At 34.5% G+C, this 72,089-nt stretch overlaps 4 protein-coding genes across 8 annotated transcripts; 2 read left to right on the forward strand and 2 right to left on the reverse strand.

The window, feature by feature from the left end:
• Window positions 1-292: 292 nt before the first annotated feature.
• On the forward strand, window positions 293-2,100 carry LOC25486413 (putative F-box protein At3g16210). The gene is made up of 2 exons (XM_013607977.3): window positions 293-424; window positions 758-2,100. Exon 2 carries the CDS (start codon window positions 767-769, stop codon window positions 1,997-1,999), a length of 1,233 nt encoding a protein of 410 aa, XP_013463431.1. The 5' UTR covers window positions 293-424; window positions 758-766; the 3' UTR covers window positions 2,000-2,100.
• Window positions 2,101-44,492: 42,392 nt separating this feature from the next.
• Window positions 44,493-46,875, forward strand: LOC11446611 (probable xyloglucan endotransglucosylase/hydrolase protein 23). Its single transcript, XM_003595097.3, has 3 exons — window positions 44,493-45,103; window positions 45,637-45,830; window positions 46,123-46,875. The coding sequence occupies exons 1-3, from the start codon at window positions 44,834-44,836 to the stop codon at window positions 46,541-46,543; spliced, it is 885 nt and encodes a 294-aa protein (XP_003595145.1). The 5' UTR covers window positions 44,493-44,833; the 3' UTR covers window positions 46,544-46,875.
• Window positions 46,876-48,538: 1,663 nt separating this feature from the next.
• LOC25486416 (probable replication factor C subunit 1) lies at window positions 48,539-53,536 on the reverse strand. 5 transcript variants are annotated; one of them, XM_024776018.2, is made up of 12 exons: window positions 53,290-53,536; window positions 53,152-53,199; window positions 53,007-53,058; window positions 52,729-52,802; window positions 52,499-52,626; window positions 51,589-51,712; window positions 51,301-51,506; window positions 50,721-51,035; window positions 49,881-50,393; window positions 49,616-49,744; window positions 49,202-49,269; window positions 48,539-49,019 (listed from the first exon to the last, which is right to left on the reverse strand). In XM_024776018.2, exons 1-12 carry the CDS (start codon window positions 53,312-53,314, stop codon window positions 48,998-49,000), a joined length of 1,704 nt encoding a protein of 567 aa, XP_024631786.1. In that variant the 5' UTR covers window positions 53,315-53,536; the 3' UTR covers window positions 48,539-48,997. The 5 variants fall into 5 exon arrangements, with proteins under 5 accessions (XP_024631786.1, XP_024631789.1, XP_024631787.1 ...); XM_024776021.2 differs by having other exon boundaries at window positions 52,729-52,759; window positions 53,290-53,535; XM_024776019.2 differs by having other exon boundaries at window positions 51,301-51,434; window positions 53,290-53,535.
• Window positions 53,537-57,021: 3,485 nt separating this feature from the next.
• LOC11439186 (putative GATA transcription factor 22) lies at window positions 57,022-59,699 on the reverse strand. The gene is made up of 3 exons (XM_003595087.3): window positions 58,850-59,699; window positions 58,295-58,636; window positions 57,022-57,705 (listed from the first exon to the last, which is right to left on the reverse strand). The coding sequence occupies exons 1-3, from the start codon at window positions 59,075-59,077 to the stop codon at window positions 57,367-57,369; spliced, it is 909 nt and encodes a 302-aa protein (XP_003595135.2). The 5' UTR covers window positions 59,078-59,699; the 3' UTR covers window positions 57,022-57,366.
• Window positions 59,700-72,089: the final 12,390 nt, after the last annotated feature.

Consider the following 72,089-nt stretch of genomic DNA (forward strand, 5'->3'; position numbering starts at 1 on the left):
ATCAATAATTGTTGGTTTTCAACAAAAAGTTACTACTTTTAGTTACCTTAACATGTGCAATATTGCACATGTTAGACAAACCCAATAGAAAAAGTCAAGGTTCAAATTCCCATCAAAATGACCAATTTAACAATTTTGACATTTTCTTTCATTGAACTAGAATTTGTATATAAATAAATACTTAAATTATTATTGAGTGTGAAATCATTTATTTATTTTCTGTTCATGAGTGTGAAAGTATTTATTTCATTATTTAAAAAATAGTTATATATACTAGACCAAATTTCACATATAATAAAATAGATAGAAGTTGAAAGAGTATTGACTTCAACGAACTCATCTCTCTCATACAGAAATTCACCACTTCTCGATCCGTAACGTGATTAGCAAGACACCCTTCTCAGTTTTTCGTCCTCTTCTTTTGGTGAGTGTTTCTCATCCCTGTTGTTAAATTTTGCCATTTGATATATTAGCTTCATAACCCACAAAATTTTATTTGGCAAAGATGCTAAGAATTTAAGTTGATTTATAATGAATTTGGATTTATAATTTTGTATCTGCGTGTTCTGAATTGATCTTTTTTATAACCAATTTCTTTTCTTTTTTTTTCTTGGCAAATAAATTGATTGAAATGGTTATGTTTTAAATTTTGTGAATTTTTTTAGAATTCCTCAATTTCGTGTAATTTATTCCACTTTATAGTCATGATACAAAGGAATTTTGCTTGATATTTTTTTTGTTTGAATTGGTATTTCAGCTTTTGGAGATGAAGAAATTCGTGTCTGCCACAAATGTTAAGGTTAGCAACAATATACCTGAAGATCTTGTCTTCTCTGTCCTTTCAACATTACCTCTAAAATCTTTGAAGCGATTTGGATGCGTACGTAAATCATGGGCCTTTTTGTTTGAAAACCTTCATTTCATGACCATGTATCGCAACTATTTCCTTTCTAATAATCATTCTTATTATGATGGCACTTCTATCCTCCTAAACCTTACAAATAATCCTTTGCCCGGTGAAGCATTTTACGATACTTTGTATATACTTTCTGGTGAGAGGTTTGAGATTATGGTCAAATTAGATTGGCCTCCTCCATTTGATGAGGATGATCGTTTTATTGATATTTTGAGTCAAACTAGTGTTAATGGGACTCTCTGTCTTGCAAAAGATTGTGACCCAAAATGTGTATTTTGGAACCCCAATACAGATGAATTCAAAGTCATTCCATCCAGCCCTTTTCTGTCTCAATTGTCTCAATCACGTTATGTAGACCCTATAGTTTATTTTAATGGTTTTGGTTATGATCGTGTTAGTGATGATTATAAAGTGATTTGGTGGTTAACTTACTATCCAATAACGGATGTAGATGAGCCATGGGATGAAGATTTATCTCTCGACAATACTGGTGTAGATGAGCCAAAGGAAGAATATTTAGATGTTGACCGTATGTGGGAGATATATAGTCTAAGAAGTAATTCTTGGAGGAAACTTGATATTGAAATGCCATGTAGACATGCAAATGAGAAATTGTACATGGATGGAGTGTGTCATTGGTGGAGTATACTAGATGGCAGTAATTGTTATGAGGTTGAGCCATGCTTGGTGTCATTTGACTTGTGTAATGAGGTGTGTCTTACAACACCGTTGCCCTCAGATATAGTTGAACGTTATTCTCTTTTGCATTTGACATTGTTAAATGGGTTCATCGCTTTCATAATATATGATGAAACAACTACTTTTCACATAAGAATCTTGGGTGAACTTGGTGTGAAGGAATCATGGGTTGAAGTCTTTGTTGTTGAGCCATTACTTGGCATTGAACGTCCAATCGGAGCAGGGAAGAATGGTCATATATTCTTCAGAAAAGATGATAATGAAATAGTCTGGTTTGATTTGAATACCCAAATGATTGAAGAGCTTGGTGTTAAAGGAAACAAGTATTATGGTTGCCAGATAATAATTTATAAGGATACTCTTCTCCCAATTGGAGGTTTATGACTTTGGTTAGAAGTATTTTACCTTGTATTTTTATTGCCTTCTTATGTCCATAAATTATAATTGCTATTAAGTACATTACAAATCTAGAAGCTATCTGATGATATTATAGATCTATCTTTATAAATTTTATTTTGTAGTCTTACTTTTTTATTCAAAATCACATCTACTTTATGTAAGAATGATATTACTTTTTATTTCTAATGTTATAAATCTCTGATCCTTAACAAGTATGAGAGTGCAAAATGTTTGTTAAATATGAATTTGTCCTTAAGCATAGCACGAGTGAAAGGATTAAGAGAGACTGCTTGTGTAACACCCCGTTTTCCCAATATGCAAATTTCTTAAACAATTATCAGAGTAAAAACCATAAACGGGATATCACATAGAAACGTAATCCAAAACAGTTAAATAATGATTTAACCTTCACAAATTATCTTTAACATAGCAGCGGAAAATCATAATCATAATTCGTAAAACGATTTTGGCACGCAGGCCCAATAAGTATCTCAAAAGAGTTTATCAAAACATAAGCAGTTCACGTAAAAGAATGAAGCATGTTATAGCATATAACCCCATCCCGTTACGTATCAGAGCGACCTAGACGACACAGTGAAGGCAAGGCCAACTCACGAAGCAACTGCACACTAAGCACGATCACCTGCAAGTTACCCATACGAAGGGCAACATTTTCAAGCAGAAGGGGTGAGATTTCATAATAAAATAACATTAATCAATGTAATTGCGAATCATAAATTAACATCAATCATTCCATTATTAACTTTGCATAAATGCTAAACAGTTATCACGTAATCATATAACCAATCATTATAAACAACATAACATAATCAAATAACACTTATCACATAATCACATATCCATTCATTATCAACAAGGCATCTTAATCATGACAATGTGACAATGCTCCTAGACTCCTTATATGCATGTGGTACCAATCGTCATCATAAGTATTAATATACTTTAATCGTGCGGAGGACAAAGCTCCTATAAAACGTGCGGAGGACAAAGCTCCTAATTTTCGTGGTGAGGACTAAGCTCAATGATATGCTATGCATGGACACATATGAACAAAACATCATAATCATCGTAATCATGTGCATTCAATAACTTGATGCAAAACGTCATCATTTTCATTATATTCATATATAAACATTGCATACTCAGTTAAATAACAGCAGCAGCATAGTCAAGTCGCATAACAGCAAGGAGATATCAATATATCAACAACAATTTACTAAAATCATAATCATTTCAATTATATCTTACATATTGCATAATACCTTAATCATGCTCAAATAATATCAACTTAACTCAATAGCTTTACAGACTGCATTAAACGTTATCATAAGGTTTCATTACCAATTAGGGGTTCACTCTGGACCAAAAAGTGCGACACAGATCGCACAAACACATAATCAAGTTCATCCTGGTTGTACTCGCGAGGCGAGAGTACTTACTCGCCATGGCGAGCACCACTCAACTCACAAACTAAGCTTGTTCTGGGTTCCCTCTGATCCTACATTCATTCCTAATCAATACTAGGTAAGTTCAGGTACTCAAAGGCATACAAGATTCAACTAAAAAGGTCGAAACACGAAATATGACATGCACTCTGCCTAAGCTCGCGAGGCGAGGAAGGTTGCTCGCCATGGCGAGTTGAACCAAACAACTCGCGAGGCGAAGGAAAGGGGCTCGCGTGGCGAGCGATGAAGTTCATCACTCGCGAGGCGAGGATCATCACTCGCCGTGGCGAGCGATGAACAGAAGCACGGGCAGACTAGGGTTTTTCTCAAAAATCCAACACACAACATGGTTCAAAGCCTAATTTTGATTCCAGAATTCATCCTAAACATATTCTAAGGTTAAAGGACGGTTTCTACATCAATCTAAACAAGTTTTACCGTTTGATCATCAATTTTTAGGGTTTTAACCTAATTCCAAAACTTTTCTAAATCAATCCTAACTTTGTCAATTAATCATCAGAATTACAACAATCAATGCTATTGAATTACTAGTCTCACCCTTACCTGGTTATGAAGAAATCGCAGCTCTCTCTATGCTCTTCTCCCTTCTAAGCTTTTTCTCCCTTTTCCAAAAGTTTTCACGTACAATGAGTTTCTAAAATATTAGGTCTTCTCCTATTTATACCTCTTTCTAATAACTTATCCTATCTCACTTCCTCCCCCAAAACTATCTAAAATATCAAAACAGCCCTCAACTAAATATTTTATATTATTTTCAAATCTTTATTTTATTTAACAATAAAATAAATCTCATATCATAATCAAATCCTTCAATACTCATAACTTAACACGTCATCGATCAAATCATCAAAACATACCAAAATCATGCATATACTATATAATTATCATATAATCGCCTAAACTCGATTAAATAAACGATTAAACGAAAGTGGGCGTTACAACTCTCCCCCACTTAAAGGATTTTCGTCCTCGAAAATTTACCTCAAGCAAACAACTCTGGATAAGACTCCAGCATCTTACTCTCAAGCTCCCACGTCAAGCTTTCACCAGTCGCTCCCGACCAAACGACTCTCACGAGAGGTATCTCCTTGCCTCTCAACGTCTTCACTTTACGATCATCAATCCTCAACGGCAAAGTCTCTACCGTAAGGTTGTCTCTAACTTGCACATCGTCGCTTTGGATTACATGAGATGGATCCGGAACATACTTTCGAAGTTGCGACACATGGAAAACGTTGTGCAAATTCGAAAGATGCGGCGGTAAACCCACTCGGTAAGCCACCGTTCCAACTCTTTCCAATATCTGATACGGACCAATGAACTTCGGGGTCAACTTCTTTGACTTCAAAGCACGTCCTACACCAGTCATAGGAGTGACTCTCAAAAACACGTGGTCTCCTTCTTGGAATTCAAGATCTTTTCTACGCTTATCATGATAACTCTTTTGTCGACTCTGCGACGCCTTCATTTTCTCTTGGATCATCTGAACTTTCTCAGTAGTTTGCTGAACAATCTCTGGTCCTAAGACCACTCTTTCTCCTGATTCAAACCAACACAACGGAGTTCTGCATCTCCGACCATACAAAGCCTCGAACGGTGCCATTCCAATACTAGAATGATAACTATTATTATAAGTGAACTCGATCAACGGAAGATGACTATCCCAAGTTCCTCCTTGCTCAAGAACACAAATTCTCAACAAATCCTCTAGCGACTGAATTGTTCTCTCCGACTGACCATCTGTCTGTGGATGATACGCCGAACTCAATCTCAACTTCGAACCCAAGGCCTCTTGCAAACTTTTCCAAAATCTAGAAGTAAATCTTGGATCTCTATCTGATACAATGCTCGAAGGAACACCATGCAACTTCACAATCTCCTTGATGTAAATCTCTGCCAACTGGGCAACAGGGAAACTAATATTAATAGGTAGAAAATGAGCTGACTTCGTCAGCCTATCAACAATAACCCAAATTGCGTCGTTCCCTCTAGGAGTATTTGGCAAACTCGTCACAAAATCCATGGATATACTATCCCATTTCCATTCTGGCACGTCTAAAGGTACCATCATCCCAGCGGGTTTCTGATGCTCGACTTTCGACTTCTGACAAACTAAACAGGAATACACAAACTGTGCCACATCTCGTTTCAAACCAGACCACCAGAAAATCTTCTTTAGATCATGATACATCTTCGTAGCTCCCGGATGAATACTCAAGCTACTTCTATGACTCTCTTCAAGAATCATCTTCTTAATCTCTTCATTGTCTGGGATACAAATTCTTCCTCGGAATCTCAACACACCTTGATCATCGATTTTAAAATCACTGTCTTCAGTCTGATCTCTAGCAATCAACAAGTCCACAAACTTTACATCAACTTCCTGTGCTTCCTTGATACCTTTCAGAAATTCACTATCAATCTTCAGCATACCCAGTTTCACACTCTGAGGTGACCATTCGCAAACCAAACTCATATCTCTAAACTGTTCAAGCAATTCGAACTCTCTGACCATCATGGCGGACATATGCAATGTCTTCCTACTCAAGGCATCTGCAACAACATTAGCTTTACCTGGATGATAATTCAAACCAAAGTCATAATCCTTCAACAATTCGAGCCATCTTCGCTGTCTCATATTCAATTCCTTCTGATCGAACAAATACTTCAAACTCTTGTGATCACTAAACACCTCAAACCTCGAACCATACAAGTAATGTCTCCATATCTTCAATACAAAGACTACGGCCGCCCACTCGAGATCATGCGTAGGATAATTCTTCTCAAGCAAGTCTTCTAACTGTTTCTTCAACTCAGATAACTCAGAAGCAGACATACGATAAGGCGCCATCGAGACCGGCTTCGTTCCAGGAACAAGATCAATAGAAAATTCAACTTCTCTCTCTGGAGGCACATCAGGAATCTCATCCGGAAAAACTTCAGGAAATTCACACACCACCGGTAACCTGTCAATCACTGCTTGATTCTCAATAGATAAAGTAGCCATCAACGAAAACATCAAGATACCGTCGCGTTCCAGTTGCTTCAGCTGCTTAGTAGATAAAAACTCTGCACCACTTTCCTCTTCGACGGAAGAGAAATGTACTGACTTGCTAAAACAATTAATAAGAACGTGGTTGTACTCTAACCAGTTCATACCCAAAATCACATCCATACCACTCAAAGGTAGACAAACTAAATCCATTTCAAAATCACGACCAAACATAGACAAAGGACATTTCAAACATACGAGAGAAGTAGTCACCGAACCCTTAGCTGGAGTTTCGACAACCATCTCTCCATTCATATCAGACAAAACAAGACCCAAAGCAGAAACACAATCGAAAGCAATAAAACAATGCGTAGCACCAGTATCAATAATAGCAACTAAAGGAGTATTATTAATATAGCAAGTACCTCTGATCAAACGATCCTCATTCTCTGTCTGAGTCCCAGTCAAAGCAAAGACCCTACCAGTAGTCGGCGCCCTCTTAGGCTGAGTACACTGTGAACTAATGTGACCCTCTCCATTGCAATTAAAGCAAACAATGTCTGTACGGTTGCAATCAGCTACAACATGACCCTTCTTACCACACCAGACACACTTCTTGATTTCCTCAGGGCAGACGTTGCTCTTGTGGCCTTTCTCACCACAATTGAAACACACAATCTCTGCAGCATCCTTCTTCTTAGGCCGCCTAACATCGACCATCTTATGTTTCCCTTTGTCAGCGGGGGCACTGTACGGCTTAGGACGACTCTGCTGTCCCTTGCCCTTCCTTTCATTCACTACCTTGTAGTGAGCCTTGGTATCCTCCTCATAGATCCTGCAGCTGTTAACCAAATCCTGAAAAACTCTCAGCTGCTGGTATCCAATCGCCCTCTTGATGTCGGGCCTCAAACCGTTCTCGAACTTGATGCATCTCGAGAACTCAGCATTCTCTGCAGTATAGTGCGGATAGAACTTAGACAGCTCCACGAACTTGGCAGCATACTCTGTCACGGACATATTTCCTTGCTTCAGCTCAAGGAATTCGATCTCTTTCTTCCCGCGAACATCTTCCGGAAAGTATCTTCTCAGGAACTCTCTCCTGAAAACAGCCCAAGTCACCACAGCTCCTTCCTGCTCGAGGGTAGGCAGAATAGCAACCCACCAGTCATCAGCTTCATCGGCCAGCTGATGAGTACCAAACCGCACCTTCTGATCTTCAGTGCACTGCATAACTCGGAAAATCCTCTCAATCTCCTTAAGCCACGTCTGGGCTCCATCAGGGTCATAACGTCCTTTGAAAGTCGGAGGGTTCTTCTTCATGAACGTCTCCAACATCCTAGCTTCAGCATTCGCACCAGCATTCACGTTAGGTTGTTGTCCCACAGCTTGGGCAACAGCTTGAAGAGCAGCAGCTAACGCAGCATCATTCCTTCCAGCCATTTCGGATATTCTACAAAAGTAGCAACAGCAACATAAGATAGTAATATAAATATTACTAAGACTCGACACGACTCTCTAATTGACCGGACGGATCGACCTGCTCTGATACCAATTGTAACACCCCGTTTTCCCAATATGCAAATTTCTTAAACAATTATCAGAGTAAAAACCATAAACGGGATATCACATAGAAACGTAATCCAAAACAGTTAAATAATGATTTAACCTTCACAAATTATCTTTAACATAGCAGCGGAAAATCATAATCATAATTCGTAAAACGATTTTGGCACGCAGGCCCAATAAGTATCTCAAAAGAGTTTATCAAAACATAAGCAGTTCACGTAAAAGAATGAAGCATGTTATAGCATATAACCCCATCCCGTTACGTATCAGAGCGACCTAGACGACACAGTGAAGGCAAGGCCAACTCACGAAGCAACTGCACACTAAGCACGATCACCTGCAAGTTACCCATACGAAGGGCAACATTTTCAAGCAGAAGGGGTGAGATTTCATAATAAAATAACATTAATCAATGTAATTGCGAATCATAAATTAACATCAATCATTCCATTATTAACTTTGCATAAATGCTAAACAGTTATCACGTAATCATATAACCAATCATTATAAACAACATAACATAATCAAATAACACTTATCACATAATCACATATCCATTCATTATCAACAAGGCATCTTAATCATGACAATGTGACAATGCTCCTAGACTCCTTATATGCATGTGGTACCAATCGTCATCATAAGTATTAATATACTTTAATCGTGCGGAGGACAAAGCTCCTATAAAACGTGCGGAGGACAAAGCTCCTAATTTTCGTGGTGAGGACTAAGCTCAATGATATGCTATGCATGGACACATATGAACAAAACATCATAATCATCGTAATCATGTGCATTCAATAACTTGATGCAAAACGTCATCATTTTCATTATATTCATATATAAACATTGCATACTCAGTTAAATAACAGCAGCAGCATAGTCAAGTCGCATAACAGCAAGGAGATATCAATATATCAACAACAATTTACTAAAATCATAATCATTTCAATTATATCTTACATATTGCATAATACCTTAATCATGCTCAAATAATATCAACTTAACTCAATAGCTTTACAGACTGCATTAAACGTTATCATAAGGTTTCATTACCAATTAGGGGTTCACTCTGGACCAAAAAGTGCGACACAGATCGCACAAACACATAATCAAGTTCATCCTGGTTGTACTCGCGAGGCGAGAGTACTTACTCGCCATGGCGAGCACCACTCAACTCACAAACTAAGCTTGTTCTGGGTTCCCTCTGATCCTACATTCATTCCTAATCAATACTAGGTAAGTTCAGGTACTCAAAGGCATACAAGATTCAACTAAAAAGGTCGAAACACGAAATATGACATGCACTCTGCCTAAGCTCGCGAGGCGAGGAAGGTTGCTCGCCATGGCGAGTTGAACCAAACAACTCGCGAGGCGAAGGAAAGGGGCTCGCGTGGCGAGCGATGAAGTTCATCACTCGCGAGGCGAGGATCATCACTCGCCGTGGCGAGCGATGAACAGAAGCACGGGCAGACTAGGGTTTTTCTCAAAAATCCAACACACAACATGGTTCAAAGCCTAATTTTGATTCCAGAATTCATCCTAAACATATTCTAAGGTTAAAGGACGGTTTCTACATCAATCTAAACAAGTTTTACCGTTTGATCATCAATTTTTAGGGTTTTAACCTAATTCCAAAACTTTTCTAAATCAATCCTAACTTTGTCAATTAATCATCAGAATTACAACAATCAATGCTATTGAATTACTAGTCTCACCCTTACCTGGTTATGAAGAAATCGCAGCTCTCTCTATGCTCTTCTCCCTTCTAAGCTTTTTCTCCCTTTTCCAAAAGTTTTCACGTACAATGAGTTTCTAAAATATTAGGTCTTCTCCTATTTATACCTCTTTCTAATAACTTATCCTATCTCACTTCCTCCCCCAAAACTATCTAAAATATCAAAACAGCCCTCAACTAAATATTTTATATTATTTTCAAATCTTTATTTTATTTAACAATAAAATAAATCTCATATCATAATCAAATCCTTCAATACTCATAACTTAACACGTCATCGATCAAATCATCAAAACATACCAAAATCATGCATATACTATATAATTATCATATAATCGCCTAAACTCGATTAAATAAACGATTAAACGAAAGTGGGCGTTACAGCTTGTATGCCATATTAAACTTAGAAGAGCCTAGAAGCCATAGCTCATTACATCTAAGCGCTAAGTTCTTCATCATCATCTCTCATTCTCTTGATCATCTTCATACCTTCATCACCACAAACCTAGAAAAAAAAAGTAATTTTTTTTAAACAAAATCCATAACAATCAATCAACAACAACAAGATCAAACAAACCATTATGGATTTTGTTGATTTGACAAGATTGAGAGAAGAACATTGATTTTATGGTCTGCCTGCCATTTATTTTTTCTTCTTTCTCTTTCACCATTTTCTTCAACTGACCACCATCACCAATAAACTTCAAACTCCGGCCAATCCACCCTACCCACCGCAAAACGACGCTGCTGTCAACCACAACGAGAACACATTCGTAACAAAATTTGCCGGAACCTTCGTCTTGAAAGTCATCATAGACGGATACGCCTCAATCATGTCAAATCTCCATGAGTATCACCACCGGTTTCTTAAAATAAAAGTTCACACTTGTTATCCATTGATGTTGTTCAATATGTTTAATTATATTTCCAAAAAAATTAATATTCCAGAAAATTTAAGAAATTATAAAGCTTATTCATAAAATGGTGTGTGAATTGAAACTGAGATGTGAGAAGTGGTCTGTGAATTGAGTTCAATCGATTGGATTTCTATGGGAAAGACGTGTTCACCTTTAGAATTTGCAATCTTTCTAAAACAGTAACCTAAACCCAATCATACAATCTTCTCATAAAATAAGTTCCTGCACATTTTCATGCTTCATACACAACGGTTTGTTAGATCTCGTTGTTGTTGATTGATGATTATAGATTTTATTTTAAAAAAAAAATACTTTTTTTTTCTGGGTTTGTGTTAATGAAGGTATGAAGATGATCAAGTAAATGCTGGAAAAAGATGACGAAAGTTGAAGAAAAAAAAAAGTTAATTCGCCTTACACTAAAGAAAAAAAAAATGAGGATCCGTTTTGATTGTCAGAGTGATGTCCTTCCATCTTTACTAGGTTTTTAATGGATAGTTTGTCAAATCGACTTACACTAAGGATTATGATTTAATTAAAATTTGGTTTAAATTCACCTTTGATCACCCTAATTTAAATAAATTGTTTAATTTTAATTCGCCTTTGAACACACAAATTTAAATAAAATTTAATTTTAATTCTCTTACATATCAAATCAATTTTTGATCCCTTCTTAATCAAGTCTACAAAGTTTTTTGGTCCCATCAATTTTGATGATGTGACATGCATGACGCATAATTGAGTCGGTTAAGAATAATTCACATCAGCGATGATAAATAATAGTTTAAAAAAATATTTGTAAAGCTAAATAATACTTCCTTAAAAAACAATATTTTCTAAAGACAAATATTATTATGAAATTATTAATTTAGATTTTTTAATAAAAGTTAATTATAAATATTTTTAGTTAATAAAAATCTTGAAGTGAGAAAGAGAAGAGATAAATGAAGAGAGATAAATAGGATATTGATGAGTAACAGAGGACTGAGGTGAGTTGTCACGCCAAATGAAATGGAGTGACAGGTTTTTTAAATTTTTTTCTCCTTTTGTTAAAGTTTGAGATTTGACATTTACTTTTTTTTCTTCCATTCAAGCCAAATGAATTGGCGAGATACCCTATCCATGTCACCACGTGTCACCCAAATGAATATGGCAATTGAGCAAATATATATATATATATATATATATATATATATATATATATATATATATATATATATATATATATATATTAACATTCCATTTTTGTACCAAAAAAAAAAAAAACATTCCATTTATTTTCACGTTCCATATTTAAATCATATTAGTTCTATATATCTTTTCCACGATATATATTAAATAAAATCCAATAGTGTTTTTTCCATTTTATTTTATGATTTATCAAAAGAAACTCCTCCATGTTTAAAAGTTTTAATATTAATTATTCCCCCAAAATAAAATTTCTCAAAGTACTTTATTTATCTTTAAACGAGAGACAAATGTCCTCGTGAGCTTAGCTCAGCTGGTATGGACAATGCATAATATATGCAAGGTTCGGAGTTCGAGCTTCGGTCACCACAAAAAAAAAAAAAAAACGAGAGACGAATTAATTATAAATTTTTAAGAAATTTTATTACTCAATCTTTATATAAGTTTATATATGTCTTTTCAAAAAACGCATTAAAATTGTAATATCTCACTCGTCAGTTATTGGAATGATACCTATCGAACGTATGAGATGACAATTGTTCATGAAATTCAAGTACGACGGAAAATGTTTTACCAGGTAAAGTCAGCTAAACACAGGTTTATTGATCAGTCTTGGAATGAGAACGTTTAAAGACCAAGGACATTGTAGTAGTTTCACCTAAGGTGGATATAAGTGAATTGGAGCAAAGATTATTCATTTTGCGTTGGGACTTCCTCTCTCTAAACATTTGAGAGCTAAGAATTCTCTCCTCCTTCTCTCTAGAACCGCCCCACCTCCCTCCTCCAAAGCATCAACCTTCCAAGAATTGTTCTTATGGGTAATCAAGCATGAATTGGGTGATGTCTTGTGCAAGATCAAATGAGAATTAGAAGTGGTACAAGAGGATGGTAACTTGAAGACATTCTTGGAGCAAGATAAAGAGCTAGGGTTTGAACTAAGAAGTTTGGATCTTGAATCAATTTCAAGAATATGTTAAGGTGAGTTCTTAGATAGATAACCTACCTTTGGTTGTGTGATTCTAGCAAAAAAACATGTATTGTGCTAAGTTTAGTTTAATAGAAATTTTAGTACCCAATGTTCATCCTTTGCTAACTGTATGTTAAAATTGCCATGCAAAATGTTTTATAAAGTTTATATAAGTTGCTGGAAGTGTAATGTGCATTGCAGGATCAAGATTTGGCGAATTTAGGGTGAAAATGCAAAATCTGCACTACAAACCCGAAAGTCTCTGACTTCCCACCCTTTTCAAATGGCTTTTGGACTCATATAAAGGTCGGTAGTGAAATCCGAGGCTTTCTTGCGATGTTTTCTAACTTTATAACCCCTAAACAACATCTAAGCAATGCAAATAACATCAAACGATCTCTGAAATGAAAATCATGGAAATCTTATCATATACGGCAAGAATGACACAAGAGAGTTTAACATGTTTAGTTCGGGTAGCGATGAACTAAGAATGAGGAAAGCATAGAGCCTCGACATAGATCATCGAGAAACTAGAAAGTTAGCAATGTATCTTAAGCAAGTTAAGTTGGGCATTGATAAGCAATAGTCTCCGCATTATGATTAAACAAGATTAAGTAAGCAAGTACTAAGACAAGTTAACATATATGGTCAAGACCATAAAGTAAGATGTAGGTGTCGTGTCTTTCCGTTATCCACGCCAAGGGGGATACGAGAGGTTCTCCGAGGGAAACAGGATACGCTCCACAAGGTAGGCCTGCATGTCACTGAGGGAGTCCGGTGTACCTTAGCTAGGTTTTCATCGGTCAAGTAAGGGAATGTACTCGGGGTTACTCCACCCGATGCACTCCGTAAAATGAACCAAGATAACATTGTTTGTTCAACGCTAACTCCTAACATAATGAATGAACATGATTATGTATATGATTACAATATGTTTCAAGGCGAGAATAAGTGTATGCAATAGCACAAGTAAAGATGATACATTGACGACGGTTTTAGAGACTCCCTGATCGTCCAGTTTAGGAACATGTCATGAATGAGTTATGTTTAGGTCTCGATGCGTTCATCGTATCACGACATAGCGGTCCTAGGTTCCCTCGACCGCCATGACATGTAAAGTAAGATAGACTTGGGAGTTATGATGTGAAGAATCTACAACAGATCTACGATGCACGACCGTCTAGGCAAGCAAGCTCACACACGTATAATCAACCGGTAGGTTGTATTGTAGACACGTGGTGACCATAGGTTTCCCGAGGTTACCTATAGCCTAGGATTAGGTAGAACTCACTGAGACATTATGTCTCATCCCAATCCTTATTTGTTTGAGATAAAGCAGGTTGATGTGGCAAGAACTAGCAAGTTGTAGCCGGATGGATATTCATCAAGTGTTCGTTCGTACCCGCTGCAGGATGTTTGGATTTCAAGGATGTATTTTCCATGTTTATGGACGAGTAGTTTGTATTATTGATTGTACGAACGTGCATTGTTGTATAAAATATTCATTCGAAGAATTTATGTTGTAAATTTTAATGTATCTAGTACTAAAGATAATGCACATACTAAACTTTCTAGATACGTTTAGTTTAGTGTGGGCGTTACAAAAATTCAATTTCTATGTCAAGATTTATGTTGTTTTATTATTTGAGTTTTTTGCGTTTCAAAAATCCTTAATTGATTCATCCTTAGTACAAAAAACCAAAATTTTTATCTAAGACTATATTTAAACGTCATAAACATACTTGTAAAAAATTCAACTCCTAGATTGTGTTTTTGGATTATGCATATGTGAAACTGTATGCATTATTAACATTTTAGATTTATCAATAACAAAACAAGGCAAAAGTGTTTGATAGATCAGTTGGTGGAGTTAGCTTGTTGTTATAATATGTATTTTGGTTCGTTTCTAATGTTTGCCATAATATATTTGTTTTCTTCCAATTTTCAGTTTACATCAACACGTGGCGGCCTGACATTGGCCTTTTGACTTTACAGATTTCCTCGGCATGTGTCGGCCTAGGAATGGTGCATTTCCTCGGCATGTGTCGGCATAGGAATGGTGGATCTGCACTGGATCGAAGTTGATCTGACAATCTGAACCGATCAAATACCTGAGAGAAACAAGAAAAACAAACAACGTCGCACAAAGACGACGAACAAACCAACGTCGCACGAAGACGATGAAATCACAAGATAAAAAACAAAATAAATGTGAAAATCACTTATTTCAATAAAAGGGAAAAACGAGTGAGAGGGGTGATTTTGGGTCAAAAATTGACCAAAAATCACCCCTCTTTAGCAGAAGGAGAAGAAACTAAGATTTTGGTGACAGTTCACGAGAAAGAAAGCGAAAAAAGAGAGTGTTCAAAAGTTGCGAGACCTAAGCAACATTCATATTTCTATAGATAGAATGGTCGGTTGTTATTAAATAAATTAATGGAATAAATTAGTATTATTTTATTATATCTAACGCATTACCGGTAGTTGGATACCGATGACAGTCAATCATACACTATTTTTAGAGTCATTTTTAGTTGAATTTTTAGTCAATTTTTACTAATTTATTATATAATTGGGAGCCATTTTAAATAAAGTATCATTTCTGTTTTATTGAGTCAAATAGTGTTTTCTTATTATTATGGTCAATTGATATAACATGCTTTTACGGCTTAAGAGAATGAGAAGAAATTAATGTGGCATTGTCTAGCCTAATGAGAAAACGGAGTTATGAGTAGAAAAATAGCAGTAAGATTATTTGGGGTATTTGGCTATGCATAAGCTGTGGACCCAAGAGAATTTACAAGGTTAATATGTGAAGCAAATATAAGTGCCAGAGCCATATAAAAAGGGGCGCTACACAACGCGGTGGACATTCACGATTGGGCACAACCGGAGCTAGGTTTCACATTTTTTGGAGAAAGAGCACGCACTGGAAGGAAAGGCAGAAGCAAAAACGCAAGCATGCATATAGAAGAGTAGCATCACGGATTGAAGAAATTTGATGAGTAAAAACATCTCTCATCGTAATTTCTTTTAACCTTGTTGTTTAAATTCTTTTATCATGAGTGGCTAATTTCCATTGATTAGATCATAGATGATTTTGTTCTAGCTCATGACTATCTAACCTGTAACTCTTAATCTTTATGAATGTCATTCTAGTTTATTCAGTATAAATCGTTCTTAATGCTTTTATGATTCTGACCCAATATAATTGATTCAAGATTTTATATGACTATTGACACTAGCGTGAACTCGGAAGAATCTATACTCTTAGATCAAGGGATTGACCTAAGCTATTTTGTTAATTTGTCATAAACTTTATAACATTCGTAGAATTAAGAAACAAGTTGTTAATGAGCGATGAGCAGATGAATCGAATGACCTAGTCATCTCTCCAAATTATTTTTCAGACCAATTTTACCTTAACCATTTTATTTTAACTTGCAAATCAAACCAATTGCCTCAGTGCACCAATATAATTGATTCAAGATTTTATATGACTATTGACACTAGCGTGTAACTCGGAAGTATCTATACTCTTAGATCAAGGGATTGATCTAAACTATTTTGTTAATTTGTCATAAACTTTATAGCATTCGTAGAATTAAGAAACAAGTTGTTAATGAGCGATGAGCAGATAAATTGAATGACCTAGTCATCTCTCCAAATTATTTTTCAGACCAATTTTACCTTAACCATTTTATTTTAACTTGCAAATCAAACCAACTGCCTCAGTGCAACCCCCCCCCCCCATTTTACAATACTACCGAGTAGAAGTTGAAACAGTCCCTGTAAATACGAATCTTATAAATTTTATTACTTCGATATAAGTTAGTACACTTGCTAATTTTCTATTAATACTATTAAAAACCCTCACACTTAATAGTATTCACACCAGCTAAAATGACCAATACGTGATGTTTGTCACACCTTTATAATTCCGTCAAGAAGACATTGCAAATTATATTATACTTGCTGTAAATTATTGATGTTATAGAAGTATAACAAGAACATATGAAATTATAGTTAGAGCCCGCATTTATGGTTTTAGTAGGAAACTCACTGAGACAAGTAGGTCTCATCTCACGTTTTTCTTAGACAGACAGGTAAAGGCTGATGAAGAATCAAAGTTGTCACTTGAAGAATAGACTTCAAGATTAGTTTAAAAACTTTATTTATGTAAACTTATGAATTTCATTTATGTATACCCTGAAAACTATACCTTGCAATTATGTTTAAGGAAAAGATTTAATTTCCCCTATAATTCAACTTTGTTATTTTAATTATCCAGTATCAAGTTATAATGTTATGTATAAAATTCTAGAAAATTATACAGGGCGTTATAGAATTCCTTTATGATTTATTAATGTTACTTATTAGTGTACATTTAGATTTATTTATATTTTTTGGTTTCTTTCTCAAATTTAGGGTGATCGAGTTCATGTAATAACTCGATATAGAGAATTGGAGCATTGGAAGGCTTTGATCGAGGAAAACAAGATTTATAATTTGTATAGTTGTCATGTGTTTGATAATGGCATTAAATTTAATCCCTTTAATGTTGTTTTTGGTTATGGTACAAAGGTGCACAAGTATGACAAGTTAACTAACGTTTTTCCTCATTAATTTCGCTTTAAGTATTTTAAGGAAATTCAAGATGCAAAATTCAAATCTGACGTTTTATATGATATAGTTATGTGCTTTAATTTATTTTTGTGTTTTCTCCGAATATAATGTTCTTATAGATGTAAATTTTTTTATTTAAGAAATCATCGCGTTTCTTCATAAGATTTTCAAGACAACGGCAATTGGGACTGGAAAGAAACTGTGTACAAACATTTTGTCGAAACATAAAAGGTATTATTTTCTAATTTGTCAGCATCAGATGATAGGATTTTGTATAAGTTTGATAATGACCTGAAAGATGTATTTTCTTATGCAGTGAAAATATGATTGATGTAACACTATGGGAAAAATACTTCGTAGTTTTGTCATTTACCATCTATTTACCTTGAGTTCTTTGCTTCCAATTTGTAGTCAATGGCAACCCAAATATATGTAACAATTGGTCAGGTTCGAGGCTGCTCATCAACCTACATCATCCGGTTGTTGAAAAGTTTAAGACTTAGTAAGTTTGCCTTATGATTTCACAATATAGTGTTAGAGTAACTTATTATTTCACAATCTGATTTGATTGTTTTTTGACCATGTTTCTTGAATTGTTGTCGTGGCCTTAAAACTTCTCAAGCTCAGAGTCAAAGCTTCAGTCAGAACTTAAGTCAGAGTTCGGTTTCTTCTCAACGTATTTCGTACAACGATTTTTCTAATCTGTCTCAAGTTAGGCCAATTGCTGAATTTATAAACTTAGTCAAGGTCTGTTTTTTTGTTTATGCATAAACATGCTTTGAATTTTTTTACGCACAAATTAAAAATACATATTGCATTATTTTTTATTTCATGTGCATAATTTGTGTTAGGATACATACTACATCCCTATTTGGAAAACAACTAAATTCTATCCTAACTAGTTTGGATGGTATTATGAGAGTTGCACCAAATGTTCAAAGACATCAATGTCAAATGGTGCTAGCTATAAATGCACATGCGGGATTGATGCTTAATTTTCATTTGTTTCAACAATTTTACTTGGCCAACGGAGTACATATAATCCACATGCATGCATTTATCTAGACTTTATAGGAAGATAAATTATAAGTCATAATACATTTTCTTTAGCTTAAAATCAGTTATGCTACCTTCATTTTATAACTTATATGTAACTATATATTCATACATCTTATCCATGTTAATATGCATTAGACTAATATTGCAGTTATTTCCCTATTTAGCATTCCCAAACGAGGTGTCAAGAACAATTTTGAAAGGAAAGTGCAAAACAATCACTCTCATTGATTACCAGACATAGAGAAAGTATAAGTGTCGTCTCATTACCGCCGAAAGAGCAAGCTATGAAAAATACTTGGGTGGGCATTGGTTCAATTTCTGCAGAGAACGTGTGATGGAAGAAGGTGGTAAGCTCATCTTTGATCTCGGAAAGTCACCGAAGAACTTGCACGTTCGAGTTGTTCCACAATAGATCTTTGCTGCTGAACTATTTGAACTTCTACTATTTTGGCCTATCACTTTGGACTGTAATCTTAAAATATCTCGACTTTGGGATGTCATTTGTTCTTTTCATTTTGTCTGATGTAAGTATTGGCAAACATCCCTTTTTGGTTAGTAGCTGATTTTTGTGCAATATGCTTGCTTGATTTTCACATTTATGAACGGAAACAATTTCTTAGAAAAATGAAGCTATTTCCCTTAAGTTACTCATCTCTCCTTTATAACAAAGTTTTTTTTAAAATACAGTAAAAGTGATTTATTTAGAATATCCGAGTTAATGCAACATTCATTAATTAACTCATTTTTTCTTTGGAACAATTTTTTTACAAAATACGTTATTCAACCCGTGCGAAGCACTTGTTTGTAACCAGTCTCTCTTCATATATTTTCTCTATTGGGTGTGTATCAAAATATTCACTAACAAAAGCACAAATTATGTGGATGTGACGTACATGAGGCACTTCAAAGACTTGGAGCTTGGACCTAATTATGAATGAGGAGCAATTGCCCTTGCACATGGAGCTTAACAATGTCGCCCATTATAAGGGAAAAAATCTCGTACGATACTTGTCTTTGTTGCAGATATAAATAAATAATAATTCTCACCCGTATGTTCATTGTTTGTATACTTATATATTGTTTATGTAGTTCAAGCTTGTTTATTTCAACACTTCAGGGGAAATCAATGTCAAGGATACATGGGTGGATATGACAACAATCGAAATCCACGTGCCGTGAATTTCTATCGTTGAAGGGTCAGGCTGCACTAGATCCTTAGAGAGAACATCTTGATGTGTTGAATCTAAGGGGTGTTTACATGTGCCCAAATGTTGAACACTGTCCGATATATATGTCCATTCGAACTGATCAGTCTTTACTCTGGATGGCTCAGATACGGAACACGTAGGGCATGGTATATGTCCTGACTGTACCTAGAAATCCACATGAGAATACAAGTTCTAAAATGACCTTAAGGGAGATTAGTCGCCGTTATGTGCACTTTCTTGACTATATATACTAAGAGATTAGTACTTGGGGCATCATCCTCTTACTGGTGTTGAGGAAGCACGTGGTTACACAAGAAAAACTTATACCACTTCACATCCGCACCTCATAACTCTTTACGAGGATGTTCCTATCCCAAGGCAAGTCGAGCAGGAGGCCCTTCATGAGATTATTGTTGAGCAGGAGGGAGAGCATGGGTTTCTAGAACTAACCGGAAGGTTAGGTCGTATCAGAGACCATGTCTTATCCATTGTGGACAGTGGTGTGGTGGAAAGAGGGTTCCTAGGGCTACCCAATAGTTTCATAGTGCTGTTGTACTATTTTGAACAAATTTAATGTTTGAATATTTGGTTTGTAACGTACAGACAATTTGTTTTTAATTTTATGTTTGAAAGTTGTGTTTTTTCTTATCGTTTCCATTAAAGTATATTTTTTTTAATATAATTTCACTAATGAATGTTTTTATCAAATGATTTATCATTTGTATGTATAAGAGCAAAAATAGACTATGTTTATGTTCTAATATCGTTCATATTATATAATCCAAACATTTTTAAAACGTTTTAGATTATATAATATGAAATATCCGTTTTTAAAACCACAATTTTCTTCTTCTGTGGTGTTTGACACTTTTCGTATTATATAAGCCGAATTTTTTAATGGCTTTTAGATTATATAATCCGAAAAACATGTTTAATTGAAACCTGCATGGACATCTATAAGGTGCTTTATCTTCCAACAATGTTTATACTGTTCAGATTATATAATATGAAATGTTGTTTGGATTATATAATCCAAACAAAAAGTATTTTGGAATAAAAAAAAAATAGGGCCTATGAGAAAAGCCACAGGGTGGAAAAGTGATAGACGTAACCTTTTTTCAACGCGGTCTACACGTAGTCCGTACGAGTTAGCCCGAACGGGTTACATGTTTTTACGGATCGAGCTAAAAAAGCCATGAAAACATTCGGCCTAGAATTTTTAGGTCCATGCCCTACATTTTATTCGGGTTGGTGAGCCGCCCCATACATGCTAACCCGTTTTGACAGCTCTTATGAACAAAAAATAAAAAAAATGATTTCACATTCAATAATAAAATATGTATTTTTGTAAAAGAAAAATATATTTATTTATATACAAGTTTTAGTTCAACCGAAGAAAATGTCAAAATTGTTAAACTGATCGTTTAGATGAGAATTTGAACCCCAACTTCTCTCTTTGTAGGGTTATCTAATGATTATCGTCATTTTGTCTTTTCATCAAGAAGAATGACAAATTTATTTTGAATCTTATCCTCACAAGAATTGGATTTAATAAATCAAAGTTTGATTATAAGGTAAATAAAGCGTAGAAAACTTTCACACTAAAAAATCAAAGAGTATTTTTTTGGTCTAAGATCATATATGTGAAAAATAAATATTCTTATATGTGAAATGGGTTTAAATAACTTTTTAATAAATACATTCACACTCAATAAATGAAATATTTTGTCTTTTCATCAAGAAGAATGACATATTTATTTTGAATCTTATCCTCACATGAATTTGATTTAATAAATCAAAGTTTAATTATACGGTAAATAAAGAGTAGAAAACTTTCACACTAAAAAATCAAAGAGTATTTTTTTGGTCTAAGATCATATATGTGAAAAATAAATATTCTTATATGTGAAATGAGTTTAAATAACTTTTTAATAAATACATTCACACTCAATAAATGAAATAATTTGTCTTTTCATCTAGAAGAATGACAAATTTATTTTGAATTTTATCCTGACATGAATTGGATTTAATAAATCATTGTTTGATTATAAGGTAAATAAAGCGTAGAAAACTTTCACACTAAAAAATCAAAGAGTATTTTTTTGGTCTAAGATCATATATGTGAAAAATAAATATTCTTATATGTGAAATGGGTTTAAATAACTTTTTAATAAATACATTCACACTCAATAAATGAAATATTTTGTCTTTTCATCAAGAAGAATGACATATTTATTTTGAATCTTATCCTCACATGAATTTGATTTAATAAATCAAAGTTTGATTATACGGTAAATAAAGAGTAGAAAACTTTCACACTAAAAAATCAAAGAGTATTTTTTTGGTCTAAGATCATATATGTGAAAAATAAATATTCTTATATGTGAAATGGGTTTAAATAACTTTTTAATAAATACATTCACACTCAATAAATGAAATAATTTGTCTTTTCATCTAGAAGAATGACAAATTTATTTTGAATTTTATCCTGACATGAATTGGATTTAATAAATCAATGTTTGATTATAAGGTAAATAAAGCGTAGAAAACTTTCACACTAAAAAATCAAAGAGTATTTTTTTGGTCTAAGATCATATATGTGAAAAATAAATATTCTTATATGTGAAATGGGTTTAAATAACTTTTTAATAAATACATTCACACTCAATAAATGAAATAATTTGTCTTTTCATCAAGAAGAATGACAAATTTATTTTGAATCTTATCCTCACATGAATTGGATTTAATAAATCAAAGTTTGATTATAAGGTAAATAAAGCGTAGAAAACTTTCACACTAAAAAATCAAAGAGTATTTTTTTGGTTTAAGATCATATATGTGAAAAATAAATATTCTTATATGTGAAATGGGTTTAAATAACTTTTTAATAAAAACATTCACACTGAATAAATGAAATATTTTAATCAACTTTTAGATTAAGAAAAAAAAAGTTGATCTAAGATCATAAAGAAAGCAAGAAATATTTTTTTTACAATTATTTTACCTATTTACCTTTTAGTCAACTATTTTAATTTTCTTTCCATTTAATTTTATATTACGATTTACATGTTCCCATTGCAACTACCCCATTTTTAAAATCTTTGCACTTTATTTAGGTGGCATTTCACATGGGAAATGTTAAAATCTTCCCATTATAGGAAACTTTTTTTTGACCATTAGATCAACTAAATACCATGATTTTATCATAGACTTTCAACATCAGATTTTTTTCTCTCTCCTTCGTGACTCATTCACCCACCACCAGTTGTGTATATCGTATACCAATCGTGACTACCATTCAAACAACTTAAATGATACAAAGCTTCACAAAATGCTCTCCATATTTTTCTTCTCTCTTTCTACATTGTTTACTTCAATTTTCAGTGTTAAATGGGTCACCGTTGTTAGTTTTCCTTTGTTTTCATGATGAATGAAATTCATTGCTACAGGTTTACTGTAAAATTGAAGAACCAACCGAGAATCGCAACCCCAATTGTTAAGGCTATCTTTGATCATTTAGAATTTCAATTAAATAAATGGACCATTAAGATTTAACAAGGTTTGTGTCAGGAAAAAAAAGAGAACCAACTAGGATTTATCAAAACAAAAAAAAATAAAATGGTAAGAACCGTCTAAAATTGATTTTTTGTCAACTGTGTTTGTACTGTTTCAATCCAGCTAGCATTCTTTTACAATTTTCATGCAACAAATACATGAATATATCTTTGAACAATTATGGTAGTAAATTATGGTAAGTTAAACTGTAATTTACATGCAACAAATACATGAATATGAATGGATTTAAAAGTGTGGAGATTTAATTAAATTTTTCTTAGGATGGGCATTATGACTGGCAAAAAGAGGAAGAAAGCGGTGGTGAGAGGGAGTGAGAAGATGGATGCAAGTCAGATCTGGGTTGTAGGGTGTGGATAGTTAGATTTGATGTTGAGAGTCTATTGTAAAATTATGGTCTTTAATTGATCCAAAGGTCAAAATAAACTTTCCCATGGTGGAAAGATTTTAGCCTTTCCCATGTGAAATGTCCCCCTTTATTTAAGGTGTGTGTTCACATGGGAAAGGTTAATCCTTTCCCACCATGGGATAGTTGGATTCAATGATTAGATTAAGTGAAGAACATATTCTTAACATGTTCTCTGAACACTAGATTTTTCTTCACACTATCTTCCAACAATTTATAAATTTTGAAAATTAATTTTCAGAAATTAAAAAAAATCTAAAAAATATAAAAAAATTTAGATAATTTTTTTTGAATTCTATAATTCATTTATTGGATGTTATAATTTTTTTTTGAAAAAAAAAAATTATTTCAATAAAAATAAAATTTTGGAAACTAAGATAAGTTTTTATTTTTCTAAAAAGAATATATTTTTTTATTTCATAATAAAATAAGATATTCTGAAAAATAAAATAAAAATCCTAAAAAAGAAAATTTGAAATTGAAGTTTTTTATTTTCTAAGAAAATAAAATTCTGGAAAATAAGGTTTTTGAAATAAAATTCTGGAATTTTTTTTTTAATTTTAAAAAAAAAAAAATTTAACATTCAATAAATGAATTACACAATTTAAAAAAAATTATCTGAATTTTTTTAATTTCTGAAAATGAATTATCTGAATTTTTAAATTATTGGAAGATAGTGTGAAGAAAAATCTAGTGTTGAAAGAGCATGTTAAAAATATGTTATTCACTTAATCTAATCATTGAATCCAACTTTCTCATGGTGGAAAAGGATTAACCTTTCCCATGTAAAATGTCACTTTTATTTAAACCAAAAAAACCATTGGTTTTCTCATCATTTTAAACTAAAACTTAGTAATGGAATTTCTCATCATTTTCTTAGTGGTTTTGTTATTGTCTCCCTCGATAGCATTTTGTGCATACGATTTTTTAATGTTTGCACAACAATGGCCGAGTACTTTTTGTACTTCGTCAACTAGAAAAACAGACAAATGCAAACCAAATTATGAGCATGGAGTAACAAACTTTCGAATCCATGGGAAAGGCTAATTTTTCCCACCATGGAAAAGTTAGTTTTTAACCATTAGATCAAACAAGAACACATCCTTACCATACTCCCTCATCACTAGATTTTGTAATTTTATTATTTTAAAACCATTTTTTAAAAACAAAAAATATATTTCAAAATTAAAATAAACATTTAAAAATAAAAAATAAACTTAATTTTGGAAATTAATTTTCCAATTTTTTTTTTTTGAGCAAGTTTTTTTTTTCAAAAAACTTAATTAAATCTTCGAAAATCATAATAAATTTTTTTGAAAACAAGTTTATTTATATTTTTTAAAATTTTGGAAAATTAATTTCCATATTTTTAAATTTATTTTTTATTTTTATATGTTTATTTTAATTTCGAAATATATTTTTTATTTTAAAAAAATAATTTTAAAATAATAAAATTACAAAATCTAGTGATGAGGGAGTATGGTAAGGATGTGTTCTTAGTTTGATCTAATGGTTAAAAACTAACTTTCCCATGGTGGGAAAAATTAGCCTTTCCCATGCTAAACTTCACCTGTGGCCCCATAATCACACTGGGGCACAACCAATAAATCTAGATGCTATTCTAAAAGCAGCCAATATTGTCCCAGATGATAAAAAGTTTTATACAACAGCCGACTTTAACAATACAATATTTGCTAGTCTCTTCTTCTTCTTGTCTTTTCATCAAGAAGAATGACAAATTTATTTTGAATCTTATCCTCACATGAATTGGATTTAATAAATCAAAGTTTGATTATAAGGTAAATAAAGCGTAGAAAACTTTCACACTAAAAAGTCAAAGAGTATTTTTTTGGTTTAAGATCATATATGTGAAAAATAAATATTCTTATATGTGAAATGGGTTTAAATAACTTTTTAATAAATACATTCACACTCAATAAATGAAATATTTTGTCTTTTCATCAAGAAGAATGACATATTTATTTTGAATCTTATCCTCACATGAATTTGATTTAATAAATCAAAGTTTGATTATAAGGTAAATAAAGAGTAGAAAACTTTCACACTAAAAAATCAAAGAGTATTTTTTTGGTCTAAGATCATATATGTGAAAAATAAATATTCTTATATGTGAAATGGGTTTAAATAACTTTTTAATAAATACATTCACACTCAATAAATGAAATAATTTGTCTTTTCATCTAGAAGAATGACAAATTTATTTTGAATTTTATCCTGACATGAATTGGATTTAATAAATCAATGTTTGATTATAAGGTAAATAAAGCGTAGAAAACTTTCACACTAAAAAATCAAAGAGTATTTTTTTGGTCTAAGATCATATATGTGAAAAATAAATATTCTTATATGTGAAATGGGTTTAAATAACTTTTTAATAAATACATTCATACTCAATAAATGAAATAATTTGTCTTTTCATCAAGAAGAATGACAAATTTATTTTGAATCTTATTCTCACATGAATTGGATTTAATAAATCAAAAATGTTTTGTTTTTGAAAATAATCCCTGACCCCACTTTTGTGATGATTTGCATACGTGGCACATTATAACTGAACGAATTTTGTAGTTTTTGGTCCCTGCAAAATATTTTGTATTTATTAAAACCAAAACGAGGCATATTTGCAGGGACTAAAAAAAATATTTTTTTACCAGGGACTAAAACCAAAACGAGGCATATTTGCAGGGACTAAAACCATATTTTAGCCTTATCAATAATCAACATTGTCATTTAACATCAACTATCACATATAGTTTCACCATTTCAAGCATTCCTTACATTCTAAGTAAGATAGCATACACATCTCATGATAAACATCATACCCAATACAATCATTCATTCATACAACTTCACTTAGTCATACAAAGAGTAATCACAATAACTCAAACGACAATTTGCTCAAGAAACATTTCCGACAAAAAAACAAATCATGTGGCAAACGGCCAACTTTGATAATTTTTAAAACTAGACAACTTATTCAAGTTTGAAATCTTACAATTCAATCTCAATCAATCATATAGCCAAGGAATTAAGCCACTTAAAAACTATTAGAAATTAGTTCAAATGATAGCTTAAGTTCGTATGAGAAAACCCAAGACAAAACAACATTTTGCTCAAAACCCATTTTCACCGAGTCAACTCCGCCCAAAATATTTTCTTAAACCATCAACACATTCAAATTCCCAAATACATAAATGCATACTCAATTATTCACTCTAAGTACTTCATTAGACCCAATATCAAGTTTGGAAAAGTTTCACGGCTCAAAGAAAAAGTTATGATAAGTTTTTACAAAAATCCACATGACCCACGTGTAGTAATTTGATCATAACTCAAGTTCTAAAAATCATTTGGACGTCAAACCAAAGTCATTAGAAAGCTAACAAAATTATCTAAAATTTTCATGTTTACACCAAAAGCCAATTCAAAACGGAAATGGGTGAAAAAGCACAAAAACGCAGAAAACGGAAGTCCTGTCAGCACGCACGGCCCGTGCCGTGCACACGCACGGCCGTTCCAAAAAAGGGCAGGGTGTAGGCACGGCCCGTGCCATGCACACGCACGGCCGTGCTCGTCTGACAGCACAACTTTGAAGTAGATAAAATAGTCACAAGGAAGGGGGGGTTTGAATTGTGACCCTTTAAAAATTAAACCTGTAACTTAAAATTGATTCTCAAGTTGAAACTTGGAATGGTTAAGTTAAAAGCAGACTTCAGAACGTTCTGATGTCTGATTGCAAAAACAGTTTAATAAAGTAAATGTGTTTGTGTGTGTTGTGTATGTAGTAAGTAAAGAGTATAGGGAAGAGAGAATCAACACACAGAGAATTTATAGTGGTTCCCCCAATGTGGGTTAGTCCACTCCTCACAATCTTGTGAGAGTTTCCACTATGATGGTTGAGATAACCTCTCAAATCCTGCACTTTACAATCCTTGTTCACCTGAACAATTACAACAACTGTATTCTCTAAGCCTCAGCAGGCTTGCACCTTGTTGCTAAGTTAACCACTTAGAATTTTACAAACGCAGCTCAAACTAACACTTTAGTACCCCTAAAGCTAGATGAGATTTGTTTTTCTTCTTGCTAAGTTACCCACTTAGACTTTTGCTCCTTCTGCTCAAACTAACACTTTAGTACCCCTAAAGCTAGATGAGACTTTCTTTTCTTCTTGCTAAGTTACCCACTTAGACTTTTGCACCTTTAGCTCAAACTAACACTTTAGTACCCCTAAAGCTAGATGAGACTTTACAAGATGTTTGAAGCTTGAATGATGGAAATCAGACAAGAGAAGAAAGGAAGGAAGTGTTATCTTTAAAGAGATTACAGAAAGAATTGATTTACACTACAAGAAGATATTAAAGAATCTTCAGTGATGATCAATTCAGATGCTAAAGCTTCAAAACAACCAAGTTGTTTTTCTTGTATGCTTTGCAATTTGTGTGGAGTTTGAATGTTTGAGAATCAAACAGAGGATGAAGAAGAAGTTATCTTTAAAAGAGATAACAAAGAGTATTGATGTGCACTAAGGAAACAAGAGCTTTAGAGATTGATCAATTTCAATTTGCAAGAGCTTCAAACAATCTTTTTTGTTTTCTTGTATGCTTTGCAATGGTGCAAGTTTTGCTAAGGCCTTGATCTCTATTTATAGAGTCTTTGGGCTCATATAGCCGTTGTAGGGTGTCCAATGGTGTTATGCCATGTGTCCTGGGTCCCACAAGCTTTAACTTAAAATTCTGGGCAAACATTCTGATCTCTGATGAACATCATAATGTTGTTGCGTTCATGATGATCTTCATCTGGGTTCATCATGATCTTCATCTGGGTTCATCATATATGAATGAACACATGAATTTCTGGGCGTGTCATATGCTTTTCATATGAATTTCTGGGCAACAACCAAAGTATGGGCTTTTCCACATACATCAGAATGTTCCTTTCCCAGATTTGCCTTGGGACTGGTGCATGAAAGATCTAGTGGGATTCTGCATCTTCATGCCCATGCTTTGAGGGATTGTGTGGTCGTTGTACTGTACCAACTCCCATATGTGTCTATCTCTTGTTGATCAAGACAGATTTGCTTTTTGCTTTTCACCTACTGTACTGTTCATAAAGTAAGCATGTGCTGAGCTGAACATTCTGACCATCAGAATGTTTAATATTCATGATGTTCTTCATTCTGGGTCCATCCAATACGTGACATAAGATTTGTTCAAGTTTTATCCTTCAAAAGTTACTTCTCCATATGCATCAAAAGTTGCTTGAAAAAGTAGGATAAAGTTGATTCAAATCTGTCTTGGATTTGGTGCAGGAGAGAGAGGATAGTGGATCTGTGTAACACCCCGTTTTCCCAATATACAAATTTCTTAAACAATTATCAGAGTAAAAACCATAAACGGGATATCACATAGAAACGTAATCCAAAACAGTTAAATAATGATTTAACCTTCACAAATTATCTTTAACATAGCAGCGGAAAATCATAATCATAATTCGTAAAACGATTTTGGCACGCAGGCCCAATAAGTATCTCAAAAGAGTTTATCAAAACATAAGCAGTTCACGTAAAAGAATGAAGCATGTTATAGCATATAACCCCATCCCGTTACGTATCAGAGCGACCTAGACGACACAGTGAAGGCAAGGCCAACTCACGAAGCAACTGCACACTAAGCACGATCACCTGCAAGTTACCCATACGAAGGGCAACATTTTCAAGCAGAAGGGGTGAGATTTCGTAATAAAATAACATTAATCAATGTAATTGCGAATCATAATTAACATCATAAACATTCCATTATTAACTTTGCATAAATGCTAAATAGTTATCACGTAATCATATATCCAATTCATTATGAACAACGAAACATAATCAAATAACACTTATCACATAATCACATATTCATTCATTATCAACAAGGCATCTTAATCATGACAATGTGACAATGCTCCTAGACTCCTTATATGCATGTGGTACCAATCGTCATCATAAGTATTAATATACTTTAATCGTGCGGAGGACAAAGCTCCTATAAATCGTGCGGAGGACAAAGCTCCTAATTTTCGTGGTGAGGACTAAGCTCAATGATATGCTATGCATGGACTCTTAACAACAAAACACGTAATCAACGTAATCAACATGCATCCAATAATTTGGAGCTAAACTTTATCATATACTTATGCACTTAGTTAAACAACGGAAGCAGCATAAACAAGTCACATATCAAGATGATATTATTATATCAATAGCACGTAAATTGCATTATTATCAAACCTTCATATCTTGCATGAATATACGATACATTAATTCATATTCAATTAATATCAATATAACCTAGACAACTCTACAGGCTGCATTAAACGTCATCACTAGGTCTCATTACCAGCTAGGGGTTCACTCTTGATCAACAGGTGCGACACAGATCGCACAGACACTCAGGAAACTACAATCTGGTTGTACTCGCGAGGCGAGAGTTCTTACTCGCCATGGCGAGCACCACTCAACTCCCAAACTAAGCTTGTTCTGGGTTCCCTCTGGTCCTACATTCATTCCTAATCAATACTAGGTATGTTCAGGTACTCAAAGGCATACAAGATTCAACTAAAAAGGTCGAAACACGAAATATGACATGCACTCTGCCTAAGCTCGCGAGGCGAGGAAGGTTGCTCGCCATGGCGAGTTGAACCAAACAACTCGCGAGGCGAAGGAAAGGGGCTCGCGTGGCGAGCGATGAAGTTCATCACTCGCGAGGCGAGGATCATCACTCGCCGTGGCGAGCGATGAACAGAAGCACGGGCAGACTAGGGTTTTTCTCAAAAATCCAACACACAACATGGTTCAAAGCCTAATTTTGATTCCAGAATTCATCCTAAACATATTCTAAGGTTAAAGGACGGTTTCTACATCAATCTAAACAAGTTTTACCGTTTGATCATCAATTTTTAGGGTTTTAACCTAATTCCAAAACTTTTCTAAATCAATCCTAACTTTGTCAATTAATCATCAGAATTACAACAATCAATGCTATTGAATTACTAGTCTCACCCTTACCTGGTTATGAAGAAAATCGCAGCACTCTACCTTGGTTCCTCTAGACTTGGCTTTTTCTCCCTTTTCCAAAAGTTTTCACGTACAATGAGTTTCTAAAATATTAGGTCTTCTCCTATTTATATCTTTTCCTAATTACTTATCTTATCTCACTTCCTCCCCCAAAACTATCTAAAATATCAAAACAGCCCTCAACTAAATATTTTATATTATTTTCAAATCTTTATTTTATTTAACAATAAAATAAATCTCATATCATAATCAAATCCTTCAATACTCATAACTTAACACGTCATCGATCAAATCATCAAAACATACCAAAATCATGCATATACTATATAATTATCATATAATCGCCTAAACTCGATTAAATAAACGATTAAACGAAAGTGGGCGTTACAACTCTCCCCCACTTAAAGGATTTTCGTCCTCGAAAATTTACCTCAAGCAAACAACTCTGGATAAGACTCCAGCATCTTACTCTCAAGCTCCCACGTCAAGCTTTCACCAGTCGCTCCCGACCAAACGACTCTCACGAGAGGTATCTCCTTGCCTCTCAACGTCTTCACTTTACGATCATCAATCCTCAACGGCAAAGTCTCTACTGTAAGGTTGTCTCTAATTTGCACATCGTCGCTTTGGATTACATGAGATGGATCCGGAACATACTTTCGAAGTTGCGACACATGGAAAACGTTGTGCAAATTCGAAAGATGCGGCGGTAAACCCACTCGGTAAGCCACCGTTCCAACTCTTTCCAATATCTGATACGGACCAATGAACTTCGGGGTCAACTTCTTTGACTTCAAAGCACGTCCTACACCAGTCATAGGAGTGACTCTCAAAAACACGTGGTCTCCTTCTTGGAACTCAAGATCTTTTCTACGCTTATCATGATAACTCTTTTGTCGACTCTGCGACGCCTTCATTTTCTCTTGGATCATCTGAACTTTCTCAGTAGTTTGCTGAACAATCTCTGGTCCTAAGACCACTCTTTCTCCTGATTCAAACCAACACAACGGAGTTCTGCATCTCCGACCATACAAAGCCTCGAACGGTGCCATTCCAATACTAGAATGATAACTATTATTATAAGTGAACTCGATCAACGGAAGATGACTATCCCAAGTTCCTCCTTGCTCAAGAACACAAATTCTCAACAAATCCTCTAGCGACTGAATTGTCCTCTCCGACTGACCATCTGTTTGTGGATGATATGCCGAACTCAATCTCAACTTCGAACCCAAGGCCTCTTGCAAACTTTTCCAAAATCTAGAAGTAAATCTTGGATCTCTATCTGATACAATGCTCGAAGGAACACCATGCAACTTCACAATCTCTTTGATGTAAATCTCTGCCAACTGGGCAACAGGGAAACTAATATTAATAGGTAGGAAATGAGCTGACTTCGTCAACCTATCAACAATAACCCAAATTGCGTCGCTCCCTCTCGGAGTATTCGGCAAACTCGTCACAAAATCCATCGTTATACTATCCCATTTCCATTCTGGCACATCTAAAGGTACCATCATCCCAGCGGGTTTCTGATGCTCGACTTTCGACTTCTGACAAACTAAACAGGAATACACAAACTGTGCTACATCTCGTTTCAAACCAGACCACCAGAAAATCTTCTTTAAATCATGATACATCTTCGTAGCTCCCGGATGAATACTCAAGCTACTTCTATGACTCTCTTCAAGAATCATCTTCTTAATCTCTTCATTGTCTGGGATACAAATTCTTCCTCGGAATCTCAACACACCTTGATCATCGATTTTAAAATCACTGTCTTCAGTCTGATCTCTAGCAACCAACAAGTCCACAAACTTTACATCAACTTTCTGTGCTTCCTTGATACTTTTCAGAAATTCACTATCAATCTTCAGCATACCCAGTTTCACACTTTGAGGTGACCATTCGCAAACCAAACTCATATCTCTAAACTGTTCAAGCAATTCGAACTCTCTGACCATCATGGCGGACATATGCAATGTCTTCCTACTCAAGGCATCTGCAACAACATTAGCTTTACCTGGATGATAATTCAAACCAAAGTCATAATCCTTCAACAATTCGAGCCATCTTCGCTGTCTCATATTCAATTCCTTCTGATCGAACAAATACTTCAAACTCTTGTGATCACTAAACACCTCAAATCTCGAACCATACAAGTAATGTCTCCATATCTTCAATACAAAGACTACGGCCGCCAACTCGAGATCATGCGTAGGATAATTCTTCTCATGAACTCTCAACTGTCTTGAAGCGTAAGCTACCACTTTACCTTCTTGCATAAGTACACCTCCTAAACCCAACTTGGACGCATCACAATATACCACAAAAGGTTCATCTGACTTCGGCAAAATTAACACTGGAGCAGTTGTCAAACGCTTCTTCAATTCACCGAAACTTTTCTCACAATGGACGTCCCACACAAAAGTTTTACCTTTACAAGTCAACTGCGTTAGCGGAAGAGCTAACTTAGAAAACCCTTCAATAAACCTTCTATAGTAACCAGCTAAACCCAAGAAACTTCTAATCTCAGTAACGGACTTTGGAGTCTCCCACTGTGATACCGCTTCAACTTTAGACGGATCCACTGCAATACCATCTTCGGAAATAACATGGCCAAGGAAACTCACCTCTTTCAACCAGAATTCACACTTAGACAATTTAGCATAAAGCTTCTTCTCTTTCAACACTTGTAAGACAATCTTCAGATGCTCAGCATGTTCTTCTTCAGTCTTGGAGTAGATCAAAATATCGTCGATAAACACAACTACGAACCGATCCAAAAATGCATGGAAGATGCGATTCATATACTCCATAAACACTCCAGGTGCATTGGTCACACCGAAAGGCATAACTTTATATTCATAGTGACCATAACGCGTTCTGAAAGCCGTCTTCTGCATATCTTCGTCTTTTACTTTAATCTGGTGATAACCTGATCTCAAATCAATCTTGCTGAAAACTCGTGCACCCACTAGCTGATCCATCAAATCATCAATTCTCGGAAGTGGATACCTATTCTTGATAGTTACCTTGTTCAACTGTCGATAATCAATACACAACCGCATACTACCATCTTTCTTCTTTACTAGCAAAACCGGCGCTTCCCAAGGTGAAACACTTGGTCTAACAAACTTCTTCTCAAGCAAGTCTTCTAACTGTTTCTTCAACTCAGATAACTCAGAAGCAGACATACGATAAGGTGCCATCGAGACCGGCTTCGTTCCAGGAACAAGATCAATAGAAAATTCAACTTCTCTCTCTGGAGGCACATCAGGAATCTCATCTGGAAAAACTTCAGGAAATTCACACACCACCGGTAACCTGTCAATCACTGCTTGATTCTCAATAGATAAAGTAGCCATCAACGAAAACATCAAGATACCGTCGCGTTCCAGTTGCTTCAGCTGCTTAGTAGATAAAAACTCTGCACCACTTTCCTCTTCGACGGAAGAGAAATGTACTGACTTGCTAAAACAATTAATAAGAACGTGGTTGTACTCTAACCAGTTCATACCCAAAATCACATCCATACCACTCAAAGGTAGACAAACTAAATCCATTTCAAAATCACGACCAAACATAGACAAAGGACATTTCAAACATACGAGAGAAGTAGTCACCGAACCCTTAGCTGGAGTTTCGACAACCATCTCTCCATTCATATCAGATAAATCAAGACCCAAAGCAGAAACACAATCGAAAGCAATAAAACAATGCGTAGCACCAGTATCAATAATAGCAACTAAAGGAGTATTATTAATATAGCAAGTACCTCTGATCAAACGATCCTCATTCTCTGTCTGAGTCCCAGTCAAAGCAAAGACCCTACCAGTAGTCGGCGCCCTCTTAGGCTGAGTACACTATGAACTAATGTGACCCTCTCCGTTGCAATTAAAGCAAACAATGTCTGTACGGTTGCAATCAGCCACCACATGACCCTTCTTACCACACCGGACACACTTCTTGATTTCCTCAGGACAGGCGTTGCTCTTGTGGCCTTTCTCGCCACAATTGAAGCACACAATCTCTGCAGCATCCTTCTTCTTAGGCCGCCTAACATCGACCATCTTCTGTTTTCCTTTATCAGCAGGGGCACTGTACGGCTTAGGACGACTCTGCTGTCCCTTGCCCTTCCTTTCATTCACTACCTTGTAGTGAGCCTTGGTATCCTCCTCATAGATCCTGCAGCTATTAACCAAGTCCTGAAAAACTCTCAGCTGTTGGTATCCAATCGCCCTCTTAATGTCGGGCCTCAAACCGTTCTCGAACTTGATGCATCTCGAGAACTCAGCATTCTCTGCAGTATAGTGCGGATAGAACTTAGACAGCTCCACGAACTTGGCAGCATACTCTGTCACGGACATATTTCCTTGCTTCAGCTCAAGGAATTCGATCTCTTTCTTCCCGCGAACATCTTCCGAAAAGTATCTTCTCAGGAACTCTCTCCTGAAAACAGCCCAAGTCACCACAGCTCCTTCCTGCTCGAGGGTAGGCAGAATAGCAACCCACCAGTCATCAGCTTCCTCGGCCAGCTGATGAGTACCAAACCGCACTTTCTGATCTTCAGTGCACTGCATAACTCGGAAAATCCTCTCAATCTCCTTAAGCCACGTCTGGGCTCCATCAGGGTCATAACGTCCTTTGAAAGTCGGAGGGTTCTTCTTCATGAACGTCTCCAACATCCTAGCTTCAGCATTTGCACCAGCATTCACGTTAGGTTGTTGTCCCACAGCTTGGGCAACAGCTTGTAGAGCAGCAGCTAACGCAGCATCATTCCTTCCAGCCATTTCTGATATTCTACAAAAGTAGCAACAGCAACATAAGATAGTAATATAAATATTACTAAGACTCGACACGACTCTCTAATTGACCGGACGGATCGACCTGCTCTGATACCAATTGTAACACCCCGTTTTCCCAATATACAAATTTCTTAAACAATTATCAGAGTAAAAACCATAAACGGGATATCACATAGAAACGTAATCCAAAACAGTTAAATAATGATTTAACCTTCACAAATTATCTTTAACATAGCAGCGGAAAATCATAATCATAATTCGTAAAACGATTTTGGCACGCAGGCCCAATAAGTATCTCAAAAGAGTTTATCAAAACATAAGCAATTCACGTAAAAGAATGAAGCATGTTATAGCATATAACCCCATCCCGTTACGTATCAGAGCGACCTAGACGACACAGTGAAGGCAAGGCCAACTCACGAAGCAACTGCACACTAAGCACGATCACCTGCAAGTTACCCATACGAAGGGCAACATTTTAAAGCAGAAGGGGTGAGATTTCGTAATAAAATAACATTAATCAATGTAATTGCGAATCATAATTAACATCATAAACATTCCATTATTAACTTTGCATAAATGCTAAACAGTTATCACGTAATCATATATCCAATTCATTATGAACAACGAAACATAATCAAATAACACTTATCACATAATCACATATTCATTCATTATCAACAAGGCATCTTAATCATGACAATGTGACAATGCTCCTAGACTCCTTATATGCATGTGGTACCAATCGTCATCATAAGTATTAATATACTTTAATCGTGCGGAGGACAAAGCTCCTATAAATCGTGCGGAGGACAAAGCTCCTAATTTTCGTGGTGAGGACTAAGCTCAATGATATGCTATGCATGGACTCTTAACAACAAAACACGTAATCAACGTAATCAACATGCATCCAATAATTTGGAGCTAAACTTTATCATATACTTATGCACTTAGTTAAACAACGGAAGCAGCATAAACAAGTCACATATCAAGATGATATTATTATATCAATAGCACGTAAATTGCATTATTATCAAACCTTCATATCTTGCATGAATATACGATACATTAATTCATATTCAATTAATATCAATATAACCTAGACAACTCTACAGGCTGCATTAAACGTCATCACTAGGTCTCATTACCAGCTAGGGGTTCACTCTTGATCAACAGGTGCGACACAGATCGCACAGACACTCAGGAAACTACAATCTGGTTGTACTCGCGAGGCGAGAGTTCTTACTCGCCATGGCGAGCACCACTCAACTCCCAAACTAAGCTTGTTCTGGGTTCCCTCTGGTCCTACATTCATTCCTAATCAATATTAGGTATGTTCAGGTACTCAAAGGCATACAAGATTCAACTAAAAAGGTCGAAACACGAAATATGACATGCACTCTGCCTAAGCTCGCGAGGCGAGGAAGGTTGCTCGCCATGGCGAGTTGAACCAAACAACTCGCGAGGCGAAGGAAAGGGGCTCGCGTGGCGAGCGATGAAGTTCATCACTCGCGAGGCGAGGATCATCACTCGCCGTGGCGAGCGATGAACAGAAGCACGGGCAGACTAGGGTTTTTCTCAAAAATCCAACACACAACATGGTTCAAAGCCTAATTTTGATTCCAGAATTCATCCTAAACATATTCTAAGGTTAAAGGACGGTTTCTACATCAATCTAAACAAGTTTTACCGTTTGATCATCAATTTTTAGGGTTTTAACCTAATTCCAAAACTTTTCTAAATCAATCCTAACTTTGTCAATTAATCATCAAAATTACAACAATCAATGCTATTGAATTACTAGTCTCACCCTTACCTGGTTATGAAGAAAATTGCAGCACTCTACCTTGGTTCCTCTAGACTTGGCTTTTTCTCCCTTTTCCAAAAGTTTTCACGTACAATGAGTTTCTAAAATATTAGGTCTTCTCCTATTTATATCTTTTCCTAATTACTTATCTTATCTCACTTCCTCCCCCAAAACTATCTAAAATATCAAAACAGCCCTCAACTAAATATTTTATATTATTTTCAAATCTTTATTTTATTTAACAATAAAATAAATCTCATATCATAATCAAATCCTTCAATACTCATAACTTAACACGTCATCGATCAAATCATCAAAACATACCAAAATCATGCATATACTATATAATTATCATATAATCGCCTAAACTCGATTAAATAAACGATTAAACGAAAGTGGGCGTTACAATCTGCATCTTCAGGCCCATGCTTCAAGGAGATTTGCTTGATTTTGTTCAGAGTAAATGTTATCTCTGATGCAAGATCTCCTTTTGCTAGCTTTTCCATCTTTCCACCAACTACACTGTTCATGGCTGGAAGCATGTACAGAAGTGAACATTCTGATCTCAGAATGTTCAATTTGTTCTTACTTTAGGTTGATCTGTAAGACTTAACTTTTAATGTAATCAAACCTAATAGTAAGACACAACTGAAGTGCAATGAATGCATCATCTAGGATAATATTCTCATTGAAATATTCCTAGTACTTTAATGTTCATAGTCTTGGATGAACATTAAAGATCCTTTTGACATAGTTCCTTGTTCATGCCTTTATTTGTTGATAGATCCATGCAGATGTACTTTTCTGGACCTTTTATTCATGTTAAGTGTACTTGCATGTTCTTTACGTTCTTGATGAATCTGGGTTGCCTATGAACAACCTTCTGAACTATCATCAGAACGTTCTGATCAACTCTCTAATCAACATTCTGAACTTCAGAATTAGTTCATGGATTCAATGTCCTTTGATTTTATGCATCTTGGTATGATTCAAACCTTGTTCCTGTCTTAGTAAAAACACTCAAGAGCACAAGTTAAATACCAAGGAATTAATCAAAGTCCATTTAATCCTTAATCATTAAAGTTTATTATCTTTAAAATTAATTAGGGATTTTGCCTCAACAAGCTTTTTCTTCGTTTTTCCGTTTTCACCATTTCGCGCATAAAATTCAAACCGTTAATCGGATTTTGACGCCGTTTTCGCCTACACGCTCCTGACACTTAGCTCTATCATAATCTACAGAAATTTCATGTTTCATCCCTCTCAAAATCATTTTTCCAAATTCTCACATAAACACTTATTGGCGAAAACGCTTAAACATCGACATTTTACACGAAAAACCCGTTTTCTCCCAAATGACTCAACTAACTCTACCACAACATGAAAACAGAATTTCTTATAGGTTCAATTCATCCAACAACATCAAAAATTCAGTCAACAACCTCATGTGAACAAAATTCATTTTGGTCCTTCACATGAACCACTTATCTCAACTTCACCAATTCAAGCCACAACTTCACAAAATGGAATACCCATGGTATAATTCAACAACAACAACATATCTAATTCAACAATACTTCATTTAGACATGAATTCAACCATAATTCAACAACACAATATTCCAATCCAACAATTGAGCAAAACTCATAAGTACCCATTTTCACCAAACCAACAACAACAATTTATTTCTCATCATCAATCCACAATTAAGTATACCCAAATCATGATTCACTCACAATAGCATCATTTAACAATAACCACATCAATGGAATATGAATCACATCTCATTTCAATCAAAACATATCAAATTTCATCAATAAAGTATAATTTCATAACTTAACATTTATACATACTTTGAAACATGTAATTTCACGCACAAACATACCATAATCATCAATTCATGCACAAGAAAATAGCATCACAGCAAGAGCATGAATTTAACAACAATTGTTCATCAACCCATTTTCATACAACATGAGAAAATGCAAAAATTGTACATGATTATGATAATAACTAACCCCCTTACCTTAGAAGAAGATTAACCCAAACTCTTTCTTCAATTCAGCTCCTAAGCTTACCCCAATTGATTCCTCAAGCTATTCTCTTCAAAACCCTTGTTCTTCTCTTCACCTCTTTCTCTCTCTACCTCTCTCTCTAGGAAAGTTTTATGAAGTGAATGAAAGATATTTTTCTACGACAACCCTAATGTTATCTCCCTTAATGTGATCAAACTAAGACCCTAATGGGCTTAACCCATTCTAACACAATTCTAAAAAGTTTCTATACACTCAACGGTAAAATATAACCAACGGTCACTAAACGGTAAAAACTAATCACTACACTAGTAACTTAGTAAAATAAGGGTTCTCACTAAACATTAAAAATAATTCTCACCAAAATTACCATTTTACCCTTACCCACCAAATGACAAAAATACCCTTCTAATACGGTAATATATGTAAATGCACCCAATGAAAATTAAATACACACAAGCACAAATAATTACACACAAACACATAAAGCACATAATAAAAGTAATTAAAATAAATCTAACGAAAAATCGGGCTGTTACACCCACCACCCGCCTAATGTTATCATCAAACCACCTGCCTACCAACAACCCGCTACCATCCCTCACATTACAAATCATTCTCCACCACCTAGAAGAATGTCGACCTCCCTCCTTAACCATACCTCCAATCTCCCCATACCTAGCCTTCAAAACTCTATACCACAAGCCATTCTTATCCACCAACAACCTCCAACACCACTTATCTAAAAGAGACAAATTAAAATCCCCTAACTTCCGTACCCCTAAACCACCTTGACTCATAGGTAAACAAACAGAGTCCCACTTTATCCAAGCAATTTTCCTAGAATCCTCACACCCACCCCAATTTAAAAAAAAAAAAATAGATTCGATAGAGGAAATGATACCTGTAGGTGCCTTGAAGAAGGAAAGAAAGTAAACCGGAAGAGAGGATAGGATATACTTCAGAAGAATCAGACGACCACTAGAAGATAAATATTTATTATTCCAAGACGACAGTCTAGCAGATATACGATCCAACACAGGTTTCCAAAAATAAAGTTTTCTCTCATCACCTCCAATAGGTAACCCCAAATACATAAAAGGAATTAAACCAGTTTTACAATTCAACACTGCAGCCGCCTCAGATAACCAAGATGAAGAAATGTTAACACCTGTCAGCATGCTTTTATTAAAGTTTACTTTCAACCCCGAAACCTCCTCAAGAAGCAGTAACACCGCCCGAATCGTTCGCACATTCAACCAGCTTTTCTTTCTTATCTTTGGTGCTAGTTATTCAATATTTATATCTGGAAAATGGATACCTTTACAAATTTTAGTTAATTCAAAAGCTATCCCAATGTGTAGTTTTTATACTCATATTCATTTATATATCATTACTCATTTTTATTTATCTTTCAAAACATTGTATGTTGTAATTTACTTCCAACATATAATAAACATAATCACCACATCATATATAATAAAACCCTTGACAAGTAGAACTTTTGTGACCACTGAAACAAAGAATATGAAGAGTTGCATCATAAACATCAACCAATATATTAAACTCATTTATAACATTACCAAGTGCATTGTACCAAAAAAAAAAAAAAAAAAAACATTACCAAGTGCATATTGAAAATTTCAGAAACGAGATTCCAGTTATCCTTTTTGTTACAATATATAAACTCACAATCAAACTTTGAATTACTAAAACCCCTTCTTGTGAGGATAAGATTCAAAATAAATTTTTCATTCTTCTTGATTTTTAAAAATAATTTTTTTCTTAACCTAAAAGTTATTTAAAATATTTCTTTTATTGAGTGTGAAAGTATTTATTAAAAAGTTATTTAGACCCATTTCATATATATGAAATATTTATTTTTTTAGTAGGAATTAAGTATATACTCTTCTATGGACAACAAAAAATGCTCTTCTTTTGAAAAAAATATAAATATTTATTTTTTTAGTTGGAATTAAATATACACCCTTCTATGGGCAAAAAAAAAAAAAAATACTCTTCTTTTGAAAAAAATGAAAGGTCAAATATTCACTGGTGATTTATTAAATAATAAAAAAAACATTGAGTAATTGTTCTAAACAACATGGCTTTGAATCTAGATTGAAACTTTTTTTTTTTTCTTCTATTCTTTATTTACCTCGTAATCAAACTTTGAATTATTAAAACCACTTATTGTGAGGATAAGATTCAAAATAAATTAGTCATTCTTCTTGATGAAAAGACAAAATGACGATAATCATTAGATAATACATACAAAGAGAGAAGTCGGGGTTCATATTCTCATCTAAACGACAAATTTAACAATTTTGACGTTTTCTCCGGTTAAACTAGAACTTGTATATTAATAAATATATTTTGTTGGGACTACTTGTGATCATTTTGGATGAGTTTTGTACTTTTATGCAGAAAATGTGCAGCTACAAGTGACACTGTTTGTGTTGGTTATCTGCGATTGAAATTGAAACTGTTTGTGTTTGTTTTAAATGAATTTTTACAAGTTTTTATGCAGAAAATATGTGGTTGAAATTGACACTATTTCTGTTTACTTTAAATGAGTTTTTACATGTTTTACGTAGAAAATTATGCAGAAGATATGCTTTCGAAATTGGGACTGTTTGTGTTAGTTTAAAATGAATTTTTTCTACATGTTCTTATGCATAAAATCTGCAGTTGCAAGTGGGATGGTTTGTGTGTGCTTTTAATCAGGTTTTGCTTTTTTGATCATTTTAAAACGTTGAAGTGATATGTCATAGTTCCAATAGATCAAATCATTTCCAATACTTGTATTCATCATCCCTATCTTTTCATACCTATAGGAATGGTAAGTGTATAGTAAATAAGATAAAAACAAGATGATTTGGATACAAGATTTAATGGTTGAGTTAGACAAAATGCTTAGATAGAACAATAATATGTTAATGTGGTTTATAGGTTAATAATCACAACAGCAGGTACGATAAATGTTTAATGATAGTTAAACATTCATAGGTTAGAATTCTTTTCAATTCAGTTTCGATGTTGATTCAAATGATGTGAAAGTTACTCTGATGTTTTGAAAAATGTATTCCGCTGCGACGTTTTTAATTTAAATGAAGTATTAGATCTGTGACACCCTTGCTTGTTCAATTATTTATTGTATTTTTATTAGAAAATAATATGTACTGGGGATTAGGGTGTTACAGATAGGGGCGCGTAGCGGCTGACCCCAAAAATGCTATAGCGGGATAGCGCATAGCGCTATGTCCGCTATTTCATAAAAACAAAAACAACAAAAACAAGGAAACAAAGAGAGTATAATAGAGTTTTATATGAACAAAACATAGGATTGTTTGTACAAACTACAAACAGAAACATAGAGAGCAGAATGGAGTTCGGAATCAATAATAACAAAGAAAACTAGAACACAAAAGTAACAGGACAACAGAGTTCTGAGATTGTTAAACACAAAAATAACAGGATAATAGCAAACACGACAAAGTAGAGGAAGATTTACAACAGAGGTGAAAAAGTTATACAGAACATCAAAAAAGCAAAGGAAGATTTACATAAATACCCTTTTTTTAAACCAAGGACAATTTTGTATTTTCTCTTAAAATGAAATAGCGGTTCTAAACCGCTACGAAGCGTTTATATCACCGCTATCTCACACTGCAATGCTATGGCTTGTTGCGTAGCGCTCCGGCACCGCACTGCACCGCGCGGCAACTATAGTGGCGCTATTGGCCGCTATTGACTACTATGATGGAGACAAATGGATTTAATTCCAATGGATAACAACAAATTCATGGTTCAACTTTTCAACAAAGGTGATCATGAAAGAATTCGTGAATGCAGTCCTTGATTACTTGACAACAACATGATTATTTTGAAGGTGACAGTCGGAGAGGACCATGTAGCTGTTCCGATGAATACGATGGAAATATGGGTGCAAGTTCATCAGCTCCCCTTTGGTTTTATGGATGCAAGCATAAGTGATTTGGTTGGGAGTCACATTGACAAAATGGTTAAATAGAAAATAATTATGGTTCTTAGAGTAAGTACATGAGAGTTAGGGTCGAGATTGTTTTTGAAAAACATCTGAAACAAGACTTTATATCATCATCTGACTCACATTCAATCATGATGTATTGCTTGAGAGGTTATTCAAGCACAATATTGACCCTAACTCTCATGTACTTCAACTATTGTCCTCGTGGTATTTAACCATTCTACCTATGTGACTCCCCATCCAAATCACCTAAGCTTATAAGCTAATTTCTTGTAATTCTTTTGTAACACTTTCATCATAGTGGATTGGAGGGCTGATCTTTCCCCAGATTATGTCATATTGGACCGAATTGGGTCAACAATCTTGGTGTGTTTGTTCCTTTCTTTCATTGCTTATCTTTATTGCTTTGATTATGCTTTTGGTGTCGCTCTGCACTTAGATCTAGGTCTGTTTTTGTTGTTGTTGCATAGAGACACTTTATTCATTGATTACCACTTCCTTTGCTCCACACATCTTTGTTATTCATTGGTGTGATTTTGTACCGAATTCACAACATTGGATATGTATAATTAGTATTGTAGTTAGTCGGATATATTTATGTATTAATCCCACATTATAAACAAATAAGTGATGTTTATCTAATAATGTGTTTGATTCACGAAACAATTAACTAAGAACACTATTATATCTACAAGCAAAGGTTCTTTATTTTTGGTTACTCTATTTTTATTTTTTTTTGTTACTCTACAAGCACAGTTAGAGCCAAACAATTTTGTTAAAAATGAGAACTCAAATGATTCAAGAAAACTTTGATAATTATCTCTAATTAGCTAGCTGTCGTGGGCCCCACACTAAACTAGCCAGGTCAACTAATATGATCCCTTTTCTTCTCTTCCACTTTACACGCTTGCAAAAAAAAATGCCAACCACACGTACACATTTAAATCCAATCATTTTACACTCACAACAATAATAAATTTAGTTGAATTAGGTCTCAAAAGCTCCAAGTCAGAACAAGTTCTAAGGTTCTGAAAGTGCGAAGAAAATTACTTACACATTATCCATAAACAAAATTCAAACGACGACAACGGAAGATAAAAATATAACCAAACTCCTTTGACCTTTGTAAGGTATGAGCCAAATCCTTACGATAAGACCAATTTTATTTGTCACATTCATAATAATTATCAATCTTGACACACTACACTTTATATAAATACCTCCAAAACTTTGGATGCATTCATCAAATATTTCACTTGGCATGTGTCCTCTAAATTTCTCTCTCTATATATATAACATTGGTTGCAATAGTATTCCAATCAACCAACCCTAACTCATTGCTTGGAAAATTTGTTATGAAATGAAATTTAAGGGTGATATTGGTTTATTCCTCCTTCTTGTTGCCACTTTTTTGGTGTATGCATCGGCTGGTAATTTTATGAAAGATTTTGAAATAACATGGGGTGAGAGTCGTGCCAAAGTCCTTGAAAATGGGCAGAGTCTCAGCCTGACCTTAGATAAATCTTCTGGCTCTGGCTTTCGTTCCAAATATGAGTACTTGTTTGGGAAAATTGACATGCAACTCAAACTTGTAGCTGGTAACTCTGCTGGCATTGTCACAGCCTATTATGTAAGCAAAATAGAATTTCATTTTAATGAAATATTGTTTTTAATCTCATGAGATGTATAGAGCCCTATTGTAAAAGTTTGAGTTTATATGATCTAAAACGACAAAAGTTTAAAGGCTTTCTCGATCAAGAGCAATATCGTAAAATGGTCATTAATGTCACTTCAATAATAATTTTTCCCTTTGCCAATACTTTTTTTAAAGTATTGAAATGAACATGCATGTTTTTTTTTTTTTTTTTTAATACTTAATGGTTTCATGATTAATATTTTTTGACAATATGCATTATTGACTTGATATACTTTGATCATACTTTTCTACTAATTCACAAAGATGAATAATATTATGTAAGATGTTGTTGGATTCGTCTCGATGAGTATTTTTAAAATATTAAATTTTTATAATTTTTTTTAGTAGAGAATTGAATATATCAAAGATAAAACATATGCATTGGTATGTGTGTCAGAGTCAACTAGATCATTTATTTAGCGACGGAGGAAGTACTAAATATGCATGTTTACTTGTGATTGATGCAGCTATCTTCTCTAGGGTCTACTCATGATGAAATAGACTTTGAATTTCTTGGTAACTTGAGTGGTGATCCTTATATTCTTCATACAAACGTATTCACACAAGGGAAAGGGAATAGAGAGCAACAATTCTATTTGTGGTTTGACCCTACCAAGGACTTCCACACATATTCCCTTCGTTGGAATCCTAAAAGCATCATGTAATATTACATACTCATATTCCTATTCATTTTTCAAGAATAATTATTACGGTCTTGCTAACGTGTGTTCTAATGACACTCTTTAACGATTTTTAATTAAGAAAATGTTTATTGCAAAAACCAAATAATTCAATTTCTGATATATTCAATTCATCAATTTTTATAAAAACTTGCTATTTAAGGTTGTTAAAGAGTGCCCTTAGGGCACTCGTTAGCTTTCCCGATTATAATTATGATGTTAATTTATTTATTCTTATAATAATTTTTTAATTAATATTTTACTTTCATATAGATTCTCTGTGGATGGAAGACCAATAAGGGAGTTCAAGAATTTAGAATCAAAAGGGGTTCCTTTTCCAAAGAACCAAGCCATGAGGATATATTCAAGTCTTTGGAATGCAGATAATTGGGCCACTAGAGGTGGGATTGTGAAAACAGATTGGACCAATGCTCCATTCATTGCCTCATATAGAAACTTCAATGCAAAAGCTTGTATTTGGACTTCTTCAGGTTCTTCTTGTTCTTCCAACAAATCTCCATTATCATCATCCACATCCCAATCATGGTTAAGAGAATCACTTGACTCAAAAGGGATACGTAAAATTCGTTGGGTGCAAAAGAATTACATGATATATAATTACTGCACTGATTATAAACGGTTCCCACAAGGCTTCCCAGCTGAATGTATTACCAGTAAACCACACAAATTGTAATATAAAAGTGTAAAAGCTCGGATTTATATCCTCTATGGCGGTTGCACAATGCAATGGCCTTTAGAATCGTTAGATCTCGAGAGTGAAACTTTTTCTCATTAGATTTAATGGTTTTAGAGGCCGCATCATGCAGTGGCCATAGAGGACTCCTACACAAAAAAGCCCTATATTGGACGCGTGAAATATAAGTGATTTTTTTCTTTAGTAAATTTATATTGAAACTATAGGATTGATCGTTTATGTCTTGTGCATTATTACATTGTAGGTGTATAAGAAGGAAAAAAACAAGGCATGTATGATAATGATAGCAATAAGTGGTGAAATTGTATATTATTTCGTTCCTATATAAATTTGTTTGAGATTAAAATGCTTTTGTACGCATTTGACTTCTTTGTTCTGCTCTTCGCTTAATTCATGGACTGTAGTTATTCATGGGATGGTTGCTCTTTTGGTCTGCCTTGATAGCGTAATCGAGAAAGCTTGCATATCAAGCAATCAGATTTTAAGAGAGAATTGAGAGAGAAAAAAGAGAGTCCACTGTGATTGTAACTTGTTATTCTCGTTAATTAGCAATGAAAATGTGAGGTTACATGGTTTTTATATATGCAACATATGGGAGTTACTTGTTATACAAGTAATCAACGAAAACTAGCTAACTTCGACTAAAATAGCTAACAAACTTAACAACCAGTCTTAACTAAGTTATCATATCAACTAACTTGAATTAAAACTAACATCTTCCCTTAATTTAAGTTATCAAACTTCACCATTTTAATCATACTTCTCAACTTGACAAATCTGTCAACTTTCACAACTTTTGTTAAAAAATCAGCTGGTTGTTCTTCTTTTGGACAATGGATAACCTTCAGCACATCCTTGTTCACCTGCTCTCTGATAAAGTGAAACCTTGTCTCTATGTGTTTGCTTCTACCATGCAACACTAGATTCTTAGCCAAGTCAATAACTGATTTGTTGTCAATGAACAATGGTCAACTAGCTCCTCATCTTTATTATACAAAAATTTCAGATTTACTTTAGCCGGAGTAGAAGCAGGAATGCAGCTCACCATATTGAATCTCTCGATAATATATTTTGCATTTCTTCTGGTGCATCACTAATCCCTTTGAGGTTTCAGTGAATTCTATTCCAAGGAAGTATGGTAACTTTCCCAAATAAGTCATGTCCAATTCTTTCATCATTTGTCTTTTGAATTCTTGTATATCTAAGCTAAATTGCTTCTAGTTACCACTAAATTATCAACATATAGATAGATAAGCACAAGATTATAACCTTTGTTATTTTTCAAATACAGACCATATTCAACTTTGCATTCAACAAATTCTTGTTCAATTAATTGGAAAGTTGACAATCTTTTGTTCTAGGCTCTTGGAGCTTGCTTTGATCCATACAAAGCTTTGTGCAGTCAAAGTTGGTGACCTAGGGTTCAAAACTGGAATGAAGCACAAAACAAAACATAACAAAGCCCACACTACCTTGATTATGCGAGGAATGCCACTATTTTGTAAGAGCAACTTCGGCCAAGAGTCCTTCTAGGAGGTCTTTCCTTATCCACGAAGGACCTCCCACAATTCTCCAAGAGTCCAAGGACTTCACTCCGTCGATGAATTTGTAGAATCACATTGTCCACTAATTTTGGTAGAAGTTACAATTCAGAATTTCATCTTAATCAATGTGCACCTAATATTGACTTAGAAACATGCGTTTTGTTAAGGAGTGTTCGCAGAACACTCCTTAAACATTCTAAATTACGGAGTTATTCTTTAAAAAAAGTCAATCATTTCAATTTTCAATGTATTGAATACACAAATTTTTATAAAAACTTACCATTTAACGTCTTTAAAAAGTGTCCCGGAGCACTCTTTAACATTTCTCTATTTTTATTGATCATGCATCTTACAGTTTATAATAAGATTCAATTTATTTTTTGAAAAATAAATTTTCCAATTCACAATTTGAATCTTAGATTCAATAACCTTAATTGAAAGAATTTACTTACAAAATGCAAAATATTACATTGTTTTCATAGTTTCTTCTGCAAAACTTTAAATAAAGAAACAAAACAACTACAAAATGACATTCTTGTAATCAAAACATAAAAGGTATGATGAAAAAAAAGGCCCTTTTTTGACCAAAGGGCCGAATGATATTCCTGAAGCAATAAAGAACAGCGTTGCAAAGTTCAACTCCATTTTACATGGAACATCAACTAAAATGTTGTCATGCCTCCCAAAGTCCCTTCAACAAAGCTGAATATTAATGTTTACGTTTCTTCTTTTTGAAGGATGCAATTATCTCCGCAATGACATGGTTTCAACTCATGCAAGATGTTCATCAAGCACGATTTGATCCAGCATCTGAAACTTGAAAAGAATTTGATCATGCAGATGTATGTGCTTCAAAAGATGAAGAATTTGAGGTTTGTTGAACTGATTCTCAGGCACTATTCTCTTTCCTTCTGGTATATTCATAAAGTTAAATAGATATTGTTAGTCTTTACAGAATACATACTTAGAGACACTAGTTCTATAAGATATAAGCCCCTCTCTGGATATACATCTTAATTAAAGACTTATAGCATAAGTGCTTATGGATAAGGTATTTTGTAACAAAATATAAAATAAATTCAATTTTTCATACCTCTTTTTTCTTTGTCTTGTAAAGAGAACAAGTAATCCAAACCCTATAACGATTGCAACTTTTATAACCTGAAAGGTGAAGGTGTGAGAAATGTTATACAAGTATTCTTCTACAATAGCTGATGCTGATAGTAGGATGTTACTATCTATTTAGCACCAAAACTTTATATTGAAGATGTGTGTGAGTGTCCGACTTGTGTCCATGGCAGTGCTTCATAGGTTAATACAGTAAAGCCTGAACGATAAACCGGGTACTTAAATGCAACATTGTTTAAATAAAATCATTGATCAAATTTGCACCAGTGTTACAATATGAAAACAGTGATTGTTTTTCCAAAATTATCACTACCATTATCCAACCTTACATTATAAAGTTAAACAAGTAAATAAAATCTAATTAAAAGTTGATGAAAACCTGATCAAACGGTCCTCCAGAATTTTCATCTCCCTTATCATCAGTAGAAGTATTGGTTTTTGATTCTTCAATGTCCTGTAACTTTTCATACTTGCTCACCTCGGTTCCGGTTTCAGTATATGGTACATTCTGTAACACAAAAAATACACAGTTTGATTCTATTAATCAACATTAAGATAATGCCAAAAAGAAATCTGGTTTGGTTTGTTGACAAAAAAAATAACGCTGTCTTAAGTGCTCCACCATATACAAGATATAATTATACCTTATCTACATTTTCTATTTTCGTGAAATCCAAACTTCTTTCATGGCTTAGGCACTTTGCATCCTGACTTAGGTTGTTAGGAGTATTTCTCTCAGAGAGCTTCAAAGGCACCTTTCCTGAAACGTTAATTGTTTCACATGTAGATGTTCTTGTCAAAATTCTATTATTTCTCTCTTTCTCTTGATCTCTACTATTTCGTACTTTGCTATTGGACTCATCGTCTTGATCTTCATTTCTTGCATTTGAATCTGTTTGTTTGTTCGGGATATTTTTGGTGCTCAACTCCAATTGCATGGTGTCCTTAATTTTCTCTTTACTTTCTCCAATTTGTACTGGAACCTGTTGCAAGTTTCTTACCAAGGTAGCACTTTTCAACCTTTCTTGTAAGAAGGCTCTTGGCTCTGTGTTCAGTGACTTATCTTGTTCCAAATGCTGAGTCTCCGAAGAATCTTTCTTTTCAATTGGACTCGCTTGATATTTTGTTGGAGGCGGTTTAATAGGAGACCTAATATCCTGTTTAAGAATTCACGTGTTGAATAACTTGCAATAATTTATTGATCATTTTCTCAGCAATGTTTGGATATACAACTTAACTGAACGCTTATAACATAAGCTATCATCATATAAATTCTTATGTATAAGCTATTTGTGTAAGAAAAGATTAAATAAAGTCAAATTATTTTCACATAAGCTAGCAACTCTGGAGAGCTCATAGAAATAAGTTGAAAATAATTTATGAACATGTCATAAGTTGTTCCATAAGCTGTTCCAAACAGCCTCACTAGTGCTTATGTCATTAGATAAACTAAAATGAGACAATCTAAACAGGCTTAACTATACCTTAGGTGGAACACTTTCAAAAGCACTTATCATTTTCCTAACATTGCTAGGAGTTCTCCTTGGTGGAGCCTTCTTCTCAGAATATTGAAGACTATCATCTTCTAGATTATTTTGTGTCGGACTATTTGTCAGAACATTAATTTTTTCCGAGCTTAAAGATTTCACCATTTCTACTGTACCAGTAACTCTCTGAGGTTGTTTCACAAATGTTGACTCACTGGCTGGCTTTTTATCGATACGCTGTAATTGAATGATATTAACTGCTTGTAACACAGGTTTTGTTGATGAGGTCTCTCTATATTGATCTGCAATGTTCTAAAACATGTAAAATGACCATTAAACAAACAATAGTACATTTTCCAATGTCTTCTTGTTGGGATGAAAAGAGACCTATGAAGCACAAGCACGGACACCGGACACAACACTAACATGTAGGCATCAGTGATAATTTAAGAAAACGAGTGATTGATGTCCGTGTCGTGTCGGACACTGACAGGTGTTTGCAACCAGACACGTGCCTTTAATCCGAAGTGTTGGTGCTACATAGAAAGTGACTTCTGGAAGTTAGTTAATTCTTAACTGAGTTTAGCTGTTTCTGTTCAAGCTGAGCCTCAACAACATTTGTCGTGGAACTTTCTTTGTCATCGGAGAAACCAACAGGACTTTGTAATTGGGAAACTGCTTCATGTTGAAGATGTTGCTTTTGTGATGATTCTTGAGAAGATGGAGCACTTAAAACATCAGGAGAAAGCCTTTGAGGAAATGTATGTGGGACCAAATTCATAACTATTAAACATTTATACATTCATTATTTATTTTTGATTCAAGTGTTTATTTTGTTTCTATAATCAGCTAAGTAAGATCAAACCTGAGACCTCATCACTAGTGCTTAAGGGTAATGTTGCGTTGCTGATAATCATACGTCTGTCACTTTCTGCACCTCTTTGGCTGTTAAGAAGCTCATCTTGTTTTTTCTTTAATGCAGATTGTCTCTGCGAAATAAAAAATTACTTTTAATGCTCTCTCCATAAGTTAATTACTGTTAGAACAGAAAGCCGGTTCAAAAGTAACATAAATACGAAAGAACTGCAAATAGAGAACAGACAATATTTGTTCACGGAGTTCGGCCAATTCTGCCTATCTCTCCGACTGTAGAGCAGTTTTAGTACCTTTCTATTGATCAAGCTTAGGGTTATATGTTATAATTGTGTTTAATACAGTCCATTTTACAAGATTACTTCTAAATCATTATGCAGGGACCTTGCCCCCCCACCACAGTCACAGTCCCGCTCGAGCAAGCCGCCCACATATCGGTAATCTATGAACCAAACCCAACAATTACATCTGTTTGTATTAACTTATGGTTCTTCTAGTTGTATACATTTTAATCATCTACTATTAGATAGTTGTTGATGATTTCGTATTTGCACTAAAAGGAAAGGAAAGCCTAAGCCATACACGAGAGTTGACAAGCCTTTTAGCCCCTCATTTTTCAATGGGGCTCACATAAAACTTAGCCAACAATACCTCAGAAAAGCGGTGCAACGTACTTGAGATTGGAACTTGTTCATTCTTCCTACTTATTATCCTATAGAGCTAACCAATAATAGTTTGGTAATCCTATACAAGATATCCTATAATCTTCAAATTATCTATCAATGGATCAGTATAATACAAACTTACCAAGGCCTTTAGTTTGCATTGTTTAAGCAAATTGATATTTCAGAAGCATATATAAATGCATTACAGCATTTTGTATAAAGAAAAGAAATGAGTACCATCATACGAATTCTGTCACGCTCTTCATCGCTAAGTATGACTTGCAGCTTCAAATGCAACTGTCCTTCCCCAAGTGGAAACATATCTTCCCAAACACCTTTCTGTAATATCAACCTTAAATGTACTCCTGCCAGTTATTTACTGCATCATGTTAGACACATTTAATCTTTGATCAACTTCGAAAAGTTAATTAAACCGGTTTATCAAATAGGGTGTTATCAAAGCTAACCTGCATGCGATATTTCATTCCCTTCAGAATCCTGAATTTTAAAAATCAAATCGTCACGAAGGCTAGTTATGGGGCTGAAACAGGACAACAAACAGATTACAACATATAATTTGGTATGATTTATCTGGCACCGACACTTCTGATAGAAGACATGTCTTACATCTATCTGATGTTAACCCATTTGTTATATTTAATAACTACAATTTTCTTAACTTGTTACCAATATTTACGTGTCAGTGTCAGGTCTAGTGTCAATGCTACATAAGTTATAGACTTACAAGGAAAAGTTTCCTTTATCATTGATTTCATACTCCATTTTCCCCATGGAAGCTGCATTCATTTACCACAATGTTACAATAGCCACTTAAAAAGTTGACAATAGGTAGAATAAGGAAAAATTTGAAAGCAAGAACAATAGCATACCCCTTATGGATGTTGATGAAGAAAATGGAAGATCCATGAATTCCAGCACTATAATAAAAATCAATATAGAGAAGTCAAAAAGAAAATCAACATGTGGTTAAGATGCTTGAATTGTATATGCTAAATAAAATTTAGTACCTGAAACCATGATTGTTCCTGGCATTGCAGGGTGCAAAATTCAATAAAGATTGAAACTTAATTTGGTCAAACAAGAGAGGGAGTAACTAAGAATTTACTATATATATATATGCATATATTAAACTTTCTAGCATAGAATATTTTTTACACTTTTTATTTAAGTGGTGGAAAAATGGAAATTTTGGATGGGATAGGGAAGAATGGATATGGTTAGAATCCAATGAAACCAGCTATTGTGTGGTCCTTCTAACTAGCAAAACATTTATTAGCCATTGGAAAATTCTCCATTTGTCTCATTTGTAAAATTTAATTAATGAATTGTCATATAGCATATAACTAGATGTGAGTATGTGATTGGTGGTGGTAAATTGCTGAAGTACAACTACTACAATTATTGCTGAAACGCTTAAATATCTCACAAAGTTGCATTTTTTCCGTGGCAAACACCACTAAAACTCACACATAAATTGCGAGGATCCAGGTTGGAATCTAAGTGAAGATGTCCAACTTAACAATAGAGTTAGGCCTTAACGACTCAAAAAAGTGCATACCTATTAAACTCTTATTATTATTATTATTATTATTATTAGTTGAATTAATCTTTTAATTTTCTTTAATTTTAATATTAAAATCTACCTCCACAAATTATAAACCTATAGTTACTTCTCTCAAGTTCCTATCACAGCGACGTACCATTGAAGCCAGCTCCACAATGTTTTCATGAGTCTTTTTGTCTATTCATAAAAAAAGGTGAATAGACTATTTAGATTTAAATCTAGTGTAATAGCATAGCTCCTGAAGTTTCGGTGAGAAACTCAAATATTTTAGCTCTTGAATCTAACTTCTAACTACCTTACTGCAACATGGTAGATGTTTAATTAACATGTTGAGCTTTGAAATAAAGGAGTGAAATATTTTAGGAGGCTATTTTTTTGATAAAGAAGTCTGCAAGCTGAGAATTTGAGCTTGTAAGGAGCAATTAGAAAATTCCTTGTTGCATCTTTTCTCAAACAAAATGAGAGTTTATTATTTCCAAGTTTTTGTTTTTTTGAATCGGCAAAATTTTATTGAACCGAAAACTCATGCAAGACGCAAAGAGTCGGTATAAACAACAATACAAGGATGCCGCCTATAGGCGTAACAACCAACCTCCAACACCAATCCGGCAAGGACACCAAAAAACCAAACTACAAAACAAACATGGCGTAAGCTAGTAGAAAAAGTAACCATTGAAGCTCACAAATGGCAATGTCATCAAAATGTTTTGATGAATGCTTTACTAAAGGATGAAGCCTTCTCCTCAACGGTGGTTAAGCATTTCTTCAGCCTCTTTGCAATTCTTCCCCTATGGTGGTTTTGGCTCTATGGCTTTGTTGATGATAGCTTTTGTTAAGTGGTTAAGCATGCATGCTTTGTGGTTTCTTCTTAATGGTTAAGCATTCCGATTTCTTCCTCTCGTTATATTTTCTTTCATTTTTTATGTACTTTTGTATTGGCCGTCCTAAGTTGGAAGTGTTGTACACATTCCATTTTGTAGGAGACTATTAAAGATATAGCTGACTAGTAATTACGAGTGTTAGTTAATTAGTGGATGTCTATAATTACATTTTGACGTACTTTTTTAAGCTCATTTGGGTTGGTCTAGTGGTATTGACTTGTGACTTTTTTAACCTCATCGAGGTCTCAGGTTCGATTCTCTTCAATGCTAATTTAGATGGGCTAATTTAACTTCTTAAAAAAAAAAAAAAATATTTCATAGTTTTTAGTCTACTTTTCCATGGATGCCATGTTTTACAACATTTGCCATTTAAAATGTATTGGTAAATAGTTAATTTATTTACCCATCTTTTTTTCTCCTTTTAGCAATTGGTAATTAGTTTGCTAGCATATATAAAAGATGGATATACTAACTTTAAAAAAAAGTGTGGACCTCTAAAAAAGGTACCATTAATTTTTAATATTTCTTATCATATTTTTAAATATTATATTTCTTCCCATGTTTTTAAAATATTATAAAATTTACTATTTCATTCAAAATGTTAAATGCCCATCTTTAAACTTTTTGAGAGATCATTATTATTTATTAGATAATCTCCTCATTTAAATACAATATTTTATAATTGTATATATATACCATCTTCATTGAAACCTCTGTCAAGTTTTGTAACATACATTGGATGAAATAGCCAATAGGTAACATTTTTTTTAACATGAAATTTTATTTAACAGCCAGATCTCTACACAAGACAAAAAAAAAAGACAGGTGATTTAGAGAATACAAACTATAGACGTCGTATATAGGCAGAACATCCAAAAATAAACATCATAAAAGACACTCCTACACACAACACCTAGTCATTGCCTACCTTCAACACCCATGACGACAACACCCACAAAATAAACATCACCACTTAAAACAGACGCCTTCACGAAAACAAACTACTGCAAAAAAGATATTCATCACCACTCATCGTCACTACTCACCCCCAAAGAACACCCCTCTAAATGAAACTCCCAGTCCTCAACACCAAAGTTGATCCACATCCGAAAAGCTCCTATCCGAAAGATCGTTTAGCTTCCACCACCTCTCAACCTCCGATCCACCGAAAGAACACCAAAAAATGTCCAAAACCAAACTTGAGCCAAAGAACTGGCTCCCGATCTCGAATCAAAAAAGATCGGCTTAGCAGTCTTTAGGAACAATTCAGAAGGGAACCCCTAACCCCGGTCCACTAGAGAAACACGATATCAAACCCAACAAGATTGCAACTACACACAAACTCTCGATCTCGAAGTAAAAGTAACCAGTCCATCGAAAACCAGCACACAATATGTAAGACAAATGACATGATATGCAGTGGAGAAAACAACAAACAAATCAAAAAGGAAAAGGCACAGTTACACGACACGCACCCTCAACACACCTTAACAACCCAAAAATGCAAATAAGAGCTAGTGACGACGAAAATGAACCGAATAACAGAGGCAACCTTCAAAAGAAGTCACCCACAACAAACACAAAAAAAGTAAAGTTCAATGTTGTTAAACAATATAGCTCTTCTTTTGTCCCAACATCAAAATAGATATTAGAATATTGAGAAACAATTTTTTAAAGATTGAAGTGGTTATAATTGCACCAATCCAAAAAAATATAATCCAGAACAGCCAATAGAAGGCTTAATTATACTTTTGGTCCTACCATTTTGACCAACTCACGAAAATTGTCTTATCTTTTTTAAATCGAACAAAATCGTCCTTAAACTATATGTTTTTTTTGCGGTTTTAGTCATATCTCCCTATTTCCAACTCTAGAAACGCACAGAAATGACAGTTTTAGTCCAACTACCTATGCTCAACCATGAAATAAACAAAAAATAAAACATTTGGGGTACAAGTAATCTACTTTATTCAGCACACTAACCTAATTTCCGAGACATGTTACATATCTGAAACATGTCTTAGAAATTAGGGTTTTTCTTGGTGTGCTGAACAAAGTAGATTCCTTATACCCACATGATTTATTCCTTGTTTATTTCATGGTTGAGCATAGTTGGTTGGACTAAAACTGTCATTTCTGTGCGTTTTTGGAGTTGGAAATAGGGAGATAGGACTAAAACTGCAAAAAACATATACTTTAGGGACATTTTTGTTCGATTTAAAAGAGGTAGGACCAATTTCATGAGTTGGTCAAAATGCAAGGACCAAAAGTGTAATTAAGCACCAATATAATAACCAACCATGCATCTATATGTAATAAGGACACAAAATTATATTACTGAGAAAGTTTACTTTTACATAATAAAACCCCTTGTAATAATTTTATTGAATGTCTATTCTAGGATTGTACGATCATATATGAACAAGATAGACTCACGTTTTGTGTTTTGTCTACATGCTCAAATCCAACAAAATTAATAAAACCACACATGTACCCATCTAATACATTATTGTCACTATTATCAATTTTCCCTAACGAACTTTATTTTAAGTACCCTCTCTCCCCAAACATTGATCTCATACAAATTATGTTTTAACAAAACAAAGTCTTCTAATATAAACTTAATCATCTCAAAAATCTTAGCATTCATCAGAAGAACATCCATTAAGTAAGCCAGAAGATAAAGCCATGAGTAGAATAGCAGCCTCCTTCACATCTTGAGGGAAAACTTGATGGGAAGCCAAGTTGTTGCTCCAACTTGTTATCAAATCTTCAAAATTATTACACTTGTTTTCACTTTTACCCTTCCTTTTCAATAGTTGTGCACATTGATCAGTTTTTGACCTTTTCCTTTTGATTTGCAACTTCTTTCCCTTCACATATGGTTTCTCTGCCACCACAAGAGTCTCACCATTTGCAGCTGCTGCAAGGGCGCGTCTCGCTTTTCTTTGTCGAATCCCACAGGCATTGCAAAGTGACTGTTACAAAAACATATTTGTATTGTTAATGCGAAGTTATATCGAGGATGAGTTCCTAAGCCATAAAAGAGCTTAATCATGAACAAATCTTATACAAGCAAGGTTTATCTAATCTATATATCGATGTCGCGATATAAGAAGTTTCCTATATCAGTAGTATTTGATGTAATTATTTGCAACATAATGGAATTTCGACCATAATTAAAAACCTTTGTTTGCAATCTTTAAATTGCTTCAAATTACATTGATATGCTTAATTATTTGTTATTGTTGTTAATATATTTAAAATAGTCACGAGATCAACATATGAAAAACTAAAGCCTCTATTATTGTTCTGAAACAATGGTAGACCTCATAGACTGACATCTAATATACAACATGTTTCATTTGAATTGTTATCTGATATAACACTATAAAATTTTCTCAATAGTAATAAAAAAAAAAAATTTGGATTAATTTGTTACACCAAATTAATTAACCTCAAATTCCATCTTTAAAACATTTCTCTAAAATGTTCATATTAGAAGCACAATGTAACAAGTCAATTATTTATCATGAAAAAATATAAGAATCCGTGAGCAATATGTACCTTGGGACCAGTTGGTCCACTTCTCCAGAGAGGGGTCTTAGTTGTGTGGCAATCAGTACAAACCCTAACAGTGCTGTTGTTTGAAAAATTGTTGTTGCTACTATCCTCAGTTCCTACTAGATTTGGTGATAATTGCTTGATTTGTTTCTCAAATTCTTGCTCAGAAGCCCTTTGATCTTCCATCATCCTCTTAATCATTCTCTTCTTTGATGGCATCCACTTCATTGAAATTCTCCCCTCATCCCTAAAATTTTCATTATCTTCTTCTTTCTTCCAATCTTTTGCATCCTTTTCCACTTCTTGATGATCCCATGATTCACTAGAAGGTACAAAATTCTTAACCTAAAAGGATGACAATCACATGCTTGATCAGTTTTTTTTTTTAAACAGATAATAAATTTCTACATAATAAAACAATAAGCTTTTTTTTTTACAGCAAAAAATAATGAAATAAGCTTATGCATGATCAAATTGATTAAAGCAAAGATATATATAAAAATTTAAAGGGTTGCTACTAATTTTGATACTATATAATATAATATGTATATATGTTACCTCTACACCATCACTTAGTATGTGGTTTGATTCCCAAGAATAAGAATTTGTTTGATCTTGATTTTGGTTGAAGAGTATAGAATATGATAGAGAAGAAGATGAAGAAGTTGCTTGCTGATTAGTAGTGAAGAGATGGTGATTGTGATCTTCATTATTTAGATCAAAAAAAGGCATGGGAGGAGAAGATGCAGAATAACGATAAGTTGGTATCATGGATATATTGCACATAAATCGAGAGAGAAGAAAAAAAGAGACAAAGGTGTGACTGTAGACTGTAGACTGTGGAAGGATTCAGTTTATAGCTGCAAACTGCTTACTTTTTTCCTAGCAAAAAATAAACAAAAAAATAATATTAAAGATACACGAACATCTACTTTTTCACATCCATCCGACATTTAGTTAATCACGTTTGAAAATAAGATCATTCAATTGAGTATATACTTAATTCGATTCAATGTCAAAATTGTGATTATTTCATATGTATAAGTACATTTTTTAATTGATAAAACTAAGGTTAGAAGAAGATTTTTGGTGAGGAAAGGAGAATCATACGGCAAAAAGATTAGAAAGAAACAGGGAAAACAACAATAAAATTTTAAATGAATGTTTGCTTATGCGAGGGTAAATATTGTAGTTTTTTGGAATTCGAATTTTTTTTTTAAAAATTATCATTGAAGAGATTAGTAGGTTTAGTCACAATCATATCGCCCTTTAAAATGTTTCCCTCTTAAAAATGAAAATCGTTCAAGAATTACACTCATAAATATGATAACTATGACAAAAGAAAGAGAGAAGAAAAAAATAACTTGGTAACTCAAGTCGAAGGGAGGAGAGAAGAAAAAGATTGATAACTCAAAATCTTTTTCGTTGTACCAACACACTAGGCGTGAGCCTTCTATTTATAGAGATTTCACAATTGTCGTTGAGAAACTTGGCGAACAAGCATGACCAGAATCAGGTTAAGTAAGCAAAACGGTTCAAAGAAACTTGAGGAGCAAGCAAGACGCAAACAAATAAGACCGGAAGGAATCAGAAAATTAGCGGAAGCTATTGTAGCAGATAAACTCACAAAAAAAGTGTGCATTAAGAAAATCATTTTCAGATAATTTTCAAATTAATTAATTTAACATTTTAGGGTGTTAAACAATATATATCATTTAGCTTAAGACCAAATCCATCCGAATGGCGGAAGCGCCACATGTGATATATATTTTTTTGTGAGTGCTTATTCAGTTCAAAAAAGGGAGTACCCCAAGGGCACACTCTTGGAGGTCACATAACATTAGTTCTTATTCCAAAGACTTATGTATAGTCTTTCAACTAATTTTCAAATTATTTTGTCAAAAAGAAAAAAAAACTAATTTCCAAATTATGTTCCAACAAATATTGATTTTAAATAAATAATTTGATAAATTTATTTTGAGATAAAATGAATTGAAGGTAAAATAATTTATATTTAAATACATTTATATAAAACTGGATTAAAATAAATTTTAGGTTTAAAATCATTTACAGAGGCAAAAGTTTCAAGTGAAAATTTATTTTGAAGGAAAATTTTATTTTTTTCGATTATATCTAAACTTTTTTTTAGAGGTCGATAAACATTTAAAATTAAATATACATCTGTACAAAAAAATATTACATCATAAAAAAATGGAACCAAACTTGTAGGTGGTCAACAACATCATAAACAAATGATAGATTAATATGATCCATTTTAATAACATCGTGTTACTATTATTTGACTGCCATTTTCTCATCTTTTCGTCGTTCTGTTAAACTATCATCGATCAAAAAATAGACCATATTAATCTATCATTTATAGATGAATTAAGTATAACTTGACTGCCATTTTTTTTGTTTAACTTATATCAAATCGTGTTACTATATATTCAACTATTGTAAAGACGAAAAAAATCATGAACTTTTGTTTTTGAGAATCGACGTCGATTGCCTCTATAAGTTTAAACATTTGGTGGTCCACCGTAAAATTTACAAAAAATATAAAATACTGATTTTAAAGGAAAAAAGAGAGATTACAGCCTAACAACACATATAAGACATCCACGTGATTTCCTTTGAGACACCTAAAGAAGACAAATAAACAGGACAAAATGATTCAGGAGAGTGTGGAATGCTACTACTCAGGCCCCATACGTATGACAAAAATTACCCTATTTGTAGAGATACATATTTACCACACTGACAGCACCGCACTTCAATTTGCATATATATATCAACTTGTAAATTCTAACCCTAGTTTTGTAAGAAGAAAAAAATCCTTGCTAATTGAAACTAGAAACGGTGGACGGGATGGAATTATATTATGGCCACATATGACAAGGATAATGTAGTCAGACATCTCAAACCAATAATTTGGTCACAAGAACACTCCTTTCATCTTGTGGGACTGGATCATATTCATTTCTGCCGTACGAGTGTGTATACAGAGAGTGTATGTTTGATATCACAATGAGTGTTAAAATTATAGTGAACAAACTTGATTTCGACTAACTAATTTATTTAATACCAAACGTACACACTTAGAAAAATAAACCTATATGCCAGATGTTTGAGTACTTTTGTTGGATTATAAACTTGATTGATATTGAACTAATCAAGGGTTAGACCCAATTAGTAAATAGGTAGTTAGTCCAAAAGAAAGTTTTAGAAAAGTGTAAGTAAGTAGTTTAAAAACATAGTATAAATATTAGTAGTTGAGAGAAGAGTGTAGAAATCTCTCCTAAATGTGTAGAAGCCTCTCTTAATTTATGCATAACTCTTGCTTGGAACATATAAACAAGGGAGAATTAATCATTTGTAAATCAAGTAAAGTAAAAGGGTAAGTAAGCCATCAAGTAAAGCATTATCTCATCCTCAATTCCTCTCGAAAGATCACCAAAACCTTTCCAACACTTTTATCCATTTGATCAGGGACGGATCTGGACATAAAATATTAGTGACATTAATTTTTTTTATCAAATAATTAAATAACACTAGATTTAATAAGTTATCTTTAAAAAAAAAAAAAAAAAATGTTTCTCTCTCTAGGCTTTTTTCTCTGACCTCTCTCTAAACCCAAACACATCTTCTCCCTAGATCCAATTTTTCTGCCGCGATGTAGCATAGAGAGGGCGGTGTGTCGAGTGTTTCGCTCTTCACATCACCATTGTTACCTCCTCCCTCCGGGATGGTGTCTTATCTTTCTCGTCGTCCTCTGTTATCGGAGTTCAGCATCTGTTTTCTGCGGTTCTCTTTGCTCCGCTCTCGTCGCCTCTCGTCGGACAGCTCCATTGTTGTTGTTTAGGTGGCCAGCGGTCCTCTTTGCTCTGATCTCGTCGCCTCTTGTCGGATACCCCCACCGTTGCTGTTTGGGTGGCTGTTTTCGAGTTTGGGTGTCCCTTTCTGCTATGTTTAGTGGGTCCGTCCGTTGTCGGGTGCTCGCCGGAGTTTTGGGTTGGTTTTTTTGGTTCGCGCCACCGCTGTTTTGGTGACCGAACTCTTTCTTTTTGTTTTTATTTTTGGTACTGTTCTTCCTTTTACGGCGGTTGTGGCATGGGTGCTTGTACCTCGCCGGAGGTGGGTTGGGTTTGGTGTTGTTTGTGTTGTGTTGTTCGTGTGTTGTTGTGTTGTTCGTGTTGGGTTTGTGTTGTTCTTGTTTTTTTCCTTCTTTTTTTGTTTTTTTTTATTTTGTTTTTAATAAATTGGTTGTTTGTGTGTCTCGTAAAACTTGGAGACAATATTGTTATTGTTCCTTAAAAATTTACGTTTCATCTGCATGATCTTGAGTCGCCAGATGTTGCTCGAAAAGGTTTGATGCATAGACACTCTGTGTTGGCGGTAGTAGTCATTCATGTACCTTCATAATTTTTTTGGTTCTTTTTGGGTCGTGTTGGTGGGATCTTGTTGCATTTTGGCTTGGTTGTTGTTTACTTGGGCGTCGGACGCCTTTTCCTTGTCATCAGCGGATGCCTGTTTTGATCTGGGTAGGTTTCTGCTTCAGACCGGCGTCGATGCCCGTGTTTTGTTGTTGATTTCATCTTCCTCTTGATCCGGTGCTTGTGTTGATGTCTGTTTCTTAGTGAGGTAGTTTGAGGGTGTAGTCTTTGTCTCTATCACTGGATTGTGGGTATATCCACCGTAGTTGTTTCTTCAAAATGCTATGGGGATGTTGTTGCTTTCCTTGAAGACTATCTTGTGCTTGATGATATGTGGTGTTGCAGTGGTGGGGGGTGGTGATGTGCAGTGGTGAGGTAGTGGTCCTGGTGGTGTTTTAGTTGTGGTGGTAGTTTCAATGGCGATGCATAGTGGTGGTGGTGGTGGTGGGGATTCAGAAAAAGGAGTGGTTAGGGATGCTTAGGTTAGGAGGTGGGTGCTTTGTGGGGATTTGTTGTGGGTGATTCCTTTTGGAGGCCGCCTCTGTTATTCGGGTCCATATTCCTTGTCGCTACCTCTTGTTAAGTTTTGGGTTGAAAGTGTTTAGGGTGGTTTCGAAGGTGTGTGTCATTCTAGCTGAGCTTTTGTTCCTTTTTGATTGATATTTGCACCACCGCAAATCATGTTGTATGTCTTACATATTGTGTGCTGGATTCTGGTGGGCCGGTTAATTTACTGGCTACGGTTTCTCTTGTGGATTGGGGGTAAGGGGTGCCCGTTTGGTAGGGTCCTAAAGTCTGGTGGGCCGATCGCTTTTGATTCGAGATCGAGAGTCAGTTCTTTGGCTCAAGTTTGGTTTTGGGCTTATTTGGTGTTCTTTCGGTGGACCAGAGGTTGTGAGCTGGTGGAAGTTGATTGTTCTTTGGAATAATGGCTCAGCGTAGGTGATGCGAACGAAGTGCTTCTTATAAAGGAAGTTATTTTGGGTTGAGTAGTGGCGATGAGAGGTTATGGATATCATCATTTTTCAGTGATCGGTTCGTGTAAGAGTCTATTTTTGGTGTTTTTCTTCAGGTGCTCCGCTAATATACAGCGCCTTTCGTTTGTACCGTATCACCGGTCTCTATTCGTCTTGAGAAGGAATCTGGTTTTTAATAAAATTTGTTGATTCAAAAAAAAAAGTTGTAGAAATCAAAATTAAATGATTGAATGAAATTAACAACCATGCTGACCTTCTGAAAAAACCACAAACATCTATATGAGTCCTAGCACAAGCAATAAGTACCAATTGAAGTTGATGAATGATGGATGGATGAATATCTTGGAAATGGTTAAAATATGTATTTTATTTATTTATTTATTTATAGGTAGGGTTATAATTGTTGAGGTGTGAGGTAAATTTTTATGTATTTTAGAAAAATCAGAACAAAGTGTATGTAATAATATTGATGGGATGGGCTCGTTGGAGTGGACAAATCAAAAGTGGTTAAAAACTGTGTATAGGGCAAGTGTGGCTATTGCTACACCCTGCTTTCAATAGGTTCGTCCCTGATTTGATACAAGGTATAATCTTTACTTGGTGGTCGGTAAGGAAAAAATATATTATAGTGTTGATGCTTTAAACATATATCAATTATTCAAAGCAATTAGCTATGTGTAGAAATAACTTTGTTTTATAAATATACATATAGAATATGTGTTATCATGGTTTTTGGGTGCCAAGCCATTAATTGGACTTGAACCTTTCGACCGTTGATATCTCTCTTTTTTCTTGGGAAGGGTAAAAGGAGAAAAACCCTCAAAATGTTCTAGATTCGGGGGTCGTTTTCACTACGGGAAGGTGTTAGGCACCCGGAGCGATTATGGTATTCCATAAGAACCGTTCTCCTAAGTTTATTTCTACGCTTTAGTTTTATTGCTTATTTGTAAAAAGAAGGTAAGATTAGTGAAGAATGGGGGTGAAAAGAAGTAGAATTTGATTTTTATTTCGGCTTGGAGGGGTTAAAGTCCCTTGCCTACGTACCGTTTTACGGGATCAAAACCGATCGTAGTTCATTCTCAAAAAATAGTTTTTGTTTTTGTTGGTTGATTTTAAGTTTGAAAAGAGATTTTGAAGAATAGAGATGAGAGGCCTCAAGGGCATGAGATTTGGAAAAAAGTGAGGTGGAGTTAGCTTTTTCAAAATGAAGTCCAAGTATAGTTAAAATTTATTAGAAATTTTACTTAAGAAAATAAAAGGGAAATAAGGAGTTTTGACTCCTATTTTATTTTCAAAAAGGTTTTCAAGTGAGATCATTTGCATGTTTTGGAAAAAGTTGGATTTTCTCTAAGTGTTTAAACCTAAGCGTTTATCTAACCATGCAATCCTAGCCATACATCTACACATACAATCCTAGGCATACATCTAGGGTGAGTGTGTGCGTGCCGGTGCGTCATAGTGTCCGTAGTCCATATTACAAAAATTGCCTAAATACATTCTATGGCCCCTTTGCCAAGCTACAAACCAATGATAACAAATTACATCACTAAATGGATTAAAACTTGCAAAAAATGAATACTAAACTAAAGGAAGTGAAGGAGATAGTGGTGACATGGAGAAATGCTCATGAAATGAATGGAACAAAAGAAGTGAGATGATTAGTAAAATAAAGCATAGAATAAAAGAAGTGCACAAAAAAAAAGTATTAAGAGGAAAGACATAAAAGAGACTAATAAAGTGACAAAATGTGCATGAAAGTGGTCATAAGGCTCTAGCATAGATATGACCCATAATCCCTTTATCATGGCATTTTTAGAAGTCTTGTTTTGTGCCATAATGTGAAAAAATGGGACATATTTGATGCTAAAGTTTATAGCACACTTTCAAAATATTGTGGCACTTTATTTACTAGCAAAAATGCATACTAATTGCAAGCCAAGAAGGGAGATGAAATTGAGACATACTAGCAGCAAATCAAACATATAATCAGCAACAAATTTATCACAAGATTGCATTCCAAAAGTTCAAATCACATGTCAACGATTCATGAGGGATATGCTAAAAAAATGCACAAGTTTATGTCCAAACACACTAATTAACCAAGAAATATCACATGCTTTTTTATCATTTTAAAACCATTGAGAAATATAGAAAAAAGTCATGAAAATACATCAAGAAACATGTGATAATTTTTGGAGATTTTTTAGAGAAAATTTTAAGCATGCAGGGGTTCAAACAACAAAGAAAAATGGTGCAAATAGCAGAAAATAAACAAAAACGTAAAAAAAAACTAAGCCCAAACCAAAGCCCAATCCTAAAAGATCCGGATGCGCAGGAACCGTACGATTGATCAAGGATCCTGAAACCCTAGATCAAACGGCCAGGAATCAAAGGAGAATGGACCGGACTGGACCGGTCCGGTTCGCTGGCTTATAAAAGGGAAGGAGCTCCGGTTTTTTCATTTTCCATTTGGCTTTCTCTCTCTAAATCCTTCTCTCTTCTCTCATCTCTCACCTCTCTCTAGAACCTCACCGCCGGTGAGGATGAAGCTACGGCGGAGACCTTGAAGGTCCGCCGGAAACTTCATCTTCTCCGGCGAGACTATGAACTTCCGGTGACCTAAAAATTTCCAGAACACAAAGATTTTTGCATCTTTTGATTCGTCCTTTAGCCCTAAACACGAATCCAGCAATTATTTTTCCAAACACAGCTTGAAACGATGTAGATCTGAAAATTTTGTACGGTTTTGAAGTGATTTTTGATTTTTTGAAAGAAAACGTTTAGATCTTTTGAGGATCTACATCGCTTCGTCGTTTATCTCTTTTCTGGTGCTTGTTCTTGCTTTCAAAACTTAGATCCTTATGGATCTAGGTTTTGTGTTTACGGTTACGATTTTATCTTTGAATTTCTGGAAATTTTTAGATCTGTTTCTCGCGTGATTTTACAGGTTTAACCGTGATATTACTTTTGAAAAGAGATTCTGAGTTTTACCTAAGGTTTTGGTTGAAACCTTTAATGGAGGAAATCTTTGGAAATCTTGATTCTGTTCTTGCTGGTTTTTGATTCTTTTGCTTGTTCTTTGGACCGAAAATAAATCGGTGATTCTTCTTTTCTCACTGACTCCGTTTCTTCATCTTCTTCACCGGTTTAGAACTTTGCTTCTTTCTCTCTTCTTCTTTCTCTGTGATCAACGCTTGAGCTTGCTTCAATGCGAGCTCGCGTTTGGAATTGCAGAGAAACGATCAATTCAATGATGAAGGTTCCACAGAATCTCTGAGAATTGATCCAACAATTGTTGATTCTGATGAATTTTGATTTCTGAAAAACGGTTAGGGTTTGGTGTTCTTGGTGTTCTTGAGAGATTCTGAGAAACTTTCTGTTTTGATTCAATAGCTCAGAAAGAGAAAATTGGATTTGTGTTTATGAGTTGGCGTGTAATCAATGGCTCTGAATCTGACTCACTGTATTTATAGCTGACATGTGTGCATTGGAACCAATAGGAAACTGACATGTGGCATTGGACTGAGAAAGGGGGCGCTGCCCTATAATTCTGACTTGAAGGACCTGTTTGCAATTTTGAAAGAAATAGGGACTGGACTAAAAAAATAAAAGCAAGGACTGAAATGAAATGAAATAAAAAACTTTTGGACAAAAAATGCAATTTTGGAACCTCAATTGAGGGACCAAAATGTAATTGAAATAAAATTGAATAAAAAACGCAATTTGACCAAACGTAAAGCGAAACCAAAATAAAATTGACAAAACGGACTAAAACGAACCAATGGCTTAAATGAGGTACTTCAAAGTAACCTCTCTATGCCAAAATTTTGTGCGAAATGACCAAAATGCCCCTAGGGCTAAAAATGACCTAAACAGATTCAAATTGACTCGACACTGACTCAGATGCAAGTTTGAAATGAATCTAACAAGGTTTACTGATGAAATGTTAAAAAACAATCTGAAAAGATTCAGAGACAGTCACAAGGATGAGAATGGGTCCCATTGCAGGAAAAGACCAAAATACCCTTCTGTACGACTTTTTGCAAATTTTAAAATAAACTGTAGAAAAAGCAATGCAATGATTCAGAGACACTTTTAAATGACTTACAAGACAAGTAAAGACATTTTGAAAGGTTTTATGCAAGAAAAACATAGGTAAAAATTGCGATTGAAAATACTGCGAGGCAGAGACAATTCGAACTGTACAGTTGAAATTTGATAATTGACAAAGTTTGAAATGAAATTGGGCCCAGTATTTTTAGGTCCAAAAACAGGGTATAGCAATATGCATTTGAATGGATGGGACGTGATGAAATGAAAAGAAAATGTTTATTTTTCTCAAAAGAACGTGATAACGAATCTGAGTATCTCACATACATTAAATGTTGAAAAGTGAGAACATACATATTTGAATTTGTGTCACAAAATATAAAATATCCATTATAAAAAATATCTTTCATACATTCATTGTTGAAAAGTTAGAGATGTCAAAGTGTGTGGTGCAACACACATGAAAACAAAATAAACCAGTTTTAAAGGAAACCTTTTTTTCACACTTATTTTCCACCTAAGTCATTAATCAATTAATTTCTCAAAAAATCAAGCCCAAGACCCTCTTATTTCACCTTTAATAACTACTCCCTCCGTCCCTCAATACTTGACTCATTTGGAAAGAAAAAAATTCGTCCCACAATACTTGACCTTCTCAAATTTTTAAGTAAAATTTGACAAGTTTACCCCTTATAAATACTTTTTGTGGTCTCCATGTAAAAATGTGTGTCAGTTGCAAAAAAAATTTGAAAAAATAGAGCAAGTCTCGTTAACTTCCATATGTTATTGGTATCTGACAAAAGTAATAAGGCATGTATTGGTTCTTTTCTGTTCTTTCAGCTACGTAACTTTGGCATGTGGAGCAAAAGTTTTTAGAGCAAAGTTCATTTATTAGCAGTAGTAAAAGCTTGTAATCCCTTACTCTAAATGCTTATTAGGTGATGTTATAACTAAACCTAATTTTTCTCTCTAATAATCATGGATTAATTATTTTTAGTCACTTAGCCCTCCAATTTTTCCCTCCACTGTTATGCCTGATTTGAAATTCAAATGTGTATTGTTGTCTTTCCTGATTTCCTTGCTTGAAAATAGAAAACATGAGCTTTATGTGGTCATTTGTGTGCTATTAATTAAGACCTTTCCCATATCCTGTGCAAAATTAATCTAATACCCACTTCTCCATGTTGTTTCTGTTTCCAACACATCCCTTATACATTCAGTTATGAACTATATATACACTAGAGTACAGAAATGCTATTACTCGTCCAAAACTCCTCTTTCCTTTCCCATTTCAATTTTCCAATGGCTGGACACACTGTTGAACTCTTGATGACATTCCACTGCTTGACTGGTATAGATAAATTGCCTTTCATTAGATTCAATTCTTTGTTCATTCTTTTGTTTACGTTACTATTGGTTTTTTCTTAGGGGATTTGACGAACAATCCTGTTTGTGCACTGGACAAGGCTGTGAACAAGCTAAAGCTGAAGTACCGGACGTACATAGTTGAGTATGACGTCGAGCAGGTAGGTAAGGGTTAATTTTTGTTAAGGAGGTTGTTCCTGGCATATTGTTGTATCCATGATCTTAATATTATTACTTATCTTTTGTAGGTTGCTGTGATGTTGCCAGCTATGTTTGCTTATGATTTCGGTGACAAGATCAACCGTTTCGTGACTCTCATTGATCCTAAGAACAATCAATTCGAAGTGTTGGTTGAGAGGATTAATGGATCCTTTTTTCTCTCCAAAGGATGGAAGGCCCTCCGTGATTTTTATGGTATAGGTTTAGGAGCATGGGTTACCTTGGTGTTTGTTGGGGCTGGTCAGTTTGCAATGGTTGTGAAAGATAGGTTTGGAAAGACTGTAAGGTGTCCAATTTTTTGGTCAAGCATTCGATTTGTCATTGATAAATCTAATGTACAGCCACAATTCAACAATGACCTCCCACTATTTCCATCTGCTCTATCTTATTGTCACTCTGTCAACAACCTCCATATTGATTTTGTGAAAAGACTGACTGATCATGATGTTAGCAAGGGGTTTTTGGTATATAAATTTAAATTTAATGTTTTCCTTTAAATTAAAAATAGTCAAAAACATAATCTAACGATTTAATTTTTTCCTGTTAGATGCTTAGGTATGAAGGAAGATGTGCTCAGATTTTGGACAACGATGCAACAACTGTGAAGATGGTGGATGATTGTGGAAACTGTTGGGACTACGTGTTGATGTTTGGCTCGACTCCTTATGAGCATTGCAAAGTAGGGGGAGTGGAAGCGGTTTGTTGAGGCTCACAGACTCTATGAAGGTGCAAGGGTTAGGATTGGCGCACCAATTACTGGAAGCAACAATACCATCTATGCTGCTGTTCTGCCCAACTAAGATTACATTTGGTGTCTTCTCATTGTTGTTGAAGTTGTTATGCTGAGAGATTTTGTTCCTTTTTGTCTTTTGTTGTCATCCCAGAATTGTTATTTCCTTCTTTTTTTATTTTAGTTTTAATTCAAGTTTTGATGCTTCAAGTTTGGAAACTATCAATGTAATGAAGTATCATGTTTTCTTTTCCGTCCATGTCCGCTTTGATATTAATCAACCATTGAAGTACTTTTTCATGTTGTAGGAATTTGTTTTATGTTATAATACAACTGAGCACTTTGTCAAAGAGAATATGCGATTGTTTAATTCAATGTTTGCATTTACATCAATGGAAGGCGATATAGACAATTCAATGAACAATGGTAAGGCTCCACCAATTTTTGTCATACATGGCGAAAACTATCCCCAAATTGGTAGCTTGCTCGTACGACCCGAAAACGACCCAAAATTCGCTCAGCTTTATGTTTATGACACCGACAATGAGATAAAAAATCGAATGTGTGCGGTTATCGTCAAGCTTAAACTTGATCATCTACTAAAGGAAATCAAAAAGGGTGAAAAATTTGGAGAAGTCATAGCAAGTACATATTTTCTTATTTAAATAAGCAATTAAACTTATTATTTATCTCGTTTTGCATTTATTTATACAATCGAGTTCCAAAAGCGTGGACTTCCTCACGCCCACATCTTGGTATTTTTGAAGCCGCAATTCAGGCCTTTGCAACCGAAGCAAATTGACAAGATAATTTCAACCGACATTTCAGATAGGAACACAGATCCTCACTTATACGATATAGTAACAACATTGATGATTCATGGCCCATGTGGAAAAAAAAAAAACAAGAATTCTCCGTGCATGTCAAATAAAAAGTGTACCAAACACTTCCCGAAAAAGTTTAACGACAGCACAGTGATTGACAATGAGGGGTATCCAGTATATAGGAGGAGAGATAATGGAGTGTCAGTAGCCAAAGGAAAGTACACCGTAGATAATCGGTATGTTGTACCATACAATAGAGATTTGCTTCTAAAATATAATGCACGTATTAATGTTGAATGGTGCAACCAGACACGATCAATCAAGTACCTATTCAAATATGTCAACAAAGGACATTATCGTGTCACCGTTAATTTCTACAAAGGAAAAGATGGAAATAATAGTTCTGAGTGTTTTGACGAGATAAAACTGTATTACGATTGCCGGTATTTATCCGCATGTGAAGCTGCTTGGAGGATCTTTGCTTTTGACATACATCATAGAGAACCTTCAGTCGAAAGGTTAAATTATCATCTTGAAAATGAGCAACCAATTCTTTACGAGGACAATGAGGCACTTGATGTTGTGTTGGAGAAGCCAAGCGTTCGTTCGAAAAAATTTTTGGCATGGATGGAGGCAAACAAGATTTATCCGGAAGCAAGGACTCTAACTTATAATCAGTTCCCAACGAAGTTCACTTGGAAAGACACTGAACGTCGATGGACTCCAAGACAAAGAGGGTTTTCGATAGGTAGAGTTCACTTTGCACCTCCAGGATCCGGCAAAAGATTTTACCTGAGAACCTTGCTTAATTATGTTAAAGGTCCAACATCTTTTGATGACATAAAGATTGTAGATGGTACCAAATAAAACACCTTTAAGGAAGCTATCCTTGCAAGGGGTTTGTTGGAGGACGATAAGGATTTCATAGATGCTATCAACGAAGCAAGCCATCGGGGATCAGGGACATTTATGCGACGGTTGTTCGCAACTCTTATGGTATCCGGTCAGTTTTCTATGCCCGATGCTGTCTGGAATGGTACGTAGGAGAATTTAATAGATGACATCTTGCGCATACAACGAAGAATTCTTGGAGCTCTAGGTAAACCATATTTATTAATAGTATACCTTTCCGTAACTCATTTCTTCCTGCACATAATACAATCGTCTATTGCATTCTTTTAATTAAGGTTAAAATAT

Source organism: Medicago truncatula, chromosome 2 (genome assembly GCF_003473485.1).
Source record: "Medicago truncatula cultivar Jemalong A17 chromosome 2, MtrunA17r5.0-ANR, whole genome shotgun sequence".
Taxonomy (NCBI): Eukaryota; Viridiplantae; Streptophyta; class Magnoliopsida; order Fabales; family Fabaceae; genus Medicago; species Medicago truncatula.

Excerpts from the sequence above, each read along its gene's own strand:
- LOC25486416 (XM_024776018.2), bottom strand. The coding sequence starts at position 53,314 with ATGCCAGGAACAATCATGGTTTCAG. Across the intron at positions 53,200-53,289 it reads AGGAACAATCATGGTTTCAG|TGCTGGAATTCATGGATCTT; the intron begins GTACTAAATTTT and ends TTTTTATTATAG. Across the intron at positions 49,745-49,880 it reads AAATAGAAAATGTAGATAAG|AATGTACCATATACTGAAAC; the intron begins GTATAATTATAT and ends TTTGTGTTACAG.
- LOC11446611 (XM_003595097.3), top strand. The coding sequence starts at position 44,834 with ATGAAATTTAAGGGTGATATTGGTTTATTCCTCCTTCTTGTTGCCACT. Across the intron at positions 45,104-45,636 it reads GCATTGTCACAGCCTATTAT|CTATCTTCTCTAGGGTCTAC; the intron begins GTAAGCAAAATA and ends TGATTGATGCAG. Across the intron at positions 45,831-46,122 it reads TGGAATCCTAAAAGCATCAT|ATTCTCTGTGGATGGAAGAC; the intron begins GTAATATTACAT and ends ACTTTCATATAG.
- LOC11439186 (XM_003595087.3), bottom strand. The coding sequence starts at position 59,077 with ATGTGCAATATATCCATGATACCAACTTATCGTTATTCTGCATCTTCT. Across the intron at positions 58,637-58,849 it reads TACTAAGTGATGGTGTAGAG|GTTAAGAATTTTGTACCTTC; the intron begins GTAACATATATA and ends TCATCCTTTTAG. Across the intron at positions 57,706-58,294 it reads GTGGACCAACTGGTCCCAAG|TCACTTTGCAATGCCTGTGG; the intron begins GTACATATTGCT and ends TTTTTGTAACAG.
- LOC25486413 (XM_013607977.3), top strand. The coding sequence starts at position 767 with ATGAAGAAATTCGTGTCTGCCACAAATGTTAAGGTTAGCAACAATATA.